We start from the raw sequence: 67,973 nt of genomic DNA, 5'->3' as shown, positions 1-67,973 counted from the left end.
ACTGCCCAGATCTTTGATTCATCAGATTAAGCCTGTCTATTGGAAAATAATGCTTCTCAGAGATTGGGTCTTGGCTTATCATTAAATTATTTCTGCCCTGCACAATTTGTTGGGATAAATGTAATGGTATCAGTATTATAGAGTGTGCCTGGGTGGTCTGCCACAGTTCTAATGATGCTTTGCCTTTCCAGAACAAGGTGGAAATGCTTGTTGATGCACCATGAAGAGGGAGAGAAGCAAAGGAGAAAAAATCCACTGGACCTCTGTAGTTTATATCCGAGGTCTGAGGTTGTGACATTGTAACCTTTTTATAGCTCAACCTATATAACAATGCTATCAACCTTAATAAATAACACATTTATATCAAACTTAAAAAAAAACTCAAACGAAATGAAAATGTAAACAATAAATACAAATTTAAATACACATACTATAGTTACAGTTAATGGTGGCTAATAATAATCATTTGCGTTATGTACCTTATACTGATAATTGCTTGTACAGGCCCACCTTTCCTATAGTTGGCAACCAACGCTAGTCCAGACCTGGTCCAGACTCATGGGTCGTGGCTAGATGCTGCGCACGAGGTCAAGTCTCCATTCCGGAAGTTATAACGGAAACAGGAACATCTATCTGTCAGCTGAAATTCACTGGTTGTGCACAAGCTGTAAGTAGTTTTTTTCACCTGTATTCAATTGTGTATTGCTCTGCAAAAGCCGTTTGTGTATGGCCTCAAACATATATGTTTTGAGACCAATGCCATTAGAGTGCTTCTTCTAAAATGTAAGCTTACGATGTTACCTTGACTGCAGGCTAACGTCAAGCTAGCCACGCTAGCCTGTCAAAATTGTCAACAAAGTGTCTTCTTTTTGATTTCTCGTCAAGGCTTTCTTTAATTTCAGCCTTATATCCATGGTTTTCACATACGTAACCACCGATATAGATCACTAATGAGCGCTGAAATGCTAGGGAAATGCTAAATCCAAACAGCAAGCTATGTTAGCCAAACCACAGTAGCCTTCAATAGGTTTGTGTTCGCAGACATATCCCTTATTTTTTCAGCATTCAGAGGCTTACGTTTGTGACCGTCACATTTATGTAATGTTTTCATTTAAACAATAACCTATGCCAAAAACCGGACAATGTAGAACATGTTTAATGGTTTGTAAACGTTGTATAGACGCATTGAAACGTACGCCCATACGATCAAAAAAGTAAGGAGCTGTCGACATAGTAAGGTGGGTAACACTTTGTATTGAGGGTAACGTTAGCCTTAATTATCCATTGATTAACATTAGTTAATACAGTAATGAGAATTACTTGATAGAACCTAAGCTTAGTGTTCTTTGCTACCGTAAGAATGAGTACACATCTTTCTTATTAAATTGGGTTTATTCATACATTTGAGTAAATGAGGACAAACAGGGATAAAACCAACCGAGGCAGGTCATTCAGCAAGCAGCCTTGTTACAGCTAGATGTTTATTAGATGTTATGTAATGACGCATATCTTTGTATTATTGTGGATTCTAAGTTTATGCCGGTATTCACAGAAATATATTGTCTTACTTAGCGTAACCATATAGGAATTGGGGTTATTGATGTCAAACATCAGACATCAGATTGTTCAACTCTAGTATTTTGAGATTAAAATTAAACAATTGGCTATTTAACGAAGGGGATATCATGGTTATTTTGTTAGATAGTGAGACTTTCATTTAAATCCAAACATTATTCTACATTATTCTACAAAAAAAGATAGGCCTATCATATCATATCAAATCACATTGTCACAAACAAATAATCTCAGCTATCTACCAACTAGAAGTCAGATTTGTTTATATTTAGGAAACGGGAAGCACATATCGCTGTAGGGGAGATTTTAAAATGAACCCCATTGTAATTTACCTAATGTAATTGGAGAAAGACATTAAAAATAAATGATGTCAAGTTCAACAACAAATCTCATTGTCAAGCACATTTTGAAATGCAAAAGAAAAATACACCAGAGAAAGTATTTAGATAAACGTAGCTGTCTTCTAGCAGGGGCATAAAATATGCTACACAAAATATATCTGTAAGTGGTCAGGGGATCAGAAAGGTCCACTCGTTAAGTAACTAAAGTGTGTTGTGCTGTGTTTGCATATTCATGAGTAGATATTGTTCTGGATTTGAATTAGGCTTTAAACAAAAGGGATTTAGTACTTGGACATATAAGCTTTGTTTTGTATTTTATGTTGAAATAGGTTGGTATGCCATTGCTTAAAAAATAATCAACGTAAATGATCTGTCCAGTTTTGTGTATTTGAATTACTGTATACAATTTTGCATTTGCCGTGGCTTTGTATTTGCTAAGACAACAGTTATATGTTGCAATAGGAGCAGTCTATGTTTTTACCTTAAATCTAAGTAATTAATTGTGTAAGTAACTAACATTTTTCAGCATTGCATGTTCTTGTTCACAATGGTTGAATTGCAACCGTTTTACAGTGTCAGACTAAGCCAAATTCAGACTGAAAGCCAATGACTCAATGAAAGCTGTGAATAAGTATTTTGTTTGTATCTATTTAGTTTAGGTGACTAATAGTATTGAAATAATGACCATTTTATTCAACATTGTGGTGATGAGCTCCATTGATTGCTAATGACAATTCTTAAAATGAACGATTTCAGAATCACCTTTAACCAATTATTTGTATTAGTACATTATAGAACCAAGAACATATATATTGGCATGTGTGAACCGAATGCAGCATTCTATGGTCAGAGGAGCATGCACTCTTACTTGAACTGCTCACCTCGTTTTTTGGGAGTTCATCAGATGGCAAGACTTAGTGCTTTTTTCTAAGCCCAAATTGTCTTCTGTGTTGTCGTACTCTTAAACATAATCCATACGCATCTACTAGTGTTTCCTATTAAGCCTCATTAAGTGTAACTGTTTTCAAACTGAATATAGCCTAAGCCTCTTACTCCCACTTCTGTGGGATTTTGTAAAATATTGTTCCAACATATTTTCTTTAATTATACCTTTCCAGGGGGAAAATACCTTTTTTATATCGTGTGTTTGTCTTACTGATAGCTTGTGTGAGTGGGAGCTATTGATTGACAGGCATGAGCCAGCTGGCGCAGAGCCTCCAGAACAAGTTGTCATCGAGCTGCTCTATCATTCGTGTCTGTGATTATGCTAGTGAGTCCAAGGTCTTTCAGTGAGAGCCTGAAGAGTTCTCCCCACCCTGTGACACACAGCTCTCGGTACCCCCTACGATTGGGGATGTAGGGGGCGAGAGGGCACAAGCTAGGCGATTTCTGCTCCCCTTGTGGGCCTCTAATTGGAAAATTTGGGTGGCCCTGTTTGTTTATTTTAGTGGAATGCAGTGGGCTGTGTTTTTCAGGCATTTTCTCAACTCTGCTCCACCATAGAGGCAGGGGTGAATTAAACGACAATATGGGTCAAGGGTGGCCCTATGTGCGCGTTGCCCCTACGCCAGTCCGCTCTCCTCCGGTCGTCCCTGGACAGTTAGCCTACTACCCGCAGGCAACCTTGCTGAACCACTGGTTATCACAGTCGTGTTTTTCCATGACCCAGTCGGGCAACAGACCTAGGTGGACCACACTGGAATCTCAGACGGAGAGGCGGACATAATGGCAGGCAGACACAAATATTTACAGGATCATGGGTTACATTGTGTAATGTGTCATTGATTGATGCTTTGTCATTTAAAATCGAGCCATAGCCCCCCCCCCCCCCCCCCCCCCCCGCTCCTTGACCACCTTGACTAAGACATTTTCTGGGGGAAACACTGCATTCACATGTTATCTATTATTGAGGTGGGTTCTTCTGTTTTTATAAAGCTCCCCCACCCCCCCTGCAAGATAGCGGAATTATAAAAGTTCACTAAGTCTTAAAGATGTTTTCCGCTGCAGTTAGAGGAACTCTGTGTCTCCAGTCACTAAAACCGTCTGAAAGCACAATCCTTAATCTCCACGTTTCTATTTGTTGTTCCAGGCCTTTTTAAATGAGATGTTGGTTCCTATTTGCTTTTAGTTGGGCCTACATTTAAAATGAAACTTGAAACCAACAAACAGATAAATAAGACAACCCAAGGATAATAAACCCTGGGGGCGGACAGGCGAAGAAAGAGAGTAGGCTGGAGAACCAGGCTGACGCCCAGTAGACTGGTTATCCAGTCCACCATCGGCCACAATGTGGCCTGACTGACTGCATCTCGCTGCTCACAGAAGACATGCTGACTAATCTCCATAGCTGATTGACTGGCCAATCTGAATTTCATTTGAGAATGCATTGCTAAACAAGTCAATGCTACTACTGCTTGACTTTTAGTATATTTCCCTTGCACAATATCTTGTCAGTTCATGTGCGCCCTAGTTCTTTGGCTGTTGATTGATCACCCTTCTTTTATTGTCAATTTGATCATTCATTTGTAATGTCCTCCTCTCTGTTGTTGACAGTTTTCTTTCCCCGGTGGTTTATTGAAGATCAAATTTAAGGCTTTTGCAGCTGGCCCTGGTGCGAGGAAGAACTGCGGGCGAGCTTTGAGTTGTTAGAAAGCTCTGGTCAAGACGTCTGATCAGACCTGTCATTTTGTGCAAGGAGATGTTTGACTTGCTCTGTGCATTCAGCAGCAAGGGGCGTCTGAGGGGGTCAGGGGCAGGGAGTAGCCGGTGGTGATCTTTGAAGGAATCTGGTGTTTGTGTAATGTTGGGGAGCACTGAGTGGTATGGTGTTAGTGTCCGGGGTTCCATGCCGCCACTGTGGTGGACTAGCACTGATGATATCCTGGGCGACGGGGTGGGGGCTGTGTTGAAGGTAGTTGGGGTGATGAGTTGTCTGAAAGGGTTTCTCTGTACACACACACACACACACACACACACACACACACACACACACACACACACACACACACACACACACACACACACACACACACACACACACACACACACACACACACACACACACACACACACACACACACACACACCCCGCTGACTGCCAATCACTGCCACATGAGTAAGAGAGAGAGGGCCTTTGAGCTCCGGCCACCAGTGGATAATCCAATCCCTAGCCATGAACACCTCTTTCTAGGGCTGACACGTGTGTTGACATGGATGGTCACAACTGTTGTTCAAATACATGTCGGCCACATCTTGGGGATGCTCTTTGGTCCACTGAGCTTGTTCAGGTCACTATATGATTACCTGCTTTGGGGTTACCCTCATGTCCAGGGGCATCAGACAGAACCTCAAAGCCCATTGAAGAAATCCCTTGACGTGACATTAGAAAAAATGCTTTGATGTTAGTACATAGGGTGATGAAATTGGGCGTCTCTTCCAAACCCCTAGCATATAGTTCCACATGGTTGTAAGGGTGAGGTACGCAACAACGGCAGCTACAACTTCTAATGTGGCTTGTGTGTCGGAGCAGAATAGTCTAGTTTTATGTGTCTGAACATCCAGTGAATCTGCAATTTGCCCTACATTACCGTCAAAGTACGTATGAAAGGAAAGCCTTTCCTCATGGTCAAGCAACACAGCATGGTGAGGCAGGGAAAAGTCCTCCCAGCGTTGGCAGCATCGCGAGGAGTTCCACAGCTACCACAAGAGTAGTTAGAGCCCTGCTGTTTATTAGTCAGCCTCCAAGGAAAACAAACCTGCCGTTTCAGCCCAATTACTAGATGGAGGGAGTGATACAGGGGGGTGGGGATGTGCTTGCCTGGGTGCGTGTGTAGGAAAAGGAATAAACCTGGTTCTGGTTCTGTCATGAATTCAATTAAGCCCATAGTGCATTGACATGACCCGACACCAGTTGGAAACAAATGGGTTGATTGGGTTTTTACGTGGATCCTCTTGTGCCCCCTAGAGTTTCAGGTGCTGCATTGAAAGTCTGTGAATACAGGACAACATTTTCCAGCCTGATTTATTACAAAGAACGTAAAAAAATAAAATAATCCATGCAGTGTATTTTAAATGCTGGATTCTAAGTTACTGACAAGGTTTTATTTAGCAGAAAGGTCTTGATGCTGTGTGTGTGTGTGTGTGTGTGTGTGTGTGTGTGTGAGAGAGTTAGAGAGAGAATGAGAGAGAGGGGTCTGGGCAGTGTTCCCGTGTCCATGCATGGCCCCCAGAGTAAAGTAAACACAGCGGCTCTTTTCTCATCCCAGCCGTCAGCAGGCTCTCCCCTGCCTGCGCCAGAGACCACACACCCAGACACACACACACACACACACACACACACACACACACACACACACACACACACACACACACACACACACACACACACACACACTGCCCAGACCTCGCCGCAGATCCTCCACACACTCGCATGGGCTACACACAGACCACACAGCGCCAGCTCGGTCTCTCGCACCGCAACCTAGTCGACCTGTCATTCTGCCCAGCCTCTTGGTGTGGGTGCGTGTGTGTCTTGGTAGACAGGCCAGCTAGCTATCTTTGTGCACGTGTATTTCCAATATGGGGTTGTTAGGGTAGGGAGGTAGGGGGGTTTGTGGGTTAAGGATATAACTCCTGGAATCAGCGATTCCATACCATTTTAAATGTTTTCAAAATAAAAGCCTAGCCCTCTGGCCCTCCTTGCTCCCTTTCTAAACATTTGTGATTGATGAAGGATACGGTGGGCACTTGTTATAGGCCTGTTCACCTCTTATCGAGAGAAGAGAGAGAGAGAGAGAGAGAGAGAGAGAAGAGAGAGAGAAGAGAGAGAGAGAGAGAGAGAGGAGAGAGAGAGGAGAGAGAGAGAAGAGAGAGAGAGAGAGAGAGAGAGAGAGAGAGAGAGAGAGAGAGAGAGAGAGAGAGAGAGAGAGAGAGAGAGAGAGAGAGAGAGAGAGAGAGAGAGAGAGAGAGAGAGAGAGCGCGCGCGCGCGCTTGTTCTGAGGTATAACATTTCTAGGTCAATACATTCCCCTTTGCACTTGTGTATACAGTCATTCAGAGTCCGACTACGAGGTTTCAACCAAAGACAAAAAGGTTCCATGCTAATTATGCCTATTTAACGACACACTGCACAATCAGTGATGACTTCCACCCCCATTTCAAGTATGGATCTCACACTGAACAAATAAAAAGGCATCTGCCTGAAGCAAATTGTAATTTACAAACTTCTCTTTGGTGGTGCTCTGGTTTTATACTTTTTTACTATTTTTTTTTTTAATTTAGAGTGTAGAACAAGTCGGAGAACATCTTCTATTGGTCGACGATACCAAGCGAAAGTTCGTAAGAGAGCCGTTGAGCCGATGTGAACCTGGCCACAGGTCCGATCCGTGTGAACCCTGCGAATTGTTTGTGGCGAACGTGTTTTGGCTCCGTGGCAGAGAGGGATGAAGCTTCACTCATGCTGCTTCAGACACTCTGGATTAATCAACCCTAGCATGACCTGGCAGTCCTTTTATTAACAAACATCTGTGCCGCTGACATACATCCGTTCATTATTTTTCTTACATTTCTTTTTTCTCTTCGCATTTTGGAAATGTTCCTGTCTTTTTTCTTGTCTTCCAAAAGCGCTCCAGCAGATCTCCCTAAATGCTTCCCTCTCAGGTACCGCAAGCACTCAGCCAGCCCTCGATTGTGTTGTGGAGGAAAGAGGGTGGAGGGGGGGGGGGGTGGGCTTCCATGAAATGATCCGGGAGACTAGGTTTATTTATCCTTCACCGTGAGGTTTACATTCCTCCTTCCCTCCCCGCTCGCTCCGTCCGCTCCTCCATACTTTGCGCCCTACTCCATTTCTCCCCTATTATCTGAGATAACTTTTCCAGTGCTGTGCAAATGGGCCTTCGTTATTGCAAGACCTGCTCTGGCCCTTACTTTTGTTTTGGCGGTAAACAATATGTATCGCTTGGCGTACAGAAAAATACAATGTCTCTTTGTGTTTGTGCTTCATTTTTGGAAATCGCTCGACGCATGAGATACAATGTCCAGTAATGTCTGTGAGATAAATTTAGCCAAGAAGCTTTTTGTATTCTCTAAAAATGAATATAAAGGTTTACCATCCCTCTTTAGTTTGTCATGTTTGCGCAATTGATTGTACCTTTCAACATTTTGCAGCTTTCTTAAAATGAAATGGTTTTCCATGTGTGCCTCATGTTGCTTTTCTTCTTCCTTTTTGTTCCAGCTCCCAGGGATAATTCTCCCTGTATGAATATATATATATTTCTGCCTGCCTGACTCCACCATGTCCCGTGCCCGCCCGCCCCCTCTGGTCACGGGTATCTCGCCCAACGAGGGCACCGCCTGGACCAAAGTCACCATCCGGGGGGAGAACCTCGGCATGGGCGCTGCTGACTTAATCGGTAAAGACTTTGTACAGGATTAAACGCCCAAACACAAGGAGCACTTTTTACATGCCTTTTTATTTTTGTTTTTGACCTATTTATTGGATCAAATTCATAATAGTAATCAAATTATTTACCCAGTGTGATTTGAAAAAAAATACTAACATAAATGAAGACCAAATATTTAATTAGTAAGCTAATAAATACGTATTTTGTAAATACGTTTTTTGGACTTTGAATTTTCTATTTAAACTCATTTATTATTTTGTAGGGCATGAAGGCCAATATTAATAAATGAAAGAGATTAGATAAATGTATTGTTTGTTTGCTCGCTTTGTTTTGCTACAAAGACATATACACCATTTCAAGCAGCGTATTGTAATACACTGCTTGAATATTTGAATTTCAAATTTTTGTTGGACTAACTTGTGTTAAAGTAAAAATTATTTGACAGCACAAACTCACACATCATCCCAAGCAATTGATGTGTTGTTTACATTTTCTCTGAATATTTTTAAAAGAAGAATCTAAGATTTATGTTATTTTCAACTTTTAAATCAATTTATGAATTACCGTTACATTTTCAGATTTGTGAAGACACAATTTGAATTTACGCTATATATATAATTAATATACATATAATTAATAAATTGGGTAATAAATCATTAAAATAAAGAATTTCTCGACTAAGAAAATACCAAAAAATATCTATATAATTCTGGACTACTGCTATAAATAGAAAAAAAAATCTATATTTGTTTTGAATAGCATAAACCTTTTCCTTTGATCGTATGCTGAACATTATGCCTCTCTAGCTACTCGTTATTCGCCTACCACACATACAATGTGGAAATAACCTTCCCACAAATATTTACGCTGCCCCACATAGATTGAGAAATTCAAGAGCTAATCACCTCACGCATATTACATATGTTGAACCTGAAAAACTATAATATCTACAGAGATTTATCATCACCCAATTTGTGAGTACGCTAGGGTTGTACGTTCTAATTTCTGTGGTAGGCTTTCCTTTTTTCCCTTATAGATACTTTCCCTGTTCACTAATTCCCCCATGCTCCATTTCTCTGGCATGTTGGCGGGATGGAGACCAGCCCAGCATGTGGTCACACACACACACACACACATACACACACACACACATACACACACACACACGCACACACACACACGCACACACACACACACAGACACAGACACAGACACAGAGCGCGCGAGAGAGAGAGAGAGACCCATGCTTGGCATGTGGTCTACCCGGCCAATGATGCATCTCTATATCTGACCATGAAACTTCCCCGGGGACTGGATTCAGCCAATTAGATGCAAAGAAATATGTGCTCTGCGAGCGCATATGTATTCAAACAAAGTGGCCGAAGGAGGAGAAAGGAGATCAGAAGCAGGAAGTAAGCTCTAATGGCCATGCTATTTAAGGTTTTATGAGCCATTTGTACAATTATTCACGCAAGCCGTTTGATTAAGTATAACCCCCCCCCCCCCCCACCCTCCCTGGGAGCCCTCTAACTTCCCTTAGTTTGAAATGTTGAAGCAATCTCCCTCTACCTTAACTCCAATCCACCAATTCTACTGCCTGACACTTCTGACACTTTTCAAGAGGGTCCAGAAAACAAAGAAGAGCGATGTAAAGGGGTGATAGTGGCAAGCCGATAACAAGCCACTTAACTGTGAAGTGTCCTGAAGTTGTGGATGTCTTGAGTGAGAGAGCGGGGGGATGGGTGGCGAGAGAGTCACGGCCACCCATGCCCATACACTTCAGCCCCCCGCCCAGCCAAACTTCGACCCTTACACTCGCAGCTTGACTAAACTTATCCGCCGTAGCACCGACGCCGTCCACGCGAGCACCTCTTTCACCCAGCACGCTTTGTTTATTGGCCTCGTCTAATGTTGTGTCCATCGCCCTCTCCGGCTCTGACTGCATGAGTAGCTCACTCTTTCTCCTTTCCCCCCCCCAGGCCTGTCGATCTGCGGCCATAGCTGTCTGCTGACGGCCGAGTGGATGTCCGCAAGTAAGATAGTGTGCCGTGTGGGTCCAGCCAAGGACGACAAGGGGGAAATCATCGTCACAACTAAGTCCGGAGGCAACGGCACCTCCACGGTCTCCTTCAAACTCCTCAAGCCCGACAAAATTGGTGAGACACCGCAAGCACACGTGTCTCGAGTCGCAACATCTGGGCCGAGTTACAGGGATTACTGAGCGGAATTGTTTGCCTTCTACTTTGATGGTGCAGGTATCCTGGACCAGTCCGCCGTGTGGGTGGACGAGATGAACTACTACGACATGCGCACGGACCGCAACAAAGGCATCTCGCCGCTCTCCCTGCGACCCAGCAACCCCCTGGGCATCGACATCGACAAGTATGGCACAGGAACACGTGCATGCATGTGGCGCGCACATGCACGTGGATTCAGAAACGTGCCATTTCAGAAACAGGCGCATGCCTTTAGGATAAATCCATGGTAGTCCTCTGGTCTAGCCTCAAGATCCAAAAGTTTCGTTAGTCAGTCTTTGAAAACCCAAAAATTATTTACCAATAATGTCAATACTCAACAATGTACCCTGAAAACAACATTGAGGGGAAGAAAAGCTACAACAACTGGGGCTAAACTCAATGAAACAGTAAGCCATTCAAACAAGTATTAAACTTTGAAACGTTCGCAAAGTCATGGCTTCTTCATAAGATTAAGGTTTGGAATATGCTTTGCATCCCACTCCTGTGGACCCACCAGTTGAGAATGGCTGCTCTAAATCACTCAACACGGCCTCGCATAGCCATAAACACAGGCACACGATTCATGTGAGACATGGTTTTCATCCCGAGAACAGAAACAAACTCTTCCCTCTCCTAGTGCCCGGCAGTTAGAGGCTCAGCCGCCTCTTAACGGCTGGCCATAGAGTGGAAACTTGACGATTTATTCACAAAGTGCTGTGAAGGACGGCAGAAAGGGATCTTGGAAACAATAAATTGAGCAACCCGAACCCACCTCTGCCACCTCCCCCCTGTCAGACGGCACGTGGGAGGGCAGTAATGTATGGTTTGTGTAGTCAGGTTCTGGCCTGTCTCGCTTTAATGTTTGTTTGGATTAGAAGGGCCAGAGGGCAAGTGACCACTCGTGGCCGAAACTAGACCTCCATTAAACATGAACGCTGCCCAGGGCTGATCCCTGCTGCTGCCAGGACCTAACCCCTCCCAGCATGTTCAATGTGTACAGTTTAATTTGACAGGCATTTATGAGCCCTCTTCGTGCTCAGTGGAATCTGGTTTTGACAGGAAAGGCTTTTCGGATAAATGAAATCCTCCATTGGCACAGTGTTAGCGAGGGAGTTTTAGTAGGTATTCAGCATTAACCCACCATGATTTGAATGAATATTTCGCCTCCCTTTTAACTGGTCTTATCCCAGGAAGATAATTCAGACCAGAGGCCGTAAAGAGGAAGCCTTATCCAGTGATGTCAACAACCTGTTTTCATTCCTTTCGGCCCACATGCCGGAACTACTAACTAAAACACTAATGTGTAACCAGAGCCACCCAACTTATTTGAATTTTCTTCAGTTTTCGAACATACAATCATAATCTCTGACTGTCTCTGAAGTATGAACAAGGGACAGGAAGGCTTTAAATATGTGCCAACTTATGCATAAGAATTTGGGTTATGGTTGGAGATGAATGGCTCCTGTTGCTCTAATTATTACATGATGACATTATCTGTATCCAATTTAGTTGTTGTAATGTAATAAATAGAGCAGGGGAATGATAGTCCAAAAATGTCAAAATGTTATAATTTGCAGAAGGTAGTGCTTATGATATTATGACATTTGTTTTATCCCATATACCGGTAGTTGTCTTTCAAACCCCAGATTGTAAGCGCTATAAATTCCCTGTTCTTTTGACGTCCTTGGTCATCATCCATTTAGCATTAGAAGAATATAGTGCAATATACTTTGAAAGGGTCTCCGTTTGTGTGCAATCTTTCACTTAAAAAGGTACCAGGTACCAGGTACGGCACCTGGTACTTACACAGCGATGGAAACGCAAAGATAGATGGGCCGAGGCGAGTTGAGATGTTACTGTCGGTGGACAAGGGGCATTGGTGTCTGCATAGGCTGCTACAGCAAAATAGATGGTAAAAATGTAACCGGAAAGGTTAACTTGGCATACGTCATTTTTCAAAAGTTGCCTGAACAGTTAAGCTGAATCTTCCACTATGTTGTTTCTAAGAGCATTCCTTGTAAAAACTTCTACCGGTTGTAAGGAAGAGCAGAACAAATTTCTCTTAATAATAGAATAACAGATTTGAATTGTGTGTGTGTGTGTGTGTGTGTGTGTGTGTGTGTGTGTGTGTGTGTGTGTGTGTGTGTGTGTGTGTGTGTGTGTGTGTGTGTGTGTGTGTGTGTGTGTGTGTGTGTGTGTGTGTGTGTGTGGGGTGTTGGTGGAGGGTTTGTTTGTGTAGGCCATGGGTCATTAGGAGAGATCAAACTTCTGTAATGAGTCCTGGGTCCTCCAGGGGCACCCAGGCGTCACAGTGGGCGCTTCCCACGCCGGGGCTTAATAGCTTGGCTTCCACTTGGCTATAGACTGCCTCCTGCTGGAAGTCATGATTCAAATACATTCCAAATCAAAAACGTAGGATCTCAAGATCGCATTCAAAGCTCTTTTCAAAGCTTTTTTATTAATAATAATATCATATACCGGTATTATAAATCCATATATCTATCTATAAAAACAATGAAAAAATCTTGTTCAAGTGTCAGTCATGCATTAACTTGTGCACTCGGTTCATTCATACATTGTTATTCTTTATCAATCTCATGCACACATTTTATGGTTTGTGTTCATGTATGGATTTTATTATTATCCTTTCATCTTCTCTTCTCCCAAGGGGTAAACTCCTTCAGACGGACATGGAGCAGACGTTTCCGGGGATGAGTGGGGACTTCACCAGTGAGAACTTCTCTGCCACCTGGTACCTCATAGAGAACCACTCGGGCACCGGGTATGTCCTACCACAATAACAATTGTGCAACATGTTGCATGTACTGTAATCTTTAATAGAAAAAACATATGAGGGCAATGGCTTTTTTTTAATAAGGCTTTAGTGTATGCCGTGTAGGTCTACACGCACTGTGTTGGCTCATCTAACGGATTGTAAAAATAAATAAGAAGCAAACACACATTTTACGAACTTTTTTAATGTTCATTGTTAGCATGTATAAACAATTAAACAAACGTCTATTTATATCTATATTCTGAAATGAACTGAAGGATCTGTTGGTCAACGGTACAGAAACAGAAAACAAAAGAAGCAGTGTGCTGTATCATGTATCGAGACAACATCCAGGCAATAACAAAGACTAACAATAAACAATGAAATCGCTGTTAATGTTAGCACAAGCTCCTTTTTTTAATCAACCTCCTACATCATTTTGAAAGACAACAAGTCCCTAAGAGTATTGCTTTAAGGCATTACGTTTATTGTGTGTTTGTGGAACTGTACACTTTCCAAGGGTCAACTTTCTAAAGAACTCTGCCTTCACCTCTGACCATGTAGGCAGTTTTTCTAAATAGAAGCTATTGTCACAATATATTTTCTTATTTTTCTATTCCTGTTTACAAATCATACCTTCTACTTGACTACAATTCATTTCACATTTTTATCCAAAGGATTGTTTTTTGTTTGCAAAGAACCATTTTGAAAAACGAAACATTATAAAATAGTACCTAAATAACAAAATATACACCCATTTGGACCTCGTCGTCTACTAACGCTGCATAAAGACAGAGCCCCTTAAATAGATAGAGGTTGAACTGTTTAAGTCCCCCTTGGGCCTGTTAAATTTAAACCATTCTAACGGTTAATAATTATCAAAACACCTGAACCTGAAATCGGTTCTTTGCAACGTAGAGGATCCTGTGTGTGCGTATTGTATAAAGGGCCCACTGTGGTTCATTGATTCTTCCAGAACCTAGAGTTGACCCCTTAACCCCAGTGCTCTGTAGCGCGTGTTCTCTGCCATGTCAGCTCGGTGCCGAGCTATTTTGGCCTGTCTTGGCTTCCTCCGTCCTCCTCTGCGCCCTCCCCCTCCTCACGTACCCTCTCGGTAACCCAGACCCCAGGATCCAGCCTGGACAGGGGGGCCCTCTGTTTGGAACTGGCTGGGTGGCTGTTTCTTCCTGCCAAGGACGCCTCACTCAGGACACTGACACAAAGACAAACCTGCGTGTCATTGTTTTTCTCTTTTGCCTGTTGAGCCCATCGAACAAACCCTCGAACTCACACTCACACACGCACACACAGGATCCTCTAGTCTACGTCACACATTACCAAGATCAAATGCAATCCTAAGAGATCTTTTAATGTGTTCTTCGTTATTGAACGTTATTATTATTTTTTTCAGATTCGACCAGTTGCGCTTAGCAGCTAACAACCTGAAGAAGCAGGCCACTAAGAAGAACGAAGGCAGTCTGGCTTATGTCAAGGGAGGCCTCAGCACCTTCTTTGAAGCCCAGGACGCTCTGGCAGGTGAGATTTGTATTCCTTCGCGCGTCTGTTGGGCTGGCAGAGCGAATGAGCGCTAATGAATACGCATATTTCAAAACTGTTATTCTTTAGCCCATTTATTTTTTGTTGCTCTTGTTTGGAAAGAGTGCCATGTGTTAGGTAAGACCCCCTTGACTACACCCACAGTCACACCAGTACGCGCTTGTGCACGATCTAAGAGACACATAAACACAGAGAAACATAGTTACCCCCGTTCTCCCATACACACTCACATACGTGAGTTAAACACCAGTTGATTAAAGAGCCCCATTTGGATAACATGCGAGGACCCTGCCGCAACGGGGGCGAGGTTTGCCAACTTCAACAGGCTTTATTTCTCGTCCATTAAATGGAGATCAGCAATACCTGCCGTTCAGTGCAGTGCAGCTCATCTCTACAGCTGCTCCCGGTCTCTAGACCTACTCCTAGTCTCTCCAGTGGCTGTTGTTCCGCCAGGTAGCTCCAATCATTGTTCCACTTTATCATTCATATGCTTTGTCTGTTTACTTTCCGCTCCCATATTGCCATCCTGTTACTTCCCTCGCACTATTTATAAGAAAATATGCTGCCTCTTGTCATTATTATTATTATTTCTTTCTCTGTTTGTGGCCCGTTTGGGGAAAGTAGCAGTGTTTTCATTGTTGGTAGCTGAATGTAAATAAACTGAGCAGCCAAACACAATGCAGGGCCCAAGCATTAGGACTGATAGGGCTGATAACGGGCGAGATATGAGCAACGCGAACAATACGCAGCCGTTCTCACGACGTCCCCTCTCCTGAGCGTGCCCAATCTGTGCCCATCGCCTCTTGGGAAGCGACAAGGTCAGTCACTGTACCACTGATGGACTCGGATGACCCGTTACCCAGGGAGTGGTTTCATGAAGGTGGTTCAGTGAATTGATTGCGATAATGTTAATGCCTGACCCAAGAGATTTGGAAGAGTGGTAGTGTGCTACCTTGTAGACAGCAGTGTATTCACTCCTAGCCAGGCGCAGTTAGTTTAGAACATGGTTGAATCCTTTCTTTCTCTGTCAAGTGTCTGGCAGTTCTCTCTGCGGTTTTTGAGTCTTCCCAATTAAACCTCAACTCCGGCGCAACTACAAAATACTTGGGGAAACCATACGTCCTCAGCCCCGTGGTTTGGGGTTATGCTCAGTCAGTTTTAAAAGTGGTGCGGGCTACTAATTGATGTTTAGCCTGTAGTGCTTCCAGCCCTCTCAATCACCCCATAAATTCCTGTATTTCTGCTCTCGTCCCATGTTTGTTTTCTCTTCTGCCTGCATGTGAGAATTTTATTGATGGCTCTCAGGAAAGTCTGGGTTTTTATTAATAGTGCAGTGCAGTGCCGATGGCTGGCTGGAAACGTACAGTGGCTGGCCAGATCTGGAAAGCATAACAAGCTACACGGAAGAGAAAAGTCACAGAAGGACGCAAATAGTTGCCTTACATCTTACGCATTGCACAGTTTCTCTCGTGCTCTCCCTGGCTGTCTTCCCTTTTCATTGATAGTTTCCTCTCGTATTTGCACTCGTTCAGTCAGAGGGCTGATGTGGGTCTCTCTTCCAATTGCATTAGTGTGAAATATTTCCATTCACTTTTAGAAACGGACAACTTGCTGTTCTATACTTACCCTCGCCATTCGTTTTAATGTTTGCTACTTCCTATACACATTGCTGTCCATCGTCAGCCAGGTCTAAATAAGGCTACATTAACAAACACAATCATGACTTTTTCTTAATAGTTTATAAAGATACATTGGACCTTCACGACGACGGCAATTCACGAGGTGAATTGCCTCTCCGCAAGAATACGAGTTGGTAAAGTGAATAGGGCACTCAGGTAAACGTATTATTGGGGCATGGGAATAGGGGGGTCTTGGAGTCTGCTCGGATTTACAGGGGATCAAAGGTCAGATAGTGAGAGGGGGGTTACACAGGAAACAACTTGTTCTATAAACTCTCCATATGAGCCCCAGTAGAAAGTGCTGAAGGAGAAGGGGGGGGGGGGGGGGGGGGGTAGGTAGTGGGGTAGGTTGGAAGAGGGGGGGACTGTTTTGTCAGCAAGCTTTGGGGAACAAATTGAACTATGCTCCTCAGTGTCTCCTGGGACACATCCGCCTGGGCCGATTGACTGACTGACAGACTGTCACGAAGGGGGAGGGGGGGGGGGTCACAAAAGAAATGTTGAAACTGGACGTTTTTTTCTCATTGTTGTGTGAAGAGGAAGTCTCCCGACAATACAGGAAACGACAAGCTACCGTGTTCAAGAAAAACGCCAGATTCCCAGGACCCGCTCCCTCAGTCAAAACATCTCCAGCTTTAGAATCCAGGGACGCTGTATTTTTATTCTTATTCAATCTTTTTCCTCGGGAGTCTCGACAGTACCAGGAAGTGGAAGCAGAAGCGCCAGCTCTTCCTCGGGGTCCGGGCTGCGCGTGTCATCCGGAGCCTGACCCGCCGCTTAGGTTGTTTAGGTTAGCTGTGACGTTGACGCCCACCCACCACCAACCCCCCATTCCCCCCCTCCCCCCTCTCCTGGATGTGTGTGTGACCGCTTGCAGAGGACACACAGCTGGCAGCGGAGTGGGGGGATGCTGGTAAGGGGAGGATGGAGGGGGGCGCAGACAAGAAGCAGACCTACCACGAGGGACTGAGACCGAGATAGTGTGTGTCTCTTCTTTTTTTTATTTTATGCATATGTATACAGTGCCTTGGATCCCTTTTTTCCCCTGTATAAACGGACCCTTCCTTACACGTCGTCTATGACTGCTCCACAGAGACTAGACAGGACTTAGAAGGGTGGGGGCTCCAGTGTCTCTGCCGATCCCTTCCTTTCGTAGCTTTCCTCGAGCCTCCAACCTGTAAGATGTGGCGCTGCATATGTACATACAGAATGCTTCTGTTCCCTTGTTGATTTCCCCAACATGAATGCTGAATGCGCAATATTAGATACACACATTTTAATATTGTGTGTATCAATATTCTCCCTGACTGTTTGTTATAAAGGTGTACTGTTACATGTATTTGTGTAGGATCGTACAGTGTAGGGCTAACGATTCGGTGTGCTGCTGAACCGTAGGGTTTAATTAATAATGAATGATAACAATATATATTGTTAAAATAATAACAAAAGATGTATTGAAACGTGAATTAAATCTTGCGTATGCAGTCGATTTCCTTTTGTTATTTGTCACATTGCTGCTTCTTTGACCCAACACTTAAGGCTGCTACACACTGTCGGCCATCTGAAACGTTTGTGGATACTCGGACTAGTTCGGGAACAAATCTTTTCCGTGTGTTCAGCTGTGCTGGAAACTTTTGGAACCACGCGGACAGTTTCTGGTCCGATTCAACATGCAAAGTCTGAGAGCGTTGGCATCTGAGGTTTCTGGCCTTTGATTGGTTGTGTGCTACTAGCACACAACCAATGATTCGCTAGCACACAACCAGCAAATCAGCGGGTGTGGGAGGTGCGGACTAGCGTCACGAAACTAGTGCCTGCATCTCGCGCAAGCGCAATATGTAAACACTACTGTGTAGTTGGCAGTAGTCTGCGTGGTGTGTTTTACTGCAACCTTACTGCCGAACGGTTTAAACGAGAGGCACCAGAGTGGTCGGATATAGGCAGTTGGGTGTTGGTTTGAGTCTGCGGTGTGTAGGCCCCTTTAGTAGGTAGCCAATCACAAAAACTTCTTGGAATGTCAACAAAAGCAAGTTAGCACATCGCTAATGTAGAGCCTGTAAAATGCCAGAAGTTTAGCCAGAGCCTAAAGACCACTGTTCTGTCTCGGGTCTGGGAACACTTTTGCTTCCCTGTAAACAGTGACAGCATCGGCCAAAGAGTTGTCGATACAAGTGTCACGGTATGTAGGCTCTGCTCGGACAACCCACACTATGACTCATCTGCGTGCCGACCTCAACCCCAGTGTGTCGGGGGAAATAGGAGAGAACAGCCAACGCAAAACGGGTAGCATATGTGTAATTTGCTATATAAAAAATATGAATAAAGTCAGCGATAGGTATGTTTTTTCGATTTTCCCTGCCTAGTTTGTAATGGCATTACTGAAATGAGAAGATTGTCATCGTGTGGGTATTTTCTTGGATCGTCAGGTATGTGTTTAGTGCATAGTTGAGCAGGCCTCCCAAACCTCCTCCAGTCCTCCTTCACTCTGTCAATAAACCCACCACTGCCCCTCTCCCTCACTACTGCACATGGTTTATTTATTCATATGGACAGCCAGGGTCTCTTTCTTCGCTCTCGCTCTCCATCGCTCTCGCTCCCCTGCCCTCCCTGCCAGTAAAGTCACATGTCCCCTCTTAGCATCATTTTTGCTTCCTAGCTCTCCTAGGGGGCCATGTTGAAAACCTGGTGTGCTGACCGTGGATGGTCAGGTGAACCCAGGAGGCCGTGTGGTTACGGTGGGAGAGAGAGACATGCTTTGGGCCAGAGTCGCGTGGGAAACTGGCGCGGACCAGAGGGGGGAGGGAGAGGGCTGACGGAAGTGTCTCCAGGCGTCTTGAGATCTTTGGGTTTGGGGGTGGAGGGGGTGGAGGTTATCTACCATCAACCACCGGGGTTGGAGCTGTTTATTGTTTTACCTTCACTTGCCGAAATTAAAATTGTTCCGGAATAGCTGGATGCAAAGTGGAATTTAGCATGACAGTGTGGGGAGTTGCTTCAGAACACAAAGAGAGCCATCAAAATAATTGTTGTAATATTTGTTTTTAATATGGCCTACCCTCTCTGCTTCCCACACACAACGTTTATGAACGCCTACAGTTATGCTCATGTTTATTCCCAATTGATTATTGAATAATAGGGACTTGTGTTTCAGCGATCCACCAGAAGCTGGAGTCAGACGGCACGGAGAAGGTGGAGGGATCCATGACCCAGCGTCTCGAAAACGTCCTCAACAGTAAGAAATCCGTCTCTCCAAGTGCCTAACCTCGAGGATAATTAGAAAGTCTCTTTGGTCTCAGGACAAATAGGCATTCATGATGCCAGCAGATGGCGTGTGGATCTGTTCCAAATAAGTTATTGTACAAAAGAACTGGGTTATTTTGTCCTAAAAAGTAGATTCATACATAGACATCCATGTCTATATCGCTTTGTTTTCCTGCTGCAAAGCCCAGAGTTCCTTTCTTGAAGTTATCCATTTGGTGGATTGCTGCAACTTTAAACATTTTCTAAAGTTTTCAGATGTACACATTTTTATTCTCTTGCCACATGGTAGATCCCTCATTTCCGTTGTATTTCTTTGCTTTCCATTTGCATACAAGTAAGCAATTGCTCCCACTGCCTATGGGAATCTTTATATAGGCGTCAGCATACCAGAAGGATAATACCATACTCGTAAAAATACATTGGCTGTTATGGAATAAATGGCCGGCAAGAAAAATAGATGGTATTTTCTAATATGATAATCTTAATGAATTAACACTTGAAAGCATAGGAAGTTTAGGTTTATTCTAGCAGCATCAGTTCAGCCTCATCCATTCAACACATTTGGATCTCACACCACTCACACACACATTATTAAAGTCCTTTGGCTGCACACCGAGCTTCATGTCAGCAGATCCATGGCCCTGTATGTGACTGCCATAACGGAGGGTCAATAAAGCTGGTTCCTTCTCCTCCCTGGGTCTAGGGTAAATAAACCACCCCGGCAGGACAAGGCTTTTCATCCCACCCGCCACAGTCATGTGGGTCCTCACCACACACACACACACCCACCCACCCACCCACCCACCCACCCACACACACACACACACACACACACACACACACACACACACACACACACACACACACACACACACACACACACACACACACACACACACACACACACACACACACACCAACCAGCCCACAGTGTGCCCCGGCCGAATCGCAACCTCATGACAGCTCGTCAGTAATGCCATGCACGAGAAATGTGAACTAGTCGTCTTTCCCCTCAGCCCTGTCTCTCACCTTATAGGGGACAGGGTGGTTTGATTGAAACAATTTGTTATTTGGGGCTTTCCCCCCCCCTAGCCCGCCACAGGCCACCCACAATGCGGAGGCGTAGCGTGCATAGTGTGGTCCGGTCGAGGTGGCGGTTGTCAGAGATAGCCGTCATATCGGTGCTCTGTGGCTCGGCCTGTCTCCTGGGTCAGACAGTCTGGACCATCAGGAGGAAAACCAGAGAGCCCCTATTTCAGGAGGGAAATATGGTGTCCATGTTTATTTCTGCAGTACCTCCTCTCCTCCTCCCCTACCGTCACCCAACACATACAATTACCAGCCCCTTGTTTACTCTGTGGCTCCTCCGTCACTCACTCACTTTTGTCACTCGCTCTCTCTTTGTCTCTCTGTCCCTCTCTCTCTCTGTCCGTCTGTCTGTGTCTCTCTCTCTCTCTCTGTCTGTGTCTGTCTGTCTGTCTGTCTGTCTGTCTGACTGTCTGTATCTCTCTCTGTCTGTGTCTCTCACTCTCTGTCTGTCTGTCTGTCTGACTGTCTGTATCTCTCTCTGTCTGTGTCTCTCACTCTCTGTCTGTCTGTCTGTCTGTCTTTGTCTCTCTGTCTGTCTATCTCTCTGTGTGTGTTTCTCTGTCTGTCTGTCTCTGTGTATGTGTCTCTCTGTCTCTGTCTCTCTCTGTCTCTCTCTCTGTGTCTCTCTCTCTTTCTGTCTGTGTCTTTCTCTATGTGTCTGTTGCTCTGCCTGGTAGGGGCGAGCGACACTGCAGACACTCTGTTCCAGGAGGTGCTGGGACGGAAGGACAAAGCGGACTCCACCCGCAACGCCCTCAACGTCCTGCAGAGGTTCAAGTTCCTTTTTAACCTGCCACTCAACATAGAGCGCAATATCCAGAAGGTAAACACACACACAAACACAACTAAGCACACCAGGGTCAGAATTGAATGGGGCTTGGGGCGTTGTGGAAGAAAATATAACTGCCACCAAAAGTGGGATGACAAAGGCTTTTAAAGGCCCCTGTGAATCAAGAACTTGGTATTTGACTCTCACTGTGGGTCTTGATTTTCGTTTCAAAGTTATCCAAATATTTGTTAAATGCCCTGGAAATGTATTACACTGAGGCAAAGAAATGTACAAATATTTGTCATCCATTAGGTGGGGCTAAAGGGGCTAAAATGAGAAGTGATCACAGTTGCTTGGCAGTACAAAAATCAAAATCAAAAAATCTAATGGTCTTTACTAGGGCTGAACGATTCGGGGAAATAATCGAATTGCGATTATTTCGACCAATATTGCGATTGCAATTTTCTTTTTAAAGTTCCTTATGTTCTGTTATATTCACTAAACAAGCAATTAATCCTTCTGGTGTATGACAAACATAACACAACATAGGAAGCAGTCAACATATAAACTACTCATTCCTTTTTGCCAGGCCTATGTGTTGAGATGAGTTGATATTATAATACCTTTATTTAACTATTAAATTGTAAAATAAAAATGAATACGAAACTTACTGATCCCAAGTCAGTAACAGAAACAAATCTCCCCCCCCCCCCCCCCCCCAAAAAAAAACGCAGCCTTTGCGATTTGCATATCGCGTTCTATTACATCGCAATGTCGGTTTAAATTCGATAAATCGTTCAGCCCTAGTCTTTACCAGCCAAAGCTTGTAATATCCAGTCACAATTCTGTCCTTTCCTAGGGCGATTACGATGTGGTGATCAACGACTATGAGAAAGCCAAATCCCTGTTTGGAAACACTGAGGTGCCCGTTTTCAAAAAAGGTGAACCCGTTTTACCAAGGTTAATTATTTTCAGTATTATAATTTGTCCTGGTTTCTTCCTGAATGATCCCCGCCGACAAAAGACCTACAAAAGGATCACATCATTTCATTAAACTCTGTTTTGGCTCCCTGTGTCCTTCCGTAGTGTACGCTGAGGTGGAGATGAGGATCGGGGCTCTGAGGAGCCTGCTCTTGGAGAAGCTGTTGGAGACCCCGTCCACCCTCCACGACCAGAAGAGATACATCAGGTCTCTGCACGCATGCGCTCTCTCCGTCAATGTAACAAGGAAACAATATTCACACATCCCTGCTCATGATTCATTTGGTCTTTTCTGAGGCCCTGCAATACATGTTGGTGCCAGGGCACGGTCAACATATTTTTAACCCAGTTGACCATGACTAGTGTATCCTTACAACTCCTAGAACCACTCCATTGAAGGCCCTCTTGTTTCCTGAACCCCGCCTTTCCATTGTCCCTGGGTCTTCACTGATCCCGTCAACCTTCTGTTCTTTCAGTCCCTCTTGTCCTTCTCCTCCTTCTTGCTGCATGTTTCTTTGTCTTTTCATGTTTTCTTTGCGTTCATTTAGTTTTGTCCTTTCTTTCTCTCATGTTCTGTCTTTTCTGTTCCTACTTTCTTCTCACGTTCTAGATTTTCTCGATCCCACCTATCCGTCCATAGTTGTGGTCTCTGGGCCGGTTTATTATTGTTGAGAGCGATCCATCGGGAACAGAGAGAGAGAGCGGCTATCGACCGCACGGCCCATCTTTCATGCCGGCGCATTTAGCGCGTCTCTGAACGCCCACGGGGCTCCTGTTTACTCTCCTTGTGGCGTGAGTGGGTTGGCGGGTTGGGTGGGTTGGTGGGAGTGATGGACGTGCACGCATCCCAGGCACATGTCCGCGCACAACAGGCCTGTAAGAACTGCCTCTGCGCGCCTGCGTCCCTACGCAAGGATTTTGAAGGACGGCCCCTAACGAGGAACAAACGAGTGAGCGAGCAGAGGCTGCTGCGGCAGGCGACCGGAGCCAAGCCGCAGCCCTGGGAGTGACTCAGCCCTGCGCCCCACGGATCACTGGGGGGATGCCCAGGACGTAAACATCGGCTGAGGGGATGATTAGGGCTGGGATGCGATGAGATGGGATGTTTGATGTGTTTTTCCCTGAGGTCTTGCCATAAGGAAAGAGATTCTGTTGGGAGAAACCCATAGCCTCGTTTTCTATGCGTTTTTTTAAATCATTTTTTGATTGGTTTTGATATTCTGTGTGTTGTTTTTTTTGTGCAGGTACCTGTCTGACCTCCATGCTCCAGGGGACCCCGCCTGGCAATGCATCTACGCTCAGCATAAGTGGATCCTGCAGCTCCTGCAGAACTGCAGGGATGAGTTCATTACTGGCCAGAGAGGTAACTTACTATAAACACACACATTTACACACTGGAATTGACTCACCCTCAGAATGTAAAGTCCCTATTTAGCATTTCTCATCAGTGTTGAGTGTCATGTGAATCTCGTTCTGGCTCAGAGTGCCGCACCCCAGCTGCTATTCTGCTGCAGTGGTTCTCTTCTGACCTCCCTTTCCCCACTCTGTCATCCCCCCTTTCTCTCTCGCTCGCTTGCTCTTTTTCCCCTCGCCATGCCTGTGCTGCTAGAGGCCGCAGCATGTTTATTTTCTTACATCCGAATGGATAAGATGAAAGTGTGTGTGTGTGTGTGTGTGTGTGCGTGCTGATGTGGTTGGGGAGGGGGTTAACTTGGATTTAGGTTACATGGCCTGGCATATTAGCGCATACAAACACACATGCGCACGCACATGTACATTGAATGCGGCCGCACAGATGATTTGGAACAATTAATCCCAATTAAGATGTTTCTCGCTTTGAATTATCAGACCAGGGGGGGAAATGTGGATGTAAAACTGTCTGTTCAGGAGAGAACCACGAGCTACTCTAGCAATATGTCCGTACACACACACACACACACACACACACACACACACACACACACACACACACACACACACACACACACACACACACACACACACACGCGCACACCGTAGTTTGACACACAGACTCATACGTACGTGCAGAGTGCGTGCTCTGTGGGTGGCTGGCTCACATAGTGGAGGTGGAATATAAACATGTCAGATGCTAAGGCTAACAGTAGTTTCCGGGGCTCAGGTTGATTGATCAGCAGTGCTGATGCGCTCGCTCACTGCTGTTGCTGCTGCCTCAGTTCAAACAAACCCTCCTTATCATGTCCAGGGAAAGGCCCCCTTGGTGGGGGCACGATAAACAGTCAAATGAATCTTCAGATTACATACTTACTTACATACTGTACATATATTTGGGCTCTGTGGGCCACTTGTACATACCTAGCTCCCATGCGCACGCAAACACATGCATGCACACGCACACACATGAATGCCACTGTCTTGTCATTTCTTAAAAAAATATTATGCTTCATGCTTTGAATGCCCCCGTAACATAGTTATATAAGATTTGCAAAGCCTTTCTGGTTTTATATAATTTTCTGTCATAAATCCCCAAGATTCTATCAAATGGAAATAATAAAAATGCCCAAAATGAATTACAAAGGGGCAAAAAAGCCCATTAAAAACAAATGTGAATCTCCTACCCTGGTGCACAAGCATGTTAACACACATACGAACGCGCGCACAGACACAAGCACAGGCACACTTGTCTTTGTTCATCAGTCTTCTTGGTAGCCCCCTCCCACCAGGTTTTTTTTTCTGCAGCAGCTGTCTCCTGTCGCCCCTCTTGTCACACTCTTCAGACGAGGACCCTCTTTCCTCTAACACATACACACCTGGTAGCTGTTTACCGCACTGTCCCTCCTCGCCCATCCTTTCCCCCTGCCCTTCCACCACCAGCCCTCTTCCCCCCGATCCGTCTCCCGCTCTCTGCGTACCACCCTACCCTGGCCTGGGTACAGAAAAACGCTCTCAGGAACATCCCTCAACCTGAGCAGCCCACAGATACCCACCATTAGAAACCACATCCACCCACCCCACAAACCACACACACACACACACACACACACACACACACACACACACACACACACACACACACACACACACACACACACACACACACACACACACACGTTTACCACCCTGCCACGCCTGCTCTAACAGAGGGCGTTAATTTCTCCCCGCCAGCATTCTCTCCCTCTTGTTCTTCATTCTTGTTCCACAACCGTCTGCAAAACCTCTGCCCAAGCCTGCATTAAAAAGTAGATAAAGGGATTTACAAATTAATATATTTTGACTTTCATCCTTTGCGGACAATGTCCTTACTTAATCTGTAATTGTTGTGAGGGAAAACGGCCAGATAAATGTAGCCAGATGTTATCTTGATGACAAAAGCCCAGAATGTATTCGTTCTATAATTGAGCAGTATGCACTACATTCAATCCATTGCAGGTGTAGGTAGAGGATAAGGTGGTGTTGTCCAGATCCTGTTCTGCAGCCATGTTAGCTGCCCTCACTCCTGGGTCCATCTGTCTCTGTTTCAATGTAAATCCTGAATCTGGGATGTGAGGAAAGTGGAGCGGGCCTGGAGTTGCTTCCGAAGTGTCTCTAAATGCTTCCATCGTGCACGCTCTTGTTATGGCAATCTGGCTGTGCCCGATCCAATTATACACTGTGGTGATCTGATTTCCTGTACAACGCTGTGCCTGCCAAGGTCAATACAATTAGCGGCAAATTGTGTCTATAGGAAAATAACTTTGTCAATGCACACTGATCCCGGTGTTGATACGCTGTGTCGGAGCAACATGTGGTCACAGTTAAAGGCTCAGCCCGTCCTACTCTGGGGTGAATCTGTTAATTATTACCAATCAATTAGCAAATTCTTAAGGGGTGTGTGTGTGTGTGTGTGTGTGTGTGTGTGTGTGTGTGTGTGTGTGTGTGTGTGTGTGTGTGTGTGTGTGTGTGTGTGTGTGTGTGTGTGTGTGTGTGTGTCATAACCCTAACCCTGGTAGAATATAATTGTGGTTATCTATTCGCTGTGATATATAGTGTATACAAACGACATTGGGGGATGTATGTGTCCCTATCTGTGTGTGTGTGTGTGTATATAAGCAGAAAGTAGGCATGTGTGTGTGGTAGAATAGGAATTGTGGTTATCTATTCGCTGTGATATATAGTGTATACAAATGACATTGGGGGATGTGTGTGTGCCTATCTGCATGTCTGTGTGTGTATAAGCCGAAGGTAGGCATGCGTGTGTGTGTGTGTGTGTGTGTGTGTGTGTTGGGGGTTGACGACCTTACGGGGAACAGGAAGCCCATCACCCTGCAGAGGAGCATCAGCCCCAGGAAGTCTGCAAAGACAGAGGCTCATTTTTTACACAAATACAAAGAGCAAAGAGATATGTAAATATGTCATTTGATCAATTAGTTCAAGCAACAATTCAGAATACTCCATTGCAATAGAACGCGCGCACACACACCCAGGCACACCCACCTACACCCACAACCACGCACACCCAAACATTGTGCACGTTGTAGGTTCAACCCCACGTTAAATCTATGCACATGCTAGTATGGAGGACGCCATGTTCAACCCTCACACCTGGATCAACAGCAGTTCTCGGGCATGTAAAAAGAGCAGAGGAACTGCTCCTGGAATGAGAGGACTGTATTGTCCCCCAAGTGGGGTTGCGTGTGCATGGGCTTATGTCGTGATGTGTGTCTGCACTCGCTTAAGTGTGCCTGTGTTGCACCTCAATGAAGAGAATGTCTCATGGTCTTTAGCCTGACTCATTTGGGGGTTTCCTCAGAAATCAAATCTGCATGCATGAGACTGGAGAACCAAAGAAACAACGTAATTGCAAATCTATTCGGCTTGGGTATTTTGCAACCCCAATGTGTAAATTTACAAGTGTACGTGACTCATCGGCTCGCTGTGCATGAGTGCGAGTAACTCGTGTGTAGGAGAGCTGGAAGCCGCCTGCCGCTGGGGTTGCAATAAGGATACATAGGCGGTGCATACTGTTGCACGTCTCCTTTAGTTTTTTTCTTTAGCTGGGTAGTAAGATGTACGAGTTTCACTTTTGCATCACCATTAATGCATTTCCTCTAGATGCTATTTTCTTGGGAATCATTCCAACGGAACGGGGTAGTGGGAGTGGGAATTGCTGTTGGGATAAGTCCATGCAGCTTTGTTCCACCGTGTGATCTTATATCGCCATCTAGTGGCGCCTTGCTGCACCTCATTCGTGAGCGGGATAGGGTCAGATGTTTCCCGGAGCCCAGCGAAGGCGATCAAAAACCAGGCTGACACCCCGGTGTGCACAAACAGCCCAGTTCCCCCCCTAGCCTACCCTCCTAGTCTCAGGGTCGAAACAGCGGGACATTCTCTCAACGGCTTGCCAGAGGAGAGGCCGGACCAGAAGACAAATAAAGAGAGGTGGGGAGTGCCTGGGGAGGTCTGTTTGGTGTGAAAGCCTGCCGAGGCTCAACCAGGAATGTGGAGTTATGAAATTGAGATATTTGATTATTTGATATCCAAAGTATGTTATCTTATTAATGCGAGTTCACTTCTCAAATTAAGTTTTCTCTCTCTCTCTCTCTCTCTCTCTCTCTCTCTCTCTCTCTCTCTCTCTCTCTCAGTGGGTGTCGGGGCTTTGGACCTCGACGGGGATACCCGACCCTCGGCTCTAAGGATGAGCCACACGGCCTCGTTGAAGAGGGGGGGCAGCCTGCGTACGCCACGTCCCAGCAGTGAGTCCCTGTTTCAGAACTTGTGTTTGGGTATAAAAATGCCCTGTGCTGCACAGCAGGTATACTGTATGGAATGTATTTTTGTTAAAAAGTGGTCTGTCTGTGTGTGCCTGTTTGCGTGCCACAGCCTGGCGTTTTGAGACCCCTCAACAGGTGCAGTTTGTGGAGAAGCTGTCGGACGTGGTCATCGGTCAGCTGCCTAACTTCTGGAAGCTCTGGATCTCCTACGTCAACGGGAGCCTCTTCAGCGAGGTCAGGCCCAAGCGTCTTTATTCATGTAAAGAAATCCATGCCAGACTCAACCAATTGGAAAGCAATGAATGAATGAGTTAATTAAATATTTATTCAGTATATGATGAGTGGACGATCAGTATGTTCAATGAGACACTCTATTCAACGCACATGCCAAGTGTGAGGATTGAAGACAATAGGCAGTCTACCTTGCAAGCTACAAGGCACAACCAGACTCCTTAACCCAACACATTCTGTCATGTGTTAGGGACCAAAGGCTCATGCAGCTTAGGGAAGTTTATCATGGAACCGTTTCATGTAGTTATTCCGTTAACATAATGACACGCTGATAATGTGGCAAACCTGTCTGATATGAATCAATGGTAGTTGTTTCCATCCTGCTATGACTTAAACTTTTCATATTGGGATCCTATTCACACCCTGAAACTGCAGACCGGAGAGAAGTCCGGCCAAGTGGAGAGGTCCAAGAAGAATGCCCGGCAGAGACAGAATGATTTTAAGGTGTGTTGCACTTTGCACATATTCATTCCCAAAGCATGTTCAGATTCTATCTGCATCACCTGTTTCTATAACAAACACAACCTAATGTGTGTGTGTGTGTGTGTGTGTGTGTGTGTGTGTGTGTGTGTGTGTGTGTGTGTGTGTGTGTGTCTAGAAAATGATAGAGGAACTGACCCACCGGCTGGTGAAGCTAGTGCGGGGGGCCCTCCTGCCGGCCACGCTTCCCCCGGGGGAGCTGGGTCTCTACGGGGGCTGGGAGAACAAGACAGAGCTCACGGGCCTCTGGGTGACGCAGGTCATCCACACCGTCAGGTACGGCACCACCACCACTGCGTGGAAACTGACATGTACCGTAGTTGCTTTTCTGTTTCCAATTGACCTCATCCATCCCGGCAATGTTTTGATATATATATTTTTCAAACTGAACCGTTATTTGTGATTATTCGTAATTGTCATTAAAGGGTAGGTAAGTCTTTTTTAAGCTGGAGAACTTCTGCCTATGAGGAAATAAGTTACTTACAAAGCAGTCGTTTATGATGCAGTCGTTTATGACTGTCCTTACAGTCATAAAGGTTGTAGATCAACTGAAACATTGGGTGGCATAGGACCAGATGAGCTTGAGCTTCTTGAATTCAAACGGGATTTCCCCCTATTATTAAAACATTACTTTAGATTTGATCAAAATAACCAAAGGTTCACCAAGACCCACTTATTCAGTTTTCTCCTGAATTAAGTGATTATGGGGCTTTAGATTTAGCCATTTCACTGACTATGGCTCAATGAACCATCTCTCTCTCTCTCTCACTCACTCACTCGCCAACTTCTTCTCCCTCCAGGTGTTGCCATGATGCTCTAGCCACACTGGAGATTCCCAATGATCTGTTGCAGGTGATCCAGGACCTGCTGCTGGACCTGAGAGTGCACTGCCTGCTGGTCAGCCTGCAGCACACCACCGAGGGTGAGGGCCGCCTCACCTGCATCGGATACTTCATCATTTGTACAAGGCCTCAGCGGCTGGTTGCTTGCAGAACTATTGGTTGATAAAAGCGTTAATAATAAAAGTGAATGGTTAATATAATATTACATAAAATTAATTAACCCCATGTCGTAAAGGCTATTATTTTTTTGAATCACAGTGATATAGGGTTGTACATGCGTATGTATGTGCCACTGTGCGTATAAAAATGTAAAATCGAACCACGTTTATTGTTAGGAAACTTTATCCGTGACTTCAAGGGAAGTTGATCGGATGTTCTTGTTTTTTCCCTCTTCAGATGTGAAGAAGCTTGCTGAGAAAGAGGATTGGGTGGTTGATAATGAGGGACTCACCAGCCTGGTAAGGTCACTCCACCACAACAGACAACCTGTTGTTTGATGTAGAGCAAACCCTGATAACCAGAGAATACATTAGAATAAGGCCTGTTGTTCTTGACTAAGTCAATGAGTTAATAATGCCTTTGTCATCACATCATGATAAGTTGTATCCATGTTTTTGATTATCTAAATAATTTAGATAATCTCGATTTATTTAGATGTTAGTTTTGTGCTGCATTTCTTTGAAATTAGTACGTACTTAATTGTGTAGCATCTGCAGTAGCTGCTATCATTGCTGTACACAGGGAATGGGTTAGCCTAGCGATTGTTAGTACTTGCACTTGGTTTTATGAACATCTTTACTGTACTGACAGCGATATATTGTTTCACTTCTTATGACAAATGTACTTATTAATTCATACATTTTATTGTAAAGTAACTACCAATAATGAAATCTTACTAACACATTTAAGCTTAACCACTGTGGCTACTTTATAGGACATACCCTTTTTTTTATGTATTCATGAAAATTACTACTTCTCAAAACTAAAAAAACAGGCAAAGCAAAAGCAATTGACTTGAGTTGCAACATTGCATATGCATAGCCTTCCAATCTAATGTCCCAGAGCAAACTAAACTGCTGAGGGCCAAGACATTTCTTTATATTAAACCGTTTGTTTTGTGTGGAAACAGGAAGAGTAACGTTTGTTCTTAATTATGACTCCGACACCTTACACAGATAAATGCTTTGCTGTTTCTGTTCATCGGTGGTATATTGATAGCAAGACGTTATTAATGTCGTCCCTGTTGATGTTCTTTGTGCCTGCTGTCCTGTGCAGCCCGCCCAGTTTGAGCAGTGCGTGGTCCAGATGCTACAGTCACTCACAGAGCCCATGGAAACCAAACCTGGGGAGATCAACGTAAGATTACCACAGATGGTTCGGAGTATCTTCTCAGCTAATCATCCTGCCTTCATCATGTTAATCCTCACACCGCCATAAGCAACCGTCTCTCTATTTAATGATATTTAAGAGAGATTCAAAATCTTTGAAGCAAGAAGAAAATACCCAATAGCTGGGTGGAGCCCAAGTCACTTTTTAAACTGAAGCATCCATCCGACTCTTATCTGATGCCACAGAGTGTCTGTTCCATGTGGAACTGTTTTTGTGTCTCCTGTAGGTTCTCCAGCTGGATCTGGCCCAGGACCGTGCATCAGAGCTGTGCGTGGTCATCATGAAGGTAGGCCGTACGCCCCCCCTCCTCCTAGCCATGCATACAGGGCATCCCATATGTTAAACGAGGCTAAGGCTGCCCTATTACGATTGTAACACAGCCATAGTCTTTTTGGGGGGATTCCGATTAAAGACCTACCGCTCGATGATTAATACAAAGGCAAGTCAGAAATTGGTCTCATTAATTCTTGAGACTGGTTGAAAACTAAAGATGCGCTCTTTTATGAGGATGTCTTTCCATTCAAATGAGTAATGCGTCCCATGTGTGAAATGCAGGCCTTCATCAGCTGCATGGAGCAGCTGAGTATGAAGACGGACAGCGACAGTTCCCAGTGAGTGCCCCCTGTGTATATCCCTGTCTGTATTCACATGTACATTTGAATGCAGTAGAATCACAAACATGACAATCAAAATAAATCTGCACTCGTGTGTGTGTGTGTGTGTGTGTGTGTGTGTGTGTGTGTGTGTGTGTGTGTGTGTGTGTGTGTGTGTGTGTGTGTGTGTGTGTGTGTGTGTGTGTGTGTGTGTGTGTGTGTGTGTGTGTGTGTGTGTGCGCGTGCGTGCGTGTTTTTACTATCAGCACGTCGGTGGACCTCGCCTCTCCGAACACCTTCAGCAGCGCTCGGGAGGAATTCAGTCCCACGCCGGTGAGTTTCTGGGGGTTCCTCAACAGTGTGCTTTGGTTTGTGTTTCCTGGTCGTTGCATTTCGTGTAATAAGCGTTTGACGCAGAGGCTGAGCGAAGGGCAACGGAGGAAGGTGGGGGAGGGGTGCAGGGAACATCGGGGCGCCTGGTGTTTCTGGTAAGGGGAAGTCAATGGAGGTGGGGGTTTCCCGTGGTCTCATATTCGAGCAGGGGGGTAACAGCACCAGCCGGGCCATGTTGTGAAGGTCTGAGACTCAGACAGCACACCATGATTCCTCACCTCACCGCACTCCCTTTTTATATTCAACCTTTGTATTAGGGCTGTCTCTGAGAAGCAATTTCGTTTGTCATCTGAAAGCAATTCACCCACACTATGAAGTCGACCATTAGTCATACGATCATTTTTTCACAAGTCATAAGCGTGGTGTTTATTATGAAACATTTATGTTTACTTTGTTTCTATGTAATTTTATATATAACATTTGGATGTCAGAAATACCCCTAAACTGTAATCTAATAAACTGCCCAATCCTCTACAAGTAGGCCCAGGGTTATGGCCTACAGCAGCGGTTTATTTGGTGCTGAAAAATCTGAAAATCTGCCAGAACCCAGAGATTTTTCACAGATTTTAAATCAGTTCTAATATACTTGATACTGTCTAAGGGCGTTACACCCACTGTTAGGGCAATTTTGAAACAAGAGACCTATGTGGTTGAACTGCGTTTTTAGTTTGGCTTTTGTTAGGCGCAGGGTACTTTGTAATCGGCCTATTATGTAGCAGTATGGAACAACACAAAATTGTGTGTAGTAATCAGCCCCGAAACGTTAACGGCCCATCGGGAATTCTCCCGTCTCTCCCGATTACGTGTGTGTGTGTGTGTGTGTGTGTGTGTGTGTGTGTGTGTGTGTGTGTGTGTGTGTGTGTGTGTGTGTGTGTGTGTGTGTGTGTGTGTGTGTGTGTGTGTGTGTTTAGGCGTTATTCGATAGCCTGGTAATGTGTATAGGCCTACTTACAGTAGGAATATTCATACTGGTTTAAATAATAAATGTTATAGTATTTCCCATCTTTGCTGAGCAAGAGTTTTGTTCGAAAGTTCAGTGATTGAAACAAATAAAAGCCTGGGCTATTGAAGTTTTACGGTAGGCCTACCACTGTCCTGCACCTACCCGATGTCAAGTGGACCGGGTTGAATTCAATGCGGCTCTTCTTACTGTCCTTCTCAACACTCTCTGATCTCACTAAAAGGCTAGCAGCAAGAAAGAATAGAATAGAAAAAAAAAGTGTGATTAATCGCGAGTTAACTAATGCCGCTTTTCCACTGCATGGTACCAGCTCGACACGACTCGACACGACTCGACTCAGCTCGCATTTTTTGCGTTTCCACCGCGGTACCATGGTATCTGGTACCTGAAGTGGCTGCTTTTTCTAGTACCTACTCGCTCTAGGTTCCAAGCGAGCTGAGCCGATGCTAAAAGGTGACGTCGGCAGACGGCCGGCGACTGATTGGCCAGAGAGTGTGACGAAGTCACGAGAGCGACATGGCAACCATGCTGGTAACATCCATAGCAGCGCGCAGCCAACATGTTCCACTTCTCCAACTTCTTCAACATGCCAGCTAATAATAGTAATGCGATCGATGTCCTCCATTGTTGTTATGTGGGTTCTGTCCATGTGTGGGTTGCGTATTTGTTGTTTGCGTCGCGTACACAAATACGTCACGGCCCTTTCGCGCAGCCGACCCCGCCCACGTCCAGGAGGTACTATTTGCGGTGGAAAAGCACCCGTGCTGCTACCGTGTCGAGTCGTGTCGTGTCGAGTCGTGTCGAGTCGAGCTACATGTGCGGTGGAAAAGCGGCATAAGACATTAATGTGATTAATCGTGATTACAATTTTTAATCGCTTGACAGCACTGATATATATATATATATATATATATATATATATATATATATATATATATATATATATATATATATATATATATATATATATATATATATATATATATATATATATATATATATATAAAACCTATTTATCAAAATAGATTTTGTATGATGTATATGAATCATCTTCCCTTCCTGTCTATGTGTGTGTAGGAACAGCGTCTGCTGATCATCCTCAGCAACTGCCAGTACCTGGAGAAACACACCTTTATCAACCTTGCCGAGCACTTTGAGAAGCATGGATTCACAGGCACAGAGAAGATCACACGGGTTAGTGAGCGATCAATTGGGTTGAATTGACCGCAAATTACCTTGAGTCTTTCGTCTTGTGTAGCGAAAGAAATGGATAAAAAATGCATTTGTGGTGATGACTGTAGGTTTGACCCGCCGTTTGCATTTGGAGCTTGTGGTGCGACCGGTGCTTCGTGGAAATCACTTTGGTTTAGATTGGTGGGAAATGCTCTGTGTGATGCTGCATGTATGTTGCCAATGAGATGGCATCGCTCTGCCCAGCAAGGGCATAAATATTAGTCATGTAAGTCACATTGAGCTAAAGGTCAGTTGCATCTCATTTCCACTCATCTTCAACTCCCATTTCCCTTCTCTCAAAACACACTCGTTGACACTGCACGTATACAAACAGACACACTCAAACATTATGACTAATGGGGGATGAATCGCACAGCAAAAGTGAGAGTGTCTGTTTTGCCTTCTGGTAAAAGCTCATTTGAAAGTATTTATTTAATTTTGTAACCTAGTAACCTAACCGATTGATAACAATAACAAAGGGTGTGAATTATCTTTCAACAACGGGCCATCTCTGCCTTTTAACAGTGTGTGAATCAATGCACTACAAACCCAACATTAAAAGTGAAATATATCCACCAGTTGTTTCCTCATTGATGGTTGCTGCGGAACAAATGCAATAAAACTCACATATTTGGTCTTGAATATCTTTGATGGTCACGTGAATAATGCATCTGGATGCAGTTTTATTGAATTCCTTATTTTTTTTTGATTATTTATCAATTTGTTTTATCACTATCACAGCCTTCCTAAGGCTGCAGTTTCAGTCCTGCAACTATGGAAGTATCCTTTTAATTTCATTCCCTTGCTCTGCTGCAACATTCACAACCCAGATGGGTTCATTCATGATGGTTTAGGGTTCCTCCCACACATGGCAGCCGTATGAATGAAAAGGTCTTTGCCTCAAGCGCGTCCTTTATGCTGCATTGAAGAGCCAGCGCTCAGTGAATGTTAACACACAGGGAGCCGGTGGGCAAATGGCACGCTGATGCTCTCTAACCCCCCTGTCTGTTGCCGCGGGAGCAGGCCAGCAGGGAGGCGGTGCGTGACCTGGACCAGACCTTGTTTGACGCCTACATCCAGAGGAAGTCTGACCCCATCGTGGGCTCCCTGGAGCCCGGCATCTACGCCGGATACTTTGACTGGAGGGACTGCCAGCCACCTACAGGTACGCCAGGGCAGGGCTTCCCAAACTGCCTGTGAAGAGACGCACGGCCCAGGACACACCAGGTGTTGTTGTTTTTTTTGCAGTCAAATTAGTACTTCATTCTGATCACAGATTAGAATGACCGAAAAAAACAGGCAACAGGCAATACTAGCCTGCTAATAAAACAGTCTTACCCACTCCACAGTACACCCGAGGCAAATCAACTTTAACGCCAGACGGTCGATGTAAATGTCTGTGTTGATAGAATAATGTTAGAAATAAAACCAACCTTGCATATTTTTCAGATTAATAGATTAATCATTTTGTTATCATTAGTTCACAACAGATAAATAATTTAGTCTAATTTCAGTCTTCAATCATTGTTCAAAGCGTGACCAACAGTTTGAATCCCAATAATCCCAAAATAAAATTAAAAAAAAATTCAGAAGGGATCCTGTAAAAGTATAAGCAGCGGGGTATCTCTGATCCAGCAGCCCCACTGTAACAGAAGACGGCACAGCCTGTGCCGTAAACAACAACTTGAAGGGGCGGAGTCATGCCTTTCCTGTTTCATTACGGACATATTTTAAACTCATTTGCACGAGTTAAAGAATCTTTCAGCAAGGCTTTGGTTGAGTGTGTTTCTAGAGAGGAAGGTCTGTCACGCCGTTTATTTGAAACCATTACGAAATGCTCCCATGCAGCTTACTACCATCGGCTGACTTTTTGTTCCACGATCACGTGCTTACAGGCCCTCGCTTACAGAGCCCCGCGATAGGAAATGAAACGTCCTGTTCCCCTAGATCTGAGCTCCTCTGAGTGTAGACTTTCATCTAAAGTGTGCTCCGTGACTCTAGTAGGTGGGGAACTTCTGGGCCCTGGGCTCTGTTGTGGTTCCTACCTGTTGTCGTATCTCAAGAAGGACTTCTTTTATGTGTTGCTGTAAGGCTTAAGCCAAGGTTGCACTGAGTCACCACCTCCCCACGTACACCATACCGTAGGACACTCCTGACCTTCCTCTGCTTTGTTTTGAACCTGTATTGTGGAGAATTAGAGATGCACGTCCCTGTTTTGTGTGTGTCTGTGTATGTCCATGTGTGTTCCACCAATTCAGCCTGCGTGTGTGCATTTTTTATTATTGTATTTAACAAAAGAGGAACAGTACAGGTGGATAAACCACAATTTTAGGATGTGATACTTTCAATTGAGTTGAGTTAGTCAGTTGAATAGCTACAATTCCACACCGTTTACCTTCAATAGATTTACAATGGCCAAAGAAAACAAACCTATATGTGTGTGTTTCTATCCGTCTAAGTATTACACTGGAGACCATGAACCATGAGTGTTCAGTATTTGGCTCAAAAGGGTCCGCCAGTAGTGTCCACAAACCAACGGGCTCCAGGGACATTATCTCTGTCTGTCTCCAGCTCTGGGACTCAGCATGCGTGTTTCTTCTGTCTTAGGTGTGAGAAACTACCTGAAGGAAGCGCTGGTCAGCATCATCACCGTGCACGCTGAGGTACCAGCCCCGCCTACCACAGAATGACCAGATCTCTAACACTCTGCAGCACTTGGGCTGCTGATTACAGCCAGACTTCACGTCAGCAGCCAAACGCTTCACTTAATCTGGTTTCGTCTTTGGATAATTTGTAGTTTTTTTTAGACAGACGATAGTGTCGTCATAATCAGCGGATATCAATAGTGTGTTTCATTACAACGCGTCAGTTTATTTTGCATAATATGTTCACACATGGGTGGCTTTTGTCTGTCTCTTTTGTGTTTTAAACATTGGGCTATACCTTTGCCCTCCATCTCAAATGTGAAACCTCATTCGCCTTTGATCCTTCCCTCTCTGTTACTGTCTCTTACTCGCCTCTGTCTTTCACTCCCTCCCTCAAACACATTCACACAGGTCTTCACTATTTCCAAGGAGCTGGTGCCAAGGATTCTATCCAAAATAGTTGAAGCGGTCGCCGAAGAGATGTGTCGTCTGATGCACTGTGTGCCCTCTTTCAGCAAAAACGGAGCCATGCAGGTATGAATGTCACACACACACACACACACACACACACACACACACACACACACACACACACACACACACACACACACACACACACACACACACACACACACACACACACACACACACACACACACACACACCCCTCTCTGTCTCTGTCCCTCAGAAACTACGCATTAGTGAGCGATAACCTATAACCTCTGAGTAACCCTACAGCACTTGCAGGGGCTTTACCTATAGCTTCTGGAAGTACCAGTGAATCTATATTTATCAGGCCTTTCCCCTCCGTCTCCATCAGGCCCGTCTGGAGCTGTGGGCACTGAGAGACGCGGTGGCCTGCTACCTGACCGCCGACAGCAAGTAAGCACATGTTCACACCTGCACACGCACACGGTCAAACATAAATACCACGAGCCCTGTCACACGCGCACACAGTCACACACACTAGCAAACACCATAATTTAGGAGTCTAGGACATGAACCGTTTTCACAGGTCCTAGCCCACACACACACACACACACACACACACACACACACACACACACACACACACACACACACACACACACACACACACACACACACACACACACACACACACACACACACACACACACTCTGAACCAGATTGCTTTCACTTCCTGTTCGTAAGCCACCACCAAGTAATGTAAATGTGACTCGTTGGTGTGCGCGGGCGAGCGTGCATGTGTGGCTTCTGCGTGTACGCCTGCATGCTCTCTGTGTTATGCGGGAGCATGTGTATGTCATGGACCCAAGGTTTTCGGCTCGCACAAGTTCTTCCCCATTTGTCTGTTTGGTGGGCAGTCTGCATAAAAGGCCCCATTCACGGAAGTCGGATGGCATTTTTCCGAGCGACTTTATTGAGAACAGAAAATGGGGTTGAGGCAGGACATGGCTTTTCTTAAAGGGGGAGGGTCTGTCGCGTTGGTTAGCATAGAGTTTAGCCGCAGCAGCGCTTAGCAGTTAGTGTAAACACACATGGAGGTCTGCAGCATAGTTGACAAGAGTCATGTCATTGGGCAAACAAAAATGTGTCAGAACCACTTAATACTACGTAAGCACTTGCACATTTTTGTCTGCAAATATTTCCTACTGAAAGATATGTACATTGAATATTTTTTTATTCTTGTTGGTCTAAATAATGATATGGATGTAATTCAACTCGATGTAAACCGATTCGGGCCAAGAGACCAAACTTTTCATTTTGTGGGAGCTTTAACAGCATAACTCTTTGTGTGACTTTGTAGTGCAAACTTCAGGCAGGCGTTGGAGCCTCTTCCTCAGCTCCACAGCGGAGCCGACAAGAAGTGAGTTTCGCTTACCCATCCACTACATCATGCACACAAGTGCAAACACATTAATAAAAAAAAAAAATTAGTATCTTTTCCTTTTGTACATAACGCCTCCTTATGGTTAACCGAAACATGATTCTGTTTGACTGATTAAAAGTGTATTTGCATTGCTAGTCAAACTGTGAAATGCCGCTATAGTCGCTCTCTCTCTCTCTCTCTCTGTCTCTGTCTCTGTCTCTGTCTCTCTCTCTCTCTCTCTCTCTCTCTCTCTCTCTCTCTCTCTCTCTCTCTCTCTCTAGGTCACAGGAGGAGCTCCTCAACACGTTCAAGAGTGGCATGCAGCTACAGCTCACTTGCTTCCAGCCCTCTTCTGTTCAGCCCTTCAAGAGATAGAACCACCAGAACATGTCTCAACTTGCTCTGCTCCACTGATGTGCTTACGGGCAACGATGCTCACTATAATCTCTGCAATGTATCGATGTACTCAGAATAAATCGAAATCAAGTCACTTTAACAAATCTGCCTCTTGTTATTCCGAAAGATGAAGCCATGAATGCAAATTATTTGGAAGACCACTCATTTCCCTAACTTTCATTTAGCAAGGAAACGAAAACCAAATTAACGTCGACCCTAGAATATTTTGGCCATTTTCACTCTAGGCTTTTCCTCAGCACTCCGTTTAGGTTGGATCTCGGCATTATCTGGTTACAAGGGTCCAAACTGTTTGTAATTCTCATTTCTCTTTTCCATCTCAAATGGCCACCATGATCTGCTCGTCCATCCACATGAACAATTCAAAGCAAAATAAGACGTCTCTTTTTTCAACGCCTTATGAGTTGCAGTTATTTAGCCACAGGGGTGTGGTTAGGTGTCATACGTACAAGCACACTATTCATCTATGGAAAACCTGAGCGTTTGTCTCGCAGTTATACTTTCTGGCCGGAGAACGTTTGTGGGCGTGCAAGTGTACGGGAAAGCCTGAAGCCCGTTAGAGAGACGGTTAGACACCATCAGCCACATAAACTGTACACGCATTGTAACCCAGAAAAAATAAGGTAGTGAGTGTCAAAGCAAATCTAGCATCACAATTGTGGTCACTACACTCAGACACCAAAGGGCACATGGTGCCACACCTTTAGGTCCCACGTGAGAGAAAAAACGAACGCACAAATGTATGTACATGATCTTAAGATTGCTGCAGAAGGTCTCTATAGTAACGGTATTCTGTCTCTTTAAACTCAAATCTCTGCAATCGTAAACGCACCTTGTGTATCTGTGGGTTTTTTCTCATGAGGGGAGGATCAAGTTGTTTTGATTCTCTATCTAAAGTTAACTTCCTGTCCACCCACTGATTAATTCAACAAAGGAGGTTGAAAGTAACCACTTTGTGTCATTTTTTCTCCACTGTTTCTCCGTTTACAGTAAAACAACTGAGCAGGGGACTTTTGCGTCAAAGTATTATTATTTTTTTTTTTTTAGATGTTCCAATTCTGGAAAAAATTACAAGTCTAGTTATTTGCCCAGACTCAGTTGATTTTAAGTGTGGAATAAGATTTCACTGCATGTGGAAAAATATAAAATGTAATAGATTTAATGGAAGAGTTCATCGCAAGCCAAACTTGACAACACAGTGATTGATCAATTTTTGTTACTGTACAAAACACTTGTTTTTGCAACTTGCTACCAGATACATATAAAATATATAAATATATCTCCCAATACCAACCAGACATCTGACCCTTTAATAAAATAGAATCCAATTACACTTGGATTCTATTTTTTAGGTGCAGAGGTGTGTACCTATACAAATGTGAGCTGGTAGATCTGCAATGAAGATAGCGGGTAGTACTTTAGTGGAACTTAATCTAGTTCCACCCTTGTTTATCCTTTCAGACAAATTGTACAGCGGAAAAGTCTAGTTTTTTAAACTTTTTTTTCTTCTTTTTCCGTGGAAGTGGAAATATTATCTACAGCGTTAGAAGAAGGCACTCTTCGGCATACAACGGAAAGAGAGGCCAACCTCTTCCTCTTCCTCCCGTGTTGATGTCATCAAGTTGGTTATAATATCTGTTTGACTAACCAGCCGAATCACACTTCCTGAATGCTTACCTACGTATGTATGAGTGTTTTTTATGCATGTTCATATGTTTTCTTTCATCCCAAAGCATCCCAATATTGGCAGACCAAGTTTCAAAGAAACTTCGAATTTCGGTCTAAATTTGTTAAGTGTTTTCCATATGTATACAATCTTCTTAAATACATCATTATTTATACTGTTAATAATTCGACCTTAAAGAAGGTACCTGTGGTCACACTGATAGTGAAGTGGTTGTACAAAGTCTGCCTCAGACAGTTCCTCAGATTCTGTCTTGTTCTGGCGGAGCCTATTTTCATTCATAACTCCCAGTCAGTGCAGCCCAGATAACATCTGTCTCTATACAACCCTGAAATCACGTCTCATACACATTGAGAAAAAAAACAATAGCACATAATACATATTTAACATAACTGTTTTTAGTCCAAGATGTTTGGTCCATGTTTGTTGATTTCGCTGTTACCAACAGTTTCACAGATTTTGCAGCTCAACCAATCGGGATTTCATGTTAGTGACATCCAAACGTGTCTGCTCCTTTATCCATCCAAGTATCCAACATCGGTCGAGATCACTCCTGCATCATACTGCCGTGGTGGTGATGGTGGTGTGAGATTGCCCGCTGATAGTCCTCAGAGGGGCTTATGTGTTCTGGGACACCGTGATGCTCGTAGCCACGGTAATAGTGTCCGCCGGTTTGCTGGGCATAGTAAAACAGCTGCCTTGCAAACAAGGGTTCCACCTGCAGGATGAAAAGAAGCAGCAGTGAATGTGTTGGCATCAGACTGCTGATCATTCAGTGCGTATATAAGGTCAACCCTGTGCATCCCATGTGCGTGCCCAGAAATCGTACCTGCACGGTGAGGCTCCTTCTTGGTCTCTCCGTGTCGACACACTCGTCCCCAAAACACAGCAAGGCCTGGAAAGGAGGTATGGGCCGGCCATGGAGCCCATAACTTTGGATTTCTGAAAAACAGGTAGTGGCATTTTGTCAATGAGTGTTCAGCTGAACATGATCTCACAACCACATCTGGCTAAATGAGCTAAAGTAGTAAGGCTTTCGGGTGAAACAAAAGACAGAAATTCCAATGAAGTGGCATTGACATTTTGGGTTATTATGACTGGAAACTCCAAGTCACATTGCACATGCAAAAGGCTGTCAAAATGTAAAACTAGTGCTGTTGGGTGTGGGCTTGAGAGGTGCCTGATGCAAAGGTCACATGACTAGTCGGCCCTCCTTCATCTTTTCCCTGTTCACACTATTTAGAAACGGTTCCATCATCACGCGCACGCAGTTGCTTTGACCCTCATCCTGACCTGTGAGGAAGTCCTGGGTGTCAAGCACTTTGCAGTTGACCTCTCTCTCCATCTCGTTGAGTTTTTCCTTGTAAGGGGATACCCCCTCCTGCCAGTACACACTCTCCTGGCACTGCCGCCGGGCGTAGAGGCCTTCTGGGGTCATCCACAGCCTCACGCCCTGCATGGCCAGAGAGCTTGGGGGACCCTCCTCCCCTGCCATCCTCTGGAGCGTCAGGCCCTCCGGGGGCAGGGGAACCAGGTCCGGGGCCCCTGGGGAAACGTAGGCCTTTTCCTCCAGGGCCCAGGGGATCAGATGACAGCCCTTTGGGTTGGAGATGGTCACCTCCCTCACGAGAGCGTCCCGGGAGAACACGGACACATGCAGGCGAAGGTCTGGGCGTAGGGAGAAACAAATAAATAGCTTAGAGCTCTAAATAAACTGGGTCATGGAGTTAGAATGTGTGTGTGTGTGTGTGAGTGCGTGCCCACATGGGCTGCTGTTACCAGAAAGAGGGTCTGCTGGTCTCATGCCGGGGTCAAGGGTGAAGGCGGAGGGCTGTACGTCAGCATGCGTGTACGAGTAAAAGGAGCCCTTGATCTGGTATGCTGCTGGGAAACGAGCAGGGTTCACTAGGTTGCATATAGTATATACTACGGTGCACCAGGCCTGTGGTCAGATGAGCCAGCACTCAGAAGCTCAATGTGCCGATGCTCAGCCAAAAAGCAAATGTATTCAGCAGTTTCAAGAGCATGTGCTCACACATTATCTAACAATGAAAAATACAGCACTCTCATTTCAAATGACGCGCGCCCTTATGCATTCACTCAGTGAGAAACGCACTCAGTAGCTCACTCACTCAATCACTCACCCTGTGACACACACACACCCAGCATAGTGCTGGGACTGCACCTAATGACTGAAACGACTGCAGGAGTGGTGGTTTCACAATTAGGTTGTGCTGTACCGTTCTCTATGGGGGGGCCCTGCCATGAGTGAGGGGGGTAGGAACATTGTGGGATGTGGAGCTCTGGAAGGAAGGCCTGCTCCGGGTAGAATTCTCTCCAGCCACTCTCTGGATTAGGCATGCAGTGGGGTATCTGAAGAGCGAGCCAGAGAGGGAAAGATGTTAGACAAATGTAAAGTGGGATGTATGAGCATGAGACATATTTTTAGTCACATAGTGTGGCCGTTCAGCACATTCAATATTTCTCTGTCTCTCCCTCTCTCTCTAACTCTCACTCTCACTCACTCACACACTGCCAAGTCTACATATGAGCAGTACCTGGCTGTGAAGGGCAGGGTAGGATGGATAGCTCAATGGACTCAAAGGACTGTCCTCCTGTCTGGGTCCTAAAAATAAATCATTGATTAGTTTTTGTATAACTGAATAAGAAGAAAAACTTACACAAACGTACAGAAGGTCATCTCATGTTTTATTCAGTTAACAATCGGTCTCTTGGTTGGGTGCTCTTCTAGTGAGATTGAGTGTGTTCTCGAAGTCATATAAGTAAAAATATATAAATAAATGACTGCGGTTTTAAAGGGCACATCACACACCCAGTATGTGCATTAAGAACAATAGAACCCGATTAGTGTTCATAGTGGCAAGAAATAAATGCCACATAATTAGTACATGAATATGTATGCCCCCTTAACCGTGCTTGTATGCTGACATCCATATTTCCCGATTTGCGAATGTGCATTCTGTCTGCAACGTACTTCTCTTGTCGCCCTCTGGGATGATACGGTACACTTTGTAAGGGTCCGAGATGTCCAGTTGGCTTCGGTCGACCAGCTCTTCGAAATCATTACTTTTATTCAGCGCGCAACGTAAGCGCGTCTTCCAGGTCGGCGGGTCCGCTTTGTCGATACCCTCCCGAAACTTGCCCTTAAACAGTGCCCAAGCCTGCAGACACACACCAAGAGAGGGCCGGTCAACTATACGTGCCAAACATTGCCGATCGATCATTTGGCTGCATTGCCGATGCCCCTCGCTTGCTTACCTTGAAAAGCGCGGCGTCCTCATCTCTGTTATAGTCCTGCTTCCCCGCGTGTTTCCATGGTATCCTGAAGATGCTCTTCTCGTCGTTCTCCCAAATCAGACCGGGATACGTCCCACTGTCCACCTGATCTATGAGCCATTGACGTAGTTTTCCGTTCCCGCTGCTCCCCGTCGCTGTGTAATCCGCTTCGAGGTTCATCTGTCCGTCAGTAAAGTTCCCAGAAGAACCTTTCTGTTGTTATATTTATTTTGTTTATTTCTTAATCGAGCAATCAATTCCAATGTTAATGCTATACACTGTCAAACACAATAAATGATTTTACTTTCAACAAAAATAAGTTACCAAAAAACTTCCGAAATTCGACACCAGATCAGATCATTTTGAAACCGATTAGTCTTATAAAGCCGTCGATTTGGCAAAGCCGTCGATTTGGCAAACCCTCTTAAATGAACTCTTGAGCTACAAGGGGCGGGGGCAGTGGGGTTGCGACGATGCTGCTCAGGCACCTGCCCTTATGTTTAATCTTATCTCCTGTGAGCTGCGCTCCTCCAGTAACGCTGCAGGGGGAAAACCCTGTGTCAGAGTTGGTAGGCTATCATTGATCGTATTCTACATAACACCCGCACACTTGGAAAACATTTTCAACGAAGATTGAGGCAAATGCATTTCTTTGAAATGAAGTAGGCCTAAGTAAAGTAAAATGTGTGGGCACTATTATTTACACGTGAATTGAGAAACTATCGATCACTCGGTTGAATTGCAAAGTGTCATAACATAATAGCCGACCACACACGGCAGGCCGATTGGACAGACGTCCACTTTAATAAATGACTCATGTTTCACGATTAATTGATTATTCTACAAGTGATATAACCGTGTATAACCTATAACATCTCGCTTTCCAATCTACAAAGAAAAACAATTCTTGATGTTAACCTTGACTGCTCTAGCATGTTGTTTCGATGTTAGGAGCTGTCTAACCACATAGTCTCTTCTCTGGCCTATTCTCAAAATATCAAAATAAATGAATGATTAATAACACGCCATTACACAATGTAAACCGGTTTTGTCAGAGAATTATTGTTTTTCAAGACAATATTTGAATACCATTTTGTATGTATCTATAAACACACATACACACCCACACACACACACACACACACACACACACACACACACACACACACACACACACACACACACACACACACACACACACACACACACACACACACTGGCAAGGTCAGGCCCCTCCTACATCCATGCATGACTGCATTGGATGGTAGTTGATGAACACTAGGTTCTACTGGTTGCCATAGGCGCCACTATACTGGTTGCCATGGCGTCACTGTTGTCCTGGGATTTCCGGTCCAAAAGAGCCTTGATTTCCTCGTGGTCGTTGAACGGGTTCTTCCCAAACTGCTCCGTCCACCATGTCCTATACTGTAGCGGAAAAATAGATACAATGCATTGAGCTGAGAAGAGAGACCAACACTCAAATCGACCCGAGTATCAGGAGGGGTTGATAGGTACGTCATGCATTTAAAAGTTCTGGGTTCTAGCTCCAATGTTTACAATCGACCTGGAGGCATCCCTGGGACAATGCCTTACCCCTTTACCTGCTTTGCCTTTAGGTTCTCAGAGTGGCTAAGGTAAGATTTGAGAGTTGTAAAGATTGAGGGAGAGCGGAAAAGAGCAGAAGAGTGCCATTCTGAAAATGAACAACCTCAAATAACGCACCCTCCATCTCTGCTCCTTCCCTCTCCAAGTTTTCCCGCCATTGACGTGATAACGCAAATGTGATTGATAGGAAATATGGATTCCCCGAACAAATCAGGGAAAAGATGCCCTGAATGGTCAGAAAAGAACCAGAAGCTGTTGAGTTCAAACTGAGGTTGGTGCGCTTAAAATCAGCAAAGATATTCTCAAGGAGCATTTCGATAGCTAACGGATGGCTCGGTAGAGTCTGCAGTAGAATCTTACCGACATCCCCTGGTGGATGGGACTCACCTGGGCCAGGTCTAGATTTTCATACTCCTCCAGCTGCCGCAGGAAGCCCAGGTTTGGTCTGGCACAGGGCCTGGCAGCCCTGATTGCAGCCAGGCAGTCCACCCAGCCCAGGCCCGTCACCGTCATGAGGTACGCCACCACCAGGGTGACGCTGCGGGACACCCCCGCCACACTGGAGGAGTGGAGGACATAGTCACCACAAAGTGTTCCCTCCTTTCTCTGGTTTCTTTAGTGGATCAATGAAGGCTACTATCCGTGGTTGTGCTCTACTGTTAAAGGGATACGCCGAGGTATTTGTAAATTGGCGTTTGCCTGTCTTACCCGGATTCAGGCGACTTGTTTGATTCCCAAATGATCATTGTTTTGTTTATAGGAAATACAAACATCTCAATTCGAGTCACTGTTTGACCAAAAAATACATGTTGGAGCTGTGTCTAATAAAAACAGCCATAGGGTCTTCATCATGGCCCCTGCTTCTGACTCACCAGTGGACTAGACAGCCTCCTCCCTGCAGTCGAGACTCGTGGATGAAGACGATGCTGTCCTTGAAGTATGGCATCCTCAAAGACAAACGACACCCATAGTAAACGATAGCATCAGGTTATCTTTTGAATATGATTGTGGGAGGAATAACATAAAATCATTGAAAACGTTTCAGGCTATGATTGACCAATCGACAATTGAGCTACTCACAAGTTTTGCTTGGAGTGATCTGAAGCAGATATACAACGGTATTTCATATCCTGCCAGGGGAATACAATGTTTGATAAGAACATAATATTAGTCTAATGTGTTTCTCAAAGCCCCTGCATGCTGGATTGATTGAAAAAAAGTTTGTGAAAGTCAGAGAATGTCTTTGTGACAGCCACCAGTTTGCAACAACAAATTCCCCATGGTGGACTATCCACACTACCTGGGGGACAGCACCTAGCGCCCCCCCCCCCCCCCCCCCCAGGGGGTCGTGACCCAGGGTTCATCCTGCACCTGCCAGCAGATGCAGCTCACCCGGCCCTAACAGACAGAAACCACCAGGTCACGCAATGACTGCACCCGTAATCCCTAGGGAAATGTGGGTGCTGCTGGGGGGGGCGGGTTACACATGCCTGTACACATAGCGGCCTCCTACTCAGATGTAGAGCTATTTTTCTGTCATGTCCTAAAAAGAAAGCCACTTTGTGTTATGCTCAGTCATTGGTATCACAGGTTTCCAGTTATGTGTGTGTGTCTTGTGTATACTCTGATCAAATAAGTCACATGAGCAGAGTCTTTCTGTGAAATCCAAACCAAATGGCAGCATGTGTGGCCTTTTGAGAGTTGTTATGAGAATCATATATTAAAAGTAACCGCCGAATGGATTGCGCAATCGGTGAATCAACTTAACAGAGGGGAGAAGACCTATTGAACTTTAAGAAAAGCTGTACCATTGATAGTAACACATTGAGGGACCCAGGTGACGAATCACTGTGAAACCTTCCAAGAAATGGGGATGTTGGCTATGCAAATCATCCATCTGCTCATTAGTCGACAGTTATAAGAAAAAAAAACACCTGAGTCATCAATATGAAAATGTTTTCTATTTATTTTCATTTTTCACAGAATAGTGGCTTGGAGTTGTGATTAAGGTTATTGCTTCGATCTGCGAGAACAGAGACGTGGCAGCATAATGTCCTGAACCTCCATCTTAGATCTAGGATGTCTCCTCTGGACGCACCGAGTAGGGTTTGAATGAATGGACAAAATGGTTTAGCGGTCTGGGTAGTGATACTGGAGGAAAGGTACAAGGAGGACTAGGGTTTCTCATGAGTGTTCTTCTGTGTTGTGAGAATAACAACGAATGGTTTGAGGGAGAAAGTGGGTCGGAGTATCGGCAGGTCTTTATTGAGGGCCCGTAGACTTTCAAAAGTTATAGTCGAAAGTTTTGAAGGTGGCCATTGTATCACTTGGCCATCTATTTGTGATTCCCGAAACAACGATTGAAACGTACTTATATGGTGCAGAAGTTGAACAGCCCCGTCTCATTAAAATGTATGCGGGTGCATGCGTGGTATTGAAACCTCCCATCCAGGAAGGAGCGATGAAAATTAGCATGCATTTTTTTTCTGGTGCAGTAGGCCTATATGTGTTTGGCATTGTTCTGTGAAATAAACGTATAAATAAATGACATTTATATTGACCTGAGGGTTTCCTTAACCAGATGAAGTTATTTTATATTCATAATGATGACATTACACTATATTAGGTTGGGAAAATACTATTTTGTAGTGAGAGTGATCTTTTCGACTATTATTCTTTGAAAATATTATTCTCGCAATGAGGGACCACAAATCAACACCCGACTGACTTTCCTCTTCAGGACCTCTCTAACTTCGTCACGCTATGAGATTAATTTGTACTTTTCAAATCAGCCACAAAATGGCCACCTACTATATCAAAACATCTACTAGTAGTTGGACATGACCAGATGAACCAAAATGTACAATATCCTCTGCTTAACCCCATTAGCCACCCACAAAGAGATAAGCCATTTAGCCACTGATGTATGGCTCATATCCATTAACAATTGTATTATATTAGATAATCAAATATCCAATAAAATGTGTATCTACATAGATAGGGAAATTATTTAGAATCGAAATCTTTATTTAATTAATTCTTTAGGTAATTATAATTTCACATATAAAACCACTGTATATTATCAATTAGACAATTATTAACACTTAAGGTAAATTCTAAGTCTTTTTGATATTGCAATTCAGAACTACGACCCATGGCAAAGAAAATATGAAGATTTGCCACTATCCACTCTTCTGCTCAGGATAAAATTATTACCAATTTGTGTAATTTTGTTAAGATTATGTGACATTCACTTGTTTGTTTTTGTTGAAGCAAAAAGTGAACCAACATTATGATATGATGTGTTTCTCTAATACCTTCAGGAGCATATATGTTCATTTGATTGAAGACTGAATTAGACTTTGTATGTTGATACTGTTTCTGAATGAGACCAGACATCGGTCATTTGGTTGTTCCTCAACAACAACCAAACAGTGTAGATCTATGTCAGGGGAGAACTTTACAATACATTACATTCAATCGCATTTCAGTTGACATACCTAGAGTAATCATGCAAAAAACTCAAAATACCGTTTTTTCTTACAATATTTTATCTATAACTAAATGAATACCAGCCCATGGCCTATAGGGGGCGTAGCATGCTAACCATTGTCCAGTAGTGATAGACATGGGCAGGATGGACAGACAGAACTGAGACAGACACACATGGACTTAGCAGCTCACCTCGAGGACGGGTTTGGCTGTGTCGTGGATGGAGAGGATGTGTGTGATGTTGAACTTGGCTAACAAATCCTTGTCTTGAGAATCTGCACAGTTCAAATGACTGTTCATGTTAAAAATGCTTCATTTTTTATTCAACCCATCACAAATGAACTCATGTAAACCGTGCCCTCGTGTAATCCTTACCCAATGACACCTGTTGCTACTGAACTGCTCTCCCAGGCAAATATGGATGTATAGATAGATTTGCTCTCAATTTTGAACCGAAAGAAAAGAACGGAAAACCTGGGTTTCTAGAAGGGACTAACACCTTGGCCCCAAAAGCAATAAATAGTACATTTTCTAATCAAATTTGGTTCCTTAAAGGAAGCTAAATGTATTCTACCAAGGACAGGTGTGGTCAAGACTTCTCTTTGCTTTGCAAGTTGGCAGGAGGCTGTGGCTTGTATGCACTGTTTAATTTACCTGTGGTGAATAAATATCTATAAAGTGAAATAAATGCATTAAATGAATAATGATATTATGATTAAATAGGTAATATGTAACTGAAATAGATTTGACTGCAATAACATAGGTATATTATGTTAAACAATAACATAATGCATTAAAATACCTATAATAATAATAATAATAATAAAAGATTGTTACATCTAATATATAAATGTAACTCATAAGCCTGCAACCATCCTTGTATGTAGGACTTAACATAGCATAGTTTTTAGTCAAACTTGAGCTGGTTTTGTGCAGCAGCTGGAGATAGGGTGCTGCCATGCAATAAGATACAGCCATCGAATGGCCTGGCCTGTGGTCTGTATTTCTGCATGTCACCAGTACACAGGCCTCACTGCCTTCTGACAGCGCATACACAAAAGGCTTGGAGTAATGTTTTCGACAGTATTTTAATAGTCTCAGGGGTACACAGAATAACCCAATCACTTGGTAGTTTGTTCTTCTTTAAAAAGACAGGGAATTCATGACCCCTAAAGTAGAGGGGGGGTGGGGGACTTCCCTTTTATACAAAAACTCCATGTCACCCTGGCATTCCGTCCCCCTACAAACAATGTTCACAAATATACAGGTTCATATGGCCCGATATTCAGCGGATATGCGAAGGGCAAACAGGCAATCCGAACCTAATGAGATTAAAATATGAGTTCTACTCGTGTTTCTCACGGTCATAACCTCCCTGACGACGCTCTATAGAAACCCTGCCTAGCGTAGCATCCCACCACATGCCCCTGCAGCAGAGGAACTGAAACAAATGCTATTGTACAGCCCCGATGACAAATCACTTCTATTCAGAAATCCCACCAGGTGGGTGAGTGTGTTTACCTTTCAGGTTCCCCAGATAAAGGCCTGGCAGGATCTGGAGTTGAGCAGTGGAAGATGTAAATAAGTCAGATCAATATATAAAAAAAAAACACAATCTGCAATAGTTAACACACAGAATCAATTGTAGGAAAAACATTAAAATCTCAGGGTCAGATGTGTCATATCGGCCATATCCTGTCCAATTGGCCTACCTTGTTTATTCCGTTACCCATATCCTTCAGAAATATTGATGAGCAGAGCAAATCGAGGAAGAAGCACTATCTGTTTATAACGTGCATAGGACGATTATCCTAAAGGTAGTCAAGGTAGCAACAGCATTATATCCGTAGAGAGGCGAAGTTGTACGCCAGTATTGTTTGGGTGAGATCAGGCACCCTCACAAGTTGCTGCAGACAGTTGTATCTATTCTGGGCCCTAGAAATGGGTCTCAGGGACACATAGTTTCCAAGTTTTCCTGTCACCCAAGAAGCAACAAAGCTCAGTTATGGTGCCAGGCTCCCGTCTGCCTGCTGAGTGAGAGTTGATGGAGAGTTGTTTCATGGAAGTTGACGTAATGGGACATATGGGTTAAACCATCCTCTGGGTTTTATTTTTAGACTCAGCATAGGTCACGAGACCATAGACAGCCACATACCAACCAACCAGACAACCATATCACCTGCCATCCTGGCAGCTCTGAGCAGGGCCACGGGACAGGCCGGGTTCCAATCGATTACCGCTCGCAAGTCATTGGCTAAGATGTGCTCACCATATTAGGTGCACTGCTTTCGAGAACGTTAGGGTGATAATAGTTATCGCGGAAAATGATGCTTTCTGTATTCTGCTGACACTGGATAATTTGATCATCTATCTCATCTATGATTTATCTTAATTTATGTATAAAGCACTAGATCAGACTAATATAACCTATTCTCAAATAAAGTCGACAAATATAATAATATTATATTTCAAATGTTAATTTTTTATAATTGTAATCATTATTTAGATCATGAAAATCGAATATGCCTATAGGCTCAGCATATGCAGTGCCAGTGTCGTTTTACTAACGATGGGGCGTCAATAAGAAACTTTGAGTGGGTCATTTAAAAATATATATATCAGCGTGAAGCTTGTTTGGAGGTACCTAATGCGGACGAGGAAGAGACCTTAATTATTTACTATTTGATCCATCGATGTATTTTATTATTATTCCTAGAATCGTAACGATAGCATATTTACATTTAGTGTTCGAACTTTCGTCGTTTTGTATGCCACATAATCGATGGTCGAATGCTCCACGATCCACTGGATCGACTGGATCCACTGGACCCAGACCTACTTTCTAAAGTCTTTCAGACGCGGTCACTTTTGCGCTGTACTAAATGCACTATAGTTGACAGTATAGTTGCTAGTGTTTCATTGGACAAATGGCGTTGATACTAACAAGGCGTCTTGGCGCATTGCGAAATTTATCACAAAAGAAGACGATTCAGCCCTACTGGTAAATGTTTTTCTTGTGCAAGTTAGTTGTTGCATATCGTTACATCAAACAGCTGAACAATTCGAGAATCAAATTTCTCTGAATTTAAGTTTGGAATATGTCTACAGTATGTTTACTGTGCATGGTAGGCCTATGAACTTTCTTTTCCTGCTATGTATTTTCTTCTTCCTTTAGGCTAGTTCTTTCCATGGTGTACACTAGATGGCATCGATATACCAAACATGTACAACAACATGTTTTTTTTTTGTTTTGTTTTTACCACATTCGATATTAAATCGTTGTCTTATATTGTTTGGTTGAATGCTGTATGGAATACATACATTGGATTGGGGGTCTTTTTGTGTACCTGCTATGGATGGTTTTCCTGTTTAGCTCTTCAGTAACAGCAGGCAGACAACACATAAATGGAGTCCAACTGTACTATGAGAGGACTGGCATAGGAAAGCATGCTGTGCTTCTGGTCCCTGGAGCTCTGGGTAAAATGCACCTTCAAATATATTTTAATATATTTATGCAATCATTTTTTATTTAATTTTTACAACATAGCCAGGTCACAGTCTCAAATAATGTGTTTGTTTGCTCAGGAAGCACTCTGACCGACTTTGGTCCTCAGCTGAAGTCTCTGAACAAGGAGATGTTTACCATTGTTGGTTTCGACCCCCGTGGTTACGGGCGTTCTCGTCCTCCTGAAAGAGACTTCCCTCTGAACTTCTTTGAGAGGGACGCAAAGGATGCAGTAGACCTGATGAAGGTCTGACCATTCCACTCACCAGATTGATCCTAATAAACCTAATTCATGTGTCTGACCTGTATAATTCAAGTATGCATCTATATGATTAAAACTCCTTTGTTTAATTAAATCTGTAAAACGGGTGGTGTGTTGAATCTCATAATTAATGAATTAATTAATATTAACGTACTTTCAATGTTCCCCCTTTCTGTTCTGCACTCATGAGAATTCAATTTCAATTAGTTTCTGTACTGTTGTACTGTTGTCTGTACAGTAGTAGATATTTGTGAATATGTTGGCATAGACTGTTTTGTTTCTCATTGTTGCTCAGTACTTTTAATCCATCGACGTGCCAGGCATTGGGCTTCAGCAGGTTCTCTCTGCTGGGGTGGAGCGACGGAGGAATCACAGGTCTGGTGTTGGCAGCCAGGAACCCAGAGCTCATCCACAAGATGGTCGTCTGGGGATCCAACGCCTACGTCTCCCAACAAGACCTCAGCATTTACCATGGTTACAGCCCTGCTGCCATTAACAAGTATTTTAATATAGCATAACTGAGATTGTAGTTCGGTGCGTGACTTACTCCTGGCCGTGTGGATTCTTCATGTGCCTAGCGATCAGCGACGTGTCCAAGTGGAGTGCCAGGATGAGGAAGCCCATGGAGGACATGTATGGAGCAGAGGTGTTCCCTAAGATCTGGAAGGCCTGGGTGGACGGGATCTCACAATTCACCCACAGACCAGAAGGTAACCCATAGAAGTTGAAGATTCTGTACTATTATTTAACCAGCTGTTCATATCGGGGGTAGACCCAGAGAATTATTTTATATTGGATTATATTGTTTGTTTGAGAGTTGTGAAAATGTAAGGGTTTCATTTAAGGGTTTCCCTTAAAACCACGAAGATCAAACAATTCCTTGTCTTTGGGCATAGTAGAAATGTGAAGTAGAAAACGATTATTATACCAAATACACCATAGATGGGAACCAAATCTATGCATAATTTGGCATCCTGTTACAGGGAGCATCTGCATGGAGCTTTTGCCCCATATCTGCTGTCCTTCCCTCATCATCCATGGCGAGAAAGACCCCATGGTGCCCAGCTTCCATCCACAATACCTTCTCAAACACATCAAGGGATCACGGTGAATTGTCCAAAAACGTTAATGTATTATGTTTATTAATGTAGAATAATATTTATTATAACATTTAATATGTTAGGTTGATTTTATTCACTGCTTGACGTTTACTTTTTTCTTTTTTATTGTAGTTTACATGTGAATCCAGAGGGAAAACATAATCTTCACCTGAGATTCGCTACCGAATTCAACAAAATGGTGGAAGACTTTTTGGATGAATGACAATCTTATTTTCTATGATGAATTTGACATGGATAAATGAATTATGAAATGTGAATTAGGCTGGACTGTCTGACAACTCTTATTCTAATGGTAATTAAAATGATTGATATGAGGATTCATACCATTTGGTTATTACTTTAATTTGTGTTGAATTTCATATTGGAAATTATTCCTTTGAAATGTGCTTGAAACAACTGTTATGTATTATTTTCTCCTGCTACTATTTGTTATTCAGGTATCAGGTGTTTAGATACCTGAATAAACACCTGTATTCCTATTTATTCCGATACCTATAAACATTTTTGATGATTATGCTATGTATCTTGTATGCAGATGTAATTTTTATTGTTTTGTTTATATGTTGCAAAAAATAAACCAATTATTTGGTTTATTGTCTTTAACTTCCTGCAAGAATGATCAACCTAGAACATAGATCTACATTTTTAGTATTGTAACATTCTCATATCAGAGCTAGCAGGACTGCTGTATCGATGCATCGATTGCTTTCGTCTCGCTCCTCGTCATAGAACCCGGATGTATGGGCCAAGTCAGGTTTGAGAATGCAACAAACCGATAGTAACCGAAGCCTGAGACTAGCCCGTACATTCGTAACGCATGCTTTTTAATTGTTTATAAACATTTAAAACTGTCGCCATTCAATATGAGTGGAGCCGAACAAGGAGATGCATTTGATGCCATTACCGTTTACAATTTTTGTGAAAAGATTTCAGAGCAAACGATACACTTTCATGTGATGAAGATGAACGGCGGCTTCTTCCTCTGGGTCGGGGCGAGTCCAACCTTGTCCAACTTGGCAGTTTCGATGATTAGCAAATTTGTAAGTTTATCATAAAAGTTGATGTGTCGACCATTTAATGTTCTGCACAAAGTAAAACCAGTCAGTCTAAGACCGTAAATTATTCATTAAATATGCAATCAAGAATCAAGTATATTATTTCTCATCAATTCTTAAACGATCAACGAATGTCGTGACCCATGTTTTTCATTTACAGGATTCCGTGCCGTTATCAATGCTCCTCATGGGAGATAAATCTGAGACCGCTCCAAATGCATTGGCACAGAGATTAGGTAGTTATATGAATGTGTTTCTACGTAATGTTCAATGTGGCAAGCTATTAGGATTTTATAAGGGAGGATAACCAGTTGAATTATTTTGAAGATGTTGGACCCGGATAGTTTATAATTGCCAAGTAGTTAATCCAATTTAACATAACTTTTAAATTGTAACGATCACAGAACAATTTGGCTGCATCATCCATTCGTATTGCATTTCTCCTATTGTGTAGACTGATAAAATGTACATTGATGTGGGTGAAGAGAAAACAACGTTGTCTTATCAGTCAACCAAATCTAAAATAACATGCTAATTCTCAAAAAAAATTCTGACATTGTTTCTCCCTATTCTAATTTGCAGCAAAGAAGACCAATAAGCAAGTGTTTGTGAGTTATAATCTCCCAATGGTCAACACTAACCTGGCCCTGCAGGTGGAGGATAGGATAAAAAAGGAGATGGGCAATCACCCGGAACACTTTTAATGATTTATCCTCCTATCGGTTATCTCATAGCCCTCTTTTGTAGTTAGCCTCTGACAGGAAGGAAACCCTGTATCGTTTTTTGTTTCTTTTAATGCAACTTTGCTTTCTTTATAATACAAAAACTGAGGCTTACATAGATATTTCATGTTCTGTAATCACACGCAGACCCCTTTGTTACATCAAATCAGGTGTTCATTTATTGACATTATCAATAAATTAAATGGTTTATTATCAAAACATGTAGGCCTATGTCTTTTTGTACAAATGCATCGTATTAAAAAAACACTTAAAAAAGAAATTAGTGGTTGGGATTTTTTTTCTCCCTTCCAATTATTTCCTTGTTGAAAACAGAAACTAGCAGACCACATAAGATATTGACATTTGTAAGGAATATTAAATAGGTGATAACAACGTGGAGGACGTTGCATGCATGGCTATGCATTAGTTTTGGTCCCTGCTAAAATTGTTCTTGGTGTTCTCTGTATTCTAAAAAAGTAGATGGCCCATATATTGTCAACAAATGGCACTGTCACCTTACATTTTGTCTCCAGTCCAAAGGAATACCTTACACAGTTTGTACACATGTACAGTATACACTACTAGGACTAAGCAGACTGCTGCTCTATTCTAATTCTCAAACACGTTTTCAAAACCACTATAAACATTGTGCTTTTTTGGCATGGCCAAACACGTTATGTCAGCCTAAACTTATACATTGTAGTTAAAGGATAAACAACCAATAACATTACCACAACACACAGAACAAAGGGAGTGTGAGAGTATGGGAGAAATTGTAAGACAATTAGGAGGTATCTCAGCTAAAGCAACAAATACGCCCTTGGCGACATGACAAAATAAATAGCTTTTTTTAATTACATTGTTAATGTTTTGTCAAAGAACAAAACCATCATAAAGCCATACAATTTCTGAGACGTGTCATAAGACAGAGTAAAGCTGATTACTTTAATGTCTGTTCAACTCACAGGTACTTCATTATTTTGGCATTGCTCAGTTTTGGCATACCGTCCATGCAGTTTGCCATAGTCTCCAGCTGCTGTTAAATCAGCCATCATACAACCTTTACTAAGATAATTCAAAATGTGTATACACTGACCATACTAACTTACTAAAAATAAAGTGCCAAATGGACTTCTAGTGAAGGAACAACACATCAGAGTAGAGGAAATGCAGATCATAATATAAACCCATTTATGCACGGTCATGCAAAAATAGTTGTAGTGGTTCAGCCAATCCCTGGATTTTAATTGTGTTGGCTGGAAACTTACAAGCACTTGATTGTGTCTTGGACTTAAGTGCAAAATGACCCAAAAATAAAATACAATGCAGTGAGCTCCCCTCTCTCACCAGGTCAAACTCCAAACAACAGAGATCATTATTGAGTGCTAGTCTACTCTCTGGTCTTCTCATCTCCCCTCGTACACTGGCTCTGCTGCTCTGTGGCAGGAGACAAGGTTGACAGTACAGTGAGTCCAAATCATCTTAAACCTAAACCACCACAACTGTTTGGTTTGCATCAGTAGTGCGCACTTGAGATTAATGCACTGCAGTCCTTGAAGTCACAATCCGCACAATCACAAACCCCTTCAACATTGAGCTGCTGGCTCAACACAACCCTCCAGTCTGTTCCCCATTCAATCAGAGTTGTCATTTCATTACACAAATTTTTCCTTTTTTTTTTTGGTTTAATCTGAAATGTAATTCCCTGGGCACCTACCAGCTCATCAACCCCACAGGCTAAGAGGTTACATTTTTCCACATGATTAACAGCGTGACCCGACCGCTATCCGCTACGACGCCTTCACCCCATTGGTTACGGCACAGTTGTCGAGCAGCTCTCCTCCAGTCGCCAGGGCGTATGAGGCGGGCACCGCTGCCAGAGCGGTGGCCGCTGCCACGGTGGCGCTGCCTGTGGCCGTGAGATGGATGGGCGTGTCGTGCACGCGGGAGTAGTCCCTGTCTGTCTTGGCCAGAAGGAGGTGCTGCTCCCCGGGCCGCAGCAGGGTCTGCCGGGTGAAGCTCTCCCCGTCTGCCAGGCTCTCGGGCAGCGGCTGGCCGCGCGGCTCTGGCAGCAGCAGCAGGCAGATGATGCACAGCAGGGTGCAGCAGGCGAAGATGACGTGGTGCAGGAAGTAGCCCTTCTGGTTGTGGAGCTCCATGATCGGGGCGGTGAGCATGCCGAAGCCGGCGCTGGCCAGCACCAGGCCAAGGCCTCCACCCCTAAAAGGATAAGACCAGACGGATGGACAATGGTGGGTCATTGTACACACCGATACACAACAAAATGAGAGGCGAAAGCAGGACACCAACTCAAACGTTCAATGGTAGATTCAGGCCACCAGATGGCGCAAGTGGGCAAGTTCAGCGTTGTACAATCGAGCTTGCTCTTATGGCAAGCCAATGACATAAATTCGCTAGACTGGATATGTGTTGCAGATATCTGCAATTCAGTTTCGCCTGGTCAAATCTAACATTTTGAATATCCGCAACTACATTCCTCCTATCCACAATTATCATTTCAGATATCCACAAAGACATTCCTCCTAGGCTAAATGACGTCATTTTCGCCATTCATGTCTATGGGGTTTCTCATTGCAGATACAATTCAGTTGCAGATATCCACTTTGTGAATTACGGATATCTGCAACTGAATTGTAGATATCTGTAATCCCAGTTTGAGATATCTACAATTTGATTCTGACTAGTCATAATTCCAGTTCAAGATATCTTTAATTCACCTCAATTCAAGATATCTACATGTCCCTTTTCAGATATCTGAAATTAAGTTACGACTAGTCAAAATGACATTGTAGATATCTCTAACTGGAGTTACGACTAGTCAAAATGACGTTGTAGATATCTATTATGAAGTTATAGATATCTTGAAAGGAATTTTGATTAGAGATATCTAAAATTGAAGATGTCTGTAACTTTCATTCCGCCTAGTCATAATCTAATTACAAATATCTTGAATTTGAGTTTTGACTATGAAAAATGACGTTTCAGATATCTGTAATGACAAATTATAGGACCGCCTCCCGCTTTTAGGCGGGAGCGGAGCAGGTCGTTGTCGTTCAAATCATCATTCACTCGTTCAATTTCATGGCGTTTTTTTCAATTACAGCCAACGCCATGCCATGACTGCTCCTTTCTCATAGAAATAAGGAAATTAACAAACTTCTTCTTTGATTATGGCGGCATGGGGAAATTACGTGTTTCTGGATATCTAAAATGTCACGCCATATATTTCGCACTCAAATTACGTTTGAGATATCTTTAACTTTCATTCTGCCTAGTCAAAACTGAATTACAGATATCTGCAATTGTCATTTAAGATGTGTGACGAGTTGAATGTCTTTTTCCGTGACGTCATTGCAGATATCTGTAATTCAGTTTCGCCTAGTCAAAACTGAATTACAGATATCTCTATCTGTCGTTTCGACTAGTCACAATTACGTTACAGGTATCTTGAATCAAAATTCCAACTATTCAAAATGTAATCATGACTAGTCAGAAAGAAGTTGTTGATATCTACAATGTTAATTCCGGATAGTCAAACTTAGTTAATAAATGACAATTCGGCTTGCCATATGCTCGCACTTCTAGCTACCTCCTTGGGCAAGGCGTTGGACGTGTATGTAAGTCATTAGGCAGCACTAACTCAGTGGGTTTAAGAAGCTCACCTGATGACCGTGGGCGTGATTTCGGCACAGAAGAAAATGCTGAGCGTGCTGACGGCGTGAGACGAGAACATGCCGATGATGGAGAAGGCCACAGAGAACTTCCGGTTCAGTGTGTCTCGCAGCACTAGACACCAAAAATGAAATCCCAAACTCAATCAGACAGAGAAAATATACCGCTCACTCCACATCCTTTTAATGTAAAGGCTGGCGCTAAACAGTCCACCTTATTCCCGCCAAAAAGGGTGTATATATACTGTATATATAGGGCTAAATAGAAATGTCTCGAAATCACTGTTCTATTCCAAGATCAACATGTGAAACATACCTGTGTCGTGACGAAGGCTGTACTTCCCGATCACTGGATTCCATCAGCGTGTCGGTGAACATTGAGGAAATTGAACAGAAGGGAACACGACATTAGATCCCACACAGAGAGCAAGCCAAGCAGAAATCAATCGTCAAGTGTACCGGGAAAAGCCTTTCGCAGAAATCTTTAGGGGGTTTAACTGCCAGCCCTGAAACAATGAGCAAATAGCCTGGATGTGGGTCAAGAAAAGGGAGGAGGGCAGTGTGTACTCCACTATACCGAAAGGTCACAGTACGCGTACCCTAAACGAGGACGTACACATTCCTCCATAAGAGGCGAGGACAGACCGATTGCATGCATGGTTTGTCATATATAATAGCGTCTAGCCTCCCAATTTCCAGCGATCCCCATCGCCACCCGGAGAGCTGTACGACCGTGTTACTCACGGTTGAGCAGACCCAGCTGCAGCAGCGAGGCCAGGGCGGTGATGATCATGAAGGTGAGGAGCCCGCCCCGCCTGCCCATCAGCGCCACCGCCGGACACACCGCCAGGCAAGTTGCCAGGGCGATGCCCGCCATGGTGTAGTAGTCGGTGTGGCACATGGCCGTCAGCCGAGCCTCAGGGTCCATCATGCTGCGCGAGAAGCAGTGGTGGATCCCGTAGCCCGTCAACCTAAGGGCGCACGACGTACACAAGCACACATTTATAGAGACATCCGCATCCTGCCGACCTGCTATGTATCGTGTGTCACTAATGCAATGAAGGAGATGTTAGGGTCAAGTACATTCAGACTCTAAGGCATCTGAGACGGGAGACGGGAGACGGGAGACGGGAGACGGGAGACAGGAGAGGAGCATGTATGTAATGGATATTCAGTCAAAAACAACAACATTGAGTTATGTGGAATTTGATTAGCAAGAGGGACTGCCCCCCCCCCCCCCCCCCCCCCCCCCAACCCCGTCGGCTGAGATACCCACGGCCAGACTTACGAGTTGACACAGAGCACCACAATGTTTTTCCACAGGTTCCTGGTGCTCATCATCTTGACGATGCAGGTCCTTTGGGGTTTCTTGTGCAGTTCCTGTTCCAACTCTGATTAGGTAAAATGAAAGCGGGAGACAAAGTCAGGCCTCTTTGATCAGGAAGGAAGTGAGAGACCGTGGGCTTTAGGGCTTAGGAAAAAACTGCTATAATGATTGGAAGGGGACCATCAAAAGGGGAAGATGATAAAAGTGCTCAGTGTGCAGTTATGTTATGCCAGTGTTTCTCAAATGGTAAAAAACAAACAAAAAAACATGTCATGTTCAAAAGAACATGCAAATACATTATTTATATTCTTATATTCTCATAGTACTGGGCTTAAAGAAACATATTGGCGGGGGTAAAAATGGTTTGAGGACCACTGTTTTATGCTATATAATAGTACAATTTATAATAATATAACTGTTAAAAGGTGTATTCAAAATGGGTTTGGGACCTTTTCTTTATTAGGACATTATAATTCGCCAGAGAGAACGACGCATGATTGGTCAAACACAGCCTGTGTGTGTGTTTTCATGGTGTTGGACCTCATCTCATAAGCAGACAATGCAAGGTTTGATGTGTGTGTACATTGTATTGCATCCCGATTCCATCACCCAAGCAGAGGAAGGCTTTTGGGGGGGGCCCTCATCGACAGCCCAATTAGCAAAAGGACAGATCCTGCCGCAGTAAAACTAAGCATTATCATAAAAGCCCTGTTGTCGGGGCCCGACGTAGCGGCCGTTTGATCAGTGATACCCTAACCACAGCCCACTCGACCCACTCACCTATCAGAACCCCGCTGGGCTCGGTTGTCATATCAACCTGGTTCTTCTTGGCAATGCGTAGCATCATTACTTTGGACCTTCTGTAGTGCTGGGTAGCCAGCAACCAGCGGAGAGACTCAGGAAAAATCCTGGAATAGATGGAGGTGGCAGAGGAGGAGGCATTGAGAAAGTAGAGACGAAAGAACCAAGGACAACAATAGGCCCAGGGTGTCAGTGCAAGAAGGGAAAAAGGCGACAGAAGGAAGACAAAAACAGGGACAATAGAAGAAAGAGAGCTTTGTCCGAGCGTCCAAACAGAGCGCGCTGTGTACTGCTCCAAAACGGCGTAATACAAGCGTGTACTGTACAAGCTATTGCCTGGCTCTGAACGCAAAGAAAACCCTCGCTCGGAGGGTTGGACTCACCAGACGTAGGGCAGCATCAGGACGAAGGGGCTGATTATAACGATTTGGAGCACCTGCCAGTCATCCCGATCTGGCCAATTACGACACAAAGCTGCGACTCCTGGCATCAAAAGCTGCCCTGCCACCATCAGAAAACTGGCCACCATAGTCATGGAAAAGCGCCAGTCTGGCAGACAAAGCTCAATCCCTAAATAGGGGGAGACGGAGGGTGAGGGAGAGAAAGTAGAGAGTCAATGTTAGAAATGGATGGAAAACAGGAAAAAACTTAAACAGCCCTATAGCTTAAGCACAGGTTCAGCTTTATTGGTGAGAGTGGAATGCATGTGGCTGTGGTCATGTGCATTAACATCATTAATCAAAACCACAGCCTTAATGGCCTGGCAATACGTAATGCGACATGTTGGTAATGCCGAGGCCAATATCTAATTTACTCCATAAATAATTGATTCTTCTCCATCACTGAACATTCCCACGAGAAGCCGCTAGTTAAACGCCAGGCCGCATGCCGACTTATAATTAAGTACCCTCCCTGCATAGCCTCTGCAAATGGTTTGGCCCATCTACTGTATCCTGCTCCTGGTAACATAGTACAGCCCACAAGGCAATGACCAGATGGTACGTCCTTTGTGAAGGTGACCAAAGGGGGGTGGAGGGTGATGTGCAGGGGGTGTCGGGAGGAGGGGCCAATGGCTATGCACTGTCACTTTTTATTGCAGACACAAGTAAGAGAGAGAGAGAGAGAGAGAGAGGGGGGGGGTTGCTAGAGAGGAAGAGGCAACGTATGAATTGAATGCAAATGGGGCTCAACTCCCGAACTCCCTCCATACATATTCATAAATTCCATTAGATAAGTGAGCTGGGGAGGGTTGCTAACAGAGAAATAAAGAAGGGGAGAAAGAGAAGAGAGAAAAAAAAAAGAGAGAAATAGATGGCGAGAGAGAGAGCCGACAAGGATACTGCTGTGTATCATGGTTGGTTGAAACGGGAGCAGCAGTGTGCAGGTGTACAGGTTCAGGCTAGTAATATCAGAGGCAGGGTAAATGACAGGGGAGAATGTGAAGAAGAATGACTGCAAATCCCCTTTGGGATTCCTGGTCTGAGCCTGGTGGGGATAGCTGATGTCTCAGCACCTGAATGCGGAGAAAGCAAATGAAAGTGACCTCCCGTGTAGCTCAACACTAAGCTTCTCTATATTCTCTCCGACTCAGAGGAGAAAGAGAGACGGAGAGAGATGGAGACATAGAATTAGCTTCTCTTTCGTCAAGCCATATTCAGGCTGAGACTTTAAAGGGGACATATTATACCACCAGGTGTGAGTGTGATTAGCCTTACAAGCCGTTTCGAAAATCTGGATAGATGAGCAACATTTACTTCAGTCCACTGGGTAGGCTGGTAGACTGATCTATCCATTACAGATCTAGGTGGACACGCCCACTAATGATGTCATAGGGGGCAGATTTTTCGAAATGGCTTGTAAGGCTAATCACACTCACACCTGGTGGTATAATATGTCCCCTATAATTATCCTCTGTTTGTGTGGTGAAATGACGTGAAGAGGTGAAGTTTAAGTGTGTGGATCCCCAATGAGGGGCCCGGTTCTTGCCCCATTGTGGCTGTATGAGGCCCAGCCAGACCAAGACCCAGACCCATCGGTTTTAACCTGGGTTAAAACAACACAGCACTCCCCCAGGTCCCCCAAGAGACAGTGTTTGATAGCACAGACTCTACTGGGAGGTCGCCATCCACTCATACACCTGGGCAAACACACTCAGACACACACATACAAATGCACACACACACACACACACACACACACACACACACACACACAAAAACGCAAACACACACACACACACACACACACACACACACACACACACACACACACACACACACACACACACACACACACACACACACACACACACACACACACACACACACACACACACACACACACACACACACACACACACACACACACACACAAGGAAGGTCCCTTTGTTCCACTCCGGCATGATAATGGCTATGGCTCTTGTTGTGTTGATTATCTCACTGCCCCCCGTACTCTAACCTTCTTTGTCCTCCTCTCACTCTTTCCCCTCGACCATCTTATGTCCCCAGTTCACCCTCTTCAGACCCAACCTCACTCTTTCCTCTCACCGTCTTCTGTCCCCATCTCACTCTTTCCTCCCATCCTCTTCTGTCCCCATCTCACTCTTTCCTCTCACCCTCTTCCGTCCCCATCTCACTCTCCCCTAACTCCGCCCCTGCTCATCAGGCCTCAAGTAGCTCCTTTTGCTGCTCTGTACCATCCCCCAACTCTACCGACCCCATCCTTTGGGCCCCTTTTCCTCTGCTCTCTTTCTCCCACACACCCTCCCTCCTTCCTCCTCCTCCTCCTTCTCATTCTTCTTCTACTCTGTCCTGTATGACATAATCTGCTGCATCTGAAAGGGAGCAGCTAACAATGAGGAAAGGAAAAGTTCAAAAAGAGGGAACTCCGTAAAAGGCTGGCAACAAATGGGCCAATCTGTCATAACAAGAGAGAGCGGGGGAGATAGACACACACAGACACAGACACAGACACAGACACACACACACACACACACACACACACACACACACACACACACACACACACACACACACACACACACACACACACACACACACACACACACACACACACAAACACACTCCAGCTTACTTTGCCCTGGGCCTGAGAATAGAGGGAGGCTGAAATATCACACAATCAGTGTGGGTCAAAGGGTAAGAGTGGGAATACAGTGTGCGTCTGTGTGTAGGAGGTTGGTGGGGATTGTGTTGGTGTGTGTGTGTGTGTCTGTGCGATGGTGGTGGGTGTGTAATGGTGGTTTTTGTGTGTGTGATGGTGTTGTGTCCGTGTTAGTGGTGTGTGTGTGTGTGTATGTGTGTGTGTTTGTGTGTGTGTGATTGAGCGTTTACAGCTTGGTACAGGGCATCAGAGAGATGCAACATACGCCCCTTCTTGAGGTCGTGAGAGAATAGGATGATAGAAAAGAAGAGACGTGGGAGTGAGTGTGTGTGTCAGTATGGTGTGGGAGGGGGGCCTCAACAGATAGACTGCTCCAGGGCAATGGGGTAACAGCTACTCCCCCCACCTGAATCAGCATGCGGCAACTCTAGAAAATACCTGCAAACATGCACATACACACACACACGCCCACACACCCACACACACACACACACACACACACACACACACACACACACACACACACACACACACACATACAAACCGGCGTTACCTAACAGTCTCCTATGAGGGGGTGGGGGGGGGACAAAGACATTAACCTTATGCAATACCAACAAACAAACAGCCATCAGAGAACCCAAACCTCCAGGCTCCTAAACCCCCCCCCCCCCCCCCCCTCATAGCCCCACCACCACCCCCACCAGCCCACGCAATGAGTTACATGATAAGGATTTTATCATAAACACATCGCCCCTCCCCCATATGCAGTCTGTGTGTTAACGAGATAACGGCAAACAAGATCACAAACTTTTTCCCCTCACCCCCGAAATTTTGAGAAAAGCAACACACATGTGCACGTTACAGCCTGTACATTATAGGACGCACAAATCAAGCGTACCCCTCCTTCTCAACAAGAAGCTCCCTGAGTTGGGGTAGATGTAGTATGACACCATAAATAAAAAACTAGGGCCCGTCCGATTCATCGGCCTGCCGATTTAATCGGCCGATTATAGCCTTTTTGAAAATAATCAACATCTGCCAAAAAGACGCAGATTACAACCAATCTTTTTATTATTATTATTTTTTTTTAGAAATGTTATTGCGCTTAGTATCCTGCAGATTGCGCTCCTACTTGCCTTGCTAACTAACAACTTTAGCTGGAGTAAAAAAGAGGAGATTGAATTTTACCGTACAACATGAAAGCACGCTCGCTCAGGCAGCTGCGCGCTCACCTCACCAATGTACACAAGACACGTTGTTTGAGCATGTTGTGCCTGTTTTTCTTTAGGTCCCAGGCCATGTTAATTTGTTATACTGTAGACTCTAACGGTGAGACCATACTGCTCAGCACGCACGTGTTAGTCACTACTCATGAGCGCAGCACATTGGGAGTTAGTTATTTATTTTACATTTTACATTACACTAATTTTTGACTGTAAATGTATTCTAAAACACTCAAAGGTTCTGCATTCAATTCACATATTCGCCAAAAGTGTTTAAAGTATATTTAAGGTATCAAACTACGTTTTATATGCTTTTTTTGTTTTGTTTTTAATCGGCCGATTAAATCGTAATCGTAATTTTTCTCTGAAAATAATCGGCATCGGCATCGGCACTCAAAAATCAATATAGGTCAGGCCCTATAAAAAACATTAACATGCACACACACATAAACGTACAAACACACACACACACACACACACACACACACACACACACACACACACACACACACACACACATTAACCCACACAGACATAACTCATCTAAAGTGTGGACAGGACTGGAGACCTCTCCATGCTGCAGGGGACCCCATGCGGTGCCGCAACATTTTAAAGAGCAATGTGAGACTTTAAATGAGCCTCAGAAATATAATGGAGTTTGTTTGTGTGTGTGAGACACTATGTGGAGCCTCACACAACAAGCAGACATGGTAAATCTGGTTTCCTATTGCGTTAATTGCTTGCCATAAGTCTCTGTTGTTCATATTCCCTTCTCTTGCTTGTATCCCTATTGGTCGGGTGTGTCATTAAGCTAGTGAGACTTCATATGACAGGGAGGGATTTCCAACGCTGTATTCACATGCATGCTCTCAGGGACTGTGTGATATTGGTGGATTCTGCAGCACAACTCCAGTTTGAACCACTGGATTCACATTAAGTCAGTCACAGCAGTGTGACTTCAGCAAGCCAGAGGTCAAAGCACGCCACTCTTTCGTCTCCGGTCCTTATATCGTAGGCGGATTGACTCCTCTGTGCGAGTGTGTTTAAAGCAGCTCCACTCCCCAACATAACCACTGGCATATGCACCTTACAAAGCACAAGCATGCGTTTAGTTTCTCACATACACAGGCTACAAAAACACTCCCTCCAAGCCCACTAAAACTAAAATCAATGTGACCAATCAGTACAAATGCTGGCACACCATTAAAAACCAGTGTGAAAAGACCCAGGGTCGGTGGGGTGGGTTGATGGGGTAGAGTGCGTGTGCTTGTGCATGTGTCTTCTGGTGAAAGGACAAGGCAAGAAGAGAGGGAAAAGGGGAGAGCTAACTGGAAGGCGAGCCACTCTATAAGGCTGGTCCATAAGGGCCGTTTGGCAGAATGCTGATACAGTGGGCCCCGAAGTGATCAAGGGGAAAAAACACCAGGTCAACGATTTCACAATGCGTGTCACATACACAGAAGTCAAATAAAAGCCCAAGCTTCGTCAGCCCTCCTCCCATCCTCTTAAGTAGTGACACATACACACACTCACCATCACACAGCCGCTACCACGCCCACATACACCCACCCACACAAAAAA

The 67,973-nt window shown here is 44.2% G+C and overlaps 6 protein-coding genes across 8 annotated transcripts; 3 read left to right on the top strand and 3 right to left on the bottom strand.

The window, feature by feature from the left end:
• The first annotated feature begins 8,125 nt into the window (after positions 1 to 8,125).
• exoc2 (exocyst complex component 2) lies at positions 8,126 to 39,572 on the top strand. Its single transcript, XM_060067575.1, has 27 exons — positions 8,126 to 8,326; positions 10,297 to 10,473; positions 10,573 to 10,699; positions 13,223 to 13,336; positions 14,739 to 14,863; positions 19,715 to 19,795; positions 21,591 to 21,736; positions 22,542 to 22,623; positions 22,769 to 22,871; positions 23,908 to 24,026; positions 28,264 to 28,374; positions 28,502 to 28,626; positions 29,059 to 29,127; positions 29,282 to 29,439; positions 29,964 to 30,085; positions 30,402 to 30,463; positions 31,281 to 31,361; positions 31,621 to 31,680; positions 31,950 to 32,005; positions 32,254 to 32,320; positions 34,419 to 34,535; positions 35,598 to 35,739; positions 37,182 to 37,237; positions 37,631 to 37,753; positions 38,040 to 38,101; positions 39,010 to 39,069; positions 39,354 to 39,572. Exons 1-27 carry the CDS (start codon positions 8,209 to 8,211, stop codon positions 39,445 to 39,447), a joined length of 2,757 nt encoding a protein of 918 aa, XP_059923558.1. The 5' UTR covers positions 8,126 to 8,208; the 3' UTR covers positions 39,448 to 39,572.
• A 1,045-nt stretch (positions 39,573 to 40,617) lies between these two features.
• Positions 40,618 to 45,105, bottom strand: LOC132469588 (interferon regulatory factor 4-like). Of its 2 annotated transcripts, none has more exons than XM_060067576.1 (8): positions 44,450 to 45,105; positions 44,166 to 44,352; positions 43,729 to 43,796; positions 43,411 to 43,543; positions 42,950 to 43,054; positions 42,464 to 42,838; positions 42,000 to 42,112; positions 40,618 to 41,888 (listed from the first exon to the last, which is right to left on the bottom strand). In XM_060067576.1, exons 1-8 carry the CDS (start codon positions 44,645 to 44,647, stop codon positions 41,718 to 41,720), a joined length of 1,350 nt encoding a protein of 449 aa, XP_059923559.1. In that variant the 5' UTR covers positions 44,648 to 45,105; the 3' UTR covers positions 40,618 to 41,717. The 2 variants fall into 2 exon arrangements, with proteins under 2 accessions (XP_059923559.1, XP_059923560.1); XM_060067577.1 differs by having other exon boundaries at positions 42,950 to 43,051.
• Positions 45,106 to 45,246: 141 nt separating this feature from the next.
• LOC132469591 (dual specificity protein phosphatase 22-B-like) lies at positions 45,247 to 51,913 on the bottom strand. 2 transcript variants are annotated; one of them, XM_060067580.1, is made up of 7 exons: positions 51,277 to 51,913; positions 51,086 to 51,119; positions 49,757 to 49,839; positions 47,153 to 47,202; positions 46,945 to 47,037; positions 46,460 to 46,631; positions 45,247 to 45,892 (listed from the first exon to the last, which is right to left on the bottom strand). In XM_060067580.1, exons 1-7 carry the CDS (start codon positions 51,295 to 51,297, stop codon positions 45,746 to 45,748), a joined length of 600 nt encoding a protein of 199 aa, XP_059923563.1. In that variant the 5' UTR covers positions 51,298 to 51,913; the 3' UTR covers positions 45,247 to 45,745. The 2 variants fall into 2 exon arrangements, with proteins under 2 accessions (XP_059923563.1, XP_059923564.1); XM_060067581.1 differs by having other exon boundaries at positions 46,945 to 47,019; positions 51,277 to 51,866.
• Positions 51,914 to 52,345: 432 nt separating this feature from the next.
• Positions 52,346 to 54,775, top strand: bphl (biphenyl hydrolase like). Its single transcript, XM_060067579.1, has 7 exons — positions 52,346 to 52,565; positions 52,938 to 53,041; positions 53,150 to 53,316; positions 53,652 to 53,805; positions 53,910 to 54,041; positions 54,315 to 54,438; positions 54,564 to 54,775. The coding sequence occupies exons 1-7, from the start codon at positions 52,492 to 52,494 to the stop codon at positions 54,652 to 54,654; spliced, it is 846 nt and encodes a 281-aa protein (XP_059923562.1). The 5' UTR covers positions 52,346 to 52,491; the 3' UTR covers positions 54,655 to 54,775.
• A 243-nt stretch (positions 54,776 to 55,018) lies between these two features.
• psmg4 (proteasome (prosome, macropain) assembly chaperone 4) lies at positions 55,019 to 56,450 on the top strand. Its single transcript, XM_060067582.1, has 3 exons — positions 55,019 to 55,492; positions 55,668 to 55,743; positions 56,090 to 56,450. The coding sequence occupies exons 1-3, from the start codon at positions 55,316 to 55,318 to the stop codon at positions 56,209 to 56,211; spliced, it is 375 nt and encodes a 124-aa protein (XP_059923565.1). The 5' UTR covers positions 55,019 to 55,315; the 3' UTR covers positions 56,212 to 56,450.
• A 1,443-nt stretch (positions 56,451 to 57,893) lies between these two features.
• Positions 57,894 to 62,978, bottom strand: LOC132469589 (solute carrier family 22 member 23). Its single transcript, XM_060067578.1, has 7 exons — positions 62,433 to 62,978; positions 62,029 to 62,156; positions 61,210 to 61,312; positions 60,666 to 60,892; positions 60,238 to 60,270; positions 59,913 to 60,036; positions 57,894 to 58,449 (listed from the first exon to the last, which is right to left on the bottom strand). Exons 1-7 carry the CDS (start codon positions 62,582 to 62,584, stop codon positions 58,020 to 58,022), a joined length of 1,197 nt encoding a protein of 398 aa, XP_059923561.1. The 5' UTR covers positions 62,585 to 62,978; the 3' UTR covers positions 57,894 to 58,019.
• Between the last annotated feature and the right edge of the window lie 4,995 nt (positions 62,979 to 67,973).

This window comes from Gadus macrocephalus, chromosome 12, assembly GCF_031168955.1.
Source record: "Gadus macrocephalus chromosome 12, ASM3116895v1".
NCBI lineage: Eukaryota > Metazoa > Chordata > Actinopteri > Gadiformes > Gadidae > Gadus > Gadus macrocephalus.
This window is presented reverse-complemented; position numbering and strand designations above follow the sequence as displayed.

Excerpts from the sequence above, each read along its gene's own strand:
- exoc2 (XM_060067575.1), top strand. The coding sequence starts at position 8,209 with ATGTCCCGTGCCCGCCCGCCCCCTCTGGTCACGGGTATCTCGCCCAAC. Across the intron at positions 21,737-22,541 it reads TAGAGCGCAATATCCAGAAG|GGCGATTACGATGTGGTGAT; the intron begins GTAAACACACAC and ends GTCCTTTCCTAG. Across the intron at positions 32,321-34,418 it reads AGGAATTCAGTCCCACGCCG|GAACAGCGTCTGCTGATCAT; the intron begins GTGAGTTTCTGG and ends ATGTGTGTGTAG.
- LOC132469589 (XM_060067578.1), bottom strand. The coding sequence starts at position 62,584 with ATGACTATGGTGGCCAGTTTTCTGATGGTGGCAGGGCAGCTTTTGATG. Across the intron at positions 62,157-62,432 it reads CTGATGCTGCCCTACGTCTG|GATTTTTCCTGAGTCTCTCC; the intron begins GTGAGTCCAACC and ends CATCTATTCCAG. Across the intron at positions 61,313-62,028 it reads GCCCAGCGGGGTTCTGATAG|AGTTGGAACAGGAACTGCAC; the intron begins GTGAGTGGGTCG and ends TTACCTAATCAG.
- bphl (XM_060067579.1), top strand. The coding sequence starts at position 52,492 with ATGGCGTTGATACTAACAAGGCGTCTTGGCGCATTGCGAAATTTATCA. Across the intron at positions 53,042-53,149 it reads TCTGGTCCCTGGAGCTCTGG|GAAGCACTCTGACCGACTTT; the intron begins GTAAAATGCACC and ends TTGTTTGCTCAG. Across the intron at positions 53,806-53,909 it reads AGACCTCAGCATTTACCATG|CGATCAGCGACGTGTCCAAG; the intron begins GTTACAGCCCTG and ends TCATGTGCCTAG.
- LOC132469588 (XM_060067576.1), bottom strand. The coding sequence starts at position 44,647 with ATGAACCTCGAAGCGGATTACACAGCGACGGGGAGCAGCGGGAACGGA. Across the intron at positions 43,797-44,165 it reads CCCAGAGGGCGACAAGAGAA|GACCCAGACAGGAGGACAGT; the intron begins GTACGTTGCAGA and ends ATTTATTTTTAG. Across the intron at positions 42,113-42,463 it reads CACCCAGGACTTCCTCACAG|AAATCCAAAGTTATGGGCTC; the intron begins GTCAGGATGAGG and ends CCTGTTTTTCAG.
- LOC132469591 (XM_060067580.1), bottom strand. The coding sequence starts at position 51,297 with ATGGGTAACGGAATAAACAAG. Across the intron at positions 47,203-49,756 it reads CAGCCAAACCCGTCCTCGAG|GATATGAAATACCGTTGTAT; the intron begins GTGAGCTGCTAA and ends TTCCCCTGGCAG. Across the intron at positions 45,893-46,459 it reads AAAATCTAGACCTGGCCCAG|TATAGGACATGGTGGACGGA; the intron begins GTGAGTCCCATC and ends TTTCCGCTACAG.
- psmg4 (XM_060067582.1), top strand. The coding sequence starts at position 55,316 with ATGAGTGGAGCCGAACAAGGAGATGCATTTGATGCCATTACCGTTTAC. Across the intron at positions 55,493-55,667 it reads TTTCGATGATTAGCAAATTT|GATTCCGTGCCGTTATCAAT; the intron begins GTAAGTTTATCA and ends TTTCATTTACAG. Across the intron at positions 55,744-56,089 it reads TGCATTGGCACAGAGATTAG|CAAAGAAGACCAATAAGCAA; the intron begins GTAGTTATATGA and ends TCTAATTTGCAG.